General features: G+C 50.0%; 2 protein-coding genes across 3 annotated transcripts; one reads left to right on the forward strand and one right to left on the reverse strand.

Annotated features, from left to right (window-relative positions):
* The first annotated feature begins 10,851 nt into the window (after positions 1–10,851).
* Positions 10,852–12,319, forward strand: LOC129783405 (protein NYNRIN-like). Of its 2 annotated transcripts, XR_008745267.1 has the most exons (3): positions 10,852–11,780; positions 11,817–12,044; positions 12,149–12,319. XR_008745267.1 is itself a non-coding variant. In XM_055793380.1 (2 exons), the coding sequence occupies exons 1-2, from the start codon at positions 10,995–10,997 to the stop codon at positions 11,931–11,933; spliced, it is 903 nt and encodes a 300-aa protein (XP_055649355.1). In that variant the 5' UTR covers positions 10,852–10,994; the 3' UTR covers positions 11,934–12,319. The 2 variants fall into 2 exon arrangements, 1 of the variants encoding a protein (XP_055649355.1); XM_055793380.1 differs by having other exon boundaries at positions 11,817–12,319.
* Positions 12,320–23,080: 10,761 nt separating this feature from the next.
* LOC129783400 (olfactory receptor 14C36-like) lies at positions 23,081–24,016 on the reverse strand. The gene has a single exon (XM_055793375.1). The coding sequence runs from the start codon at positions 24,014–24,016 to the stop codon at positions 23,081–23,083; it is 936 nt and encodes a 311-aa protein (XP_055649350.1).
* Positions 24,017–71,185: the final 47,169 nt, after the last annotated feature.

The following is a 71,185-nucleotide window of genomic DNA, read 5'->3' on the forward strand; positions in this document are numbered from 1 at the left end:
AACGGCAAGGGCAGGCAGCGCAGCGATCTCCTGTTACCGAACGTGCTGCTCTGGGACTCCCAAACAGGTGGTCAGTTATAGCCCTGGCAAAGTTCTCCAGCAAAGCCACCCGTGATTTGTACCCACCTCAGCTGTACAAACACGGTGTAAACAGACGCGCAGCGGCTCTTTACCTCCAGCACTGTATGTCCCTTTCCTTCCCGTGTCACCACCACCTGCAAAAGCGCTCACGGAAATGAGCAAACCCCACCCGCCAGAAAGAGGCAGGGCTTTCAAAGGGAAGGAGGGTATTCAATGGAAGCTGCAGATGTGCCCTGCCTGGAGAAGGCACCACTGGCAACCCCTCCTCTGTGAGAGCTGGGGAGATGCAGAGGGGGAGGAAGGCAGGCGTCGGGGAGGAACTAGAAGCCCTGGTTTGCTACTGCTGCAGTAGCCCTGGCTGTGGGGACAATAGAGCTCGCCATGAAATGACGATCAACCAAAACATTTCAGAGGGGCACAGCAGGGAGCACAAGCTGCTGGGCGTCAGCAAAGGGCTGTGCTCAGCTTCTCTGCGGCAGGTTGCCATAGGCAAGGTGAACACGAAGCACAGTTCTACCTGCCTTGCAGGGGCTTGGCCTGAGCTCCCCCTTTGCAAACCAAGTCACCCTCCCACCACACCGCACAATCTCTGCTTCATGTATGTCCCAGCAACTGGGGTACCACATGCAGAGAAATCTGAGAGGTCCCCCCTGGTCACAGCTCTAGTCATCACTGGTTCCAACAACTTCTGATGCTCAGGGTGTCCCCTGCGCCAGGGGTCCTCCCTCCAGGCGCCCCTCCTCCTCTCCATTTGCCCTGGAGTAGACAACATCACACCCATCCTGGGGAGATTTAAGCCCCAAAGAGCTCAGAACTGCCTGAAGCCAGCACAAAAGCCTATCTTCTCTCTGAGAGTTGCAATGTCCTTACACCCTCCCTGTCCTTCCCGTCTCGATCAGAAACCAAACAGGGGAAGCGGTGCACGCAGATACACAGAGAATACTGAATGGGACACACTGGCTCCTCTTCCAACTCCTTTATTGTCTCAAAGGTGTTTTCATTCTGTTGGAGGAAAAAGAGAGAAATATGTAGAGTCCCCAGGTTTATCCCTGGTAAGCACTTTCACATGTTCATTTAGTAAAGCAGATTAGATTGATTCCTCAGAGCTTTTTTTTTTTTTTTTTTTTTTTTGGGAGGGGGGGGAGGGGATTATAATGAACTCATTCAGTTTTTAAATCAGGCTTAGGAGCCGCGACTCACTGGCTATGAATACATGTACACACATGCGTGTACAGGACAGCACAGAATACTCTATTTACTCATGTTATAAACTGAGACCACAATGGATCATAATCCAATTAAATTTTTTATTAATTACAGCAAGTAGAATACGAGCAAAGACAGCGCTGGACGACAGGGGAGTCTGCGCTTCGCCAACTGCCGTCCTGAGCAGTTCAAACAGTCCCTTTTTATACTTTTTTTACTTTCGTGTTCATGAGGTAGTGGAGGTGTTGACCCTTCACTCATATGTCCTTATATGGCGTTGTCTGTCCTGTTTCTGTCGGTTCCTGGACACCTGGCGTTATCTTATCTTTCACAAGCGGCATCCTGGACACCTGGCGTTATCTTATCTTTCGCAAGCGGCATCCTGGACACCTGGCGGTTATCTTATCTTGCACAAGCGGCATCCTGGACACCTGGCGGTTATCTTATCTTTTGTTGCCTAATCTTTACATTGGGCTTAACATAAATCTTAATAAACAATACCCTAGTCCATAGTTTCTTACAATCCCCCTTTTTTCTTTTTATCCTATTATTGTTTATTAGACGCTGCTTTCATTCTCGGCACTGCGAACAAACCTTTTTCCAAAATCCCAACATTTATCAAAACACTCACAAGGTAATACCTCACAATTACAATAGGCATAGTTCTCACGTGGCATAACGCATTCGCAACAATCTTCATCCTCATTAATAGATACACTCTTATACTTTGCCCCAGACCTCGTAGTTACAATAAGCAATTTAGCTATGTCAAACCGTTCTTTAATAAAATGTAAAATATAGCGTAATATACAAGGCCCAAATATAAGTCCCAGAATCAACATAATAAGTGGTCCCGCTAAAGCAGACAACAAAGTGGTTAGCCAAGGTGAGATATTAAACCAGTTTTCATACCATGACCTGCCGGCCTCACGATTTTTCTTACGTTGATCTAACCTTTTCCGGAGTTCAGACATGGTGTCCTGGACTACTCCCGTATGGTCAGCAAAAGAACAACATTCTTCATTGAGAGCTACACATAACCCTCCTTCCTTTAAGGACAATAGATCTAATCCTCTTCTATTTTGCAGCACTACTTCTGATGAAGACTTTACTGAAGTGGCTAAATTTTGGATAGATTGTTCTATTTTTGCTAAATCCTCATCTACAGCCATCTGCAAACTTTGTAATTCCTGACCTTTTACTAGGGAGGCTATGCCTGTACCTGCTCCAACTCCGCCCGCTATCAGCAGTGTAGCTAGGGTTACCACTGTAATTGGCTCTCGTTTTTGTCTATTCAGGTCTCCTTCAAAGTGGCGTAACACCTCCTCGGAGGTGTGATAGATCAGACGAGGAACAATAATCACCTGTACACAAAACTGAGATTGATTAAACACGTTTAGGGATAGGCAAGGCGTTACTCCGATGTCTGAACAAACCCATTTAGCTCCTGGTGTCGGGATAGCCCATTTGTCATTTTGGTTCTTGTGTTTCTCTGTATTGGTGTTAGTGACTGTTCGGTTGCACAAAGGCTGATACTTTTCGGGCACTGTACCTATGCATTTTCCTTGACCTGTTACTAATTGAATAGTAATTCCTTGCGTATGGTTCCTCTGGTCATCCCATGGGCATTCTCGTGGGTTTGAACCATTAGACCATCGAATCCTTCCTGGTTTTCCAATTGCCTCAAAATATGGTGGTCTAACATTATAACATAACCAGCATTCCTCAGTTAAATTTGGTTTGCTTTCATTGAGGGCATGGTAAGAGGCTTGCATGAGATTCCATAAGGGGTCGTTGGATTCTGACAACTCTAGATCCCTGGATAAGGAGAATTCAGTCACAGTGTCATTAGCTGTTTCCGAAAGGGAGTCTGGAGAAGGGGTTACGACAGTTACGGGGGCAACCTTTTTTTCAAAGAAAGTAGGTGGATTCAGGACCAGGTTTGGTCCTACTGGTAAAGGATCGTGGGGCATCGGTCTCTTCATTATTTGAAAAATTCCTCCTCTGTCTGCACCTGTTTCCCAATATCTAATTCCCCAATATTTCCCTGCCAGCCAAAAGTCCTGAGCAGGATTTTTTATAGTTATATTGATGCCCACACAAGGAATCGGTTTACTTAAGCAATGACCCCACCGGTCTCCGTGTAATTTAGGTCTCTCGCATCCTTCCGGTGACCACTTTATTTCTAGATACTGGTCTCCAGGTGCGGACCACTCAGAGGCCCATGTTTCGCACCCCCAATATGCACAGTAATAATGACCTGGAGAATTACAGTATCCTTTACCAGGGTTTGATGCTGGACATATATAAATTGGTTTACATATATCCGCTTCATCTCTACGATCTTCTTCAGTAACTAGATCATGCAAACCCACATTGAAACTAACTGTGCCCGGTGTAGTTCGTGCTTGGATTGGATTACTTGGATATTTTATGTTTGTTATTGTCCAGTTCATAGGTTCATGAGGGTTTCCATTTGCTTGGGTTATTATCAATAACAAAACTAACGGTATACCAGGAAAAAGGGTGTCTGTCAATTTTGCTAATTTAAGTATATTTTTACCAGTCCTGGGGAAGTTCGGCCATTGTTGCTTTAGTGTCCCATTGTTCTGGTTCTGTTCTCCACAGTTTGTTCCTCCTCTGCCTTGCCCGTCGACTCGGTTGCTTCGAGCCACGGGGTGTACCATCTTCTCGGCAGCAAGGGAATTCTTCAGGAGAACAGCTGCTTCGGGCTTTCTGCCTGTTTACATAGGCTTCCCACTTTGCAGCTTTAACTAATGGGGCAAAGCAAGACACGGTTAGTACTTCCCTTCTGCACTTTATAGCCAAGATTTCAGCTACAAAGGGGACTGGTTCGGTGGAGTGGTAACAATAATATTGAGGGTTTATTCCTTTGGCAAAAATTTCCCACCACTCATGGGATTCTCGAATAATTTCTTGGTTAGACTCTAATTGTTTTAATTTCCACTCAGTAAGAGTTCTTTGGATTTTCCAACACTGTGTGCAAACTCCTATTGGAGGGTATCCGAATTCACAGTGTGTCCACCATTTATCCTGGCATACCTTACATTTAAAACAAGCAAATGGATAACAATTGCAGTTCAAATTATTACACCTAATTCATATATCTAGAGTGCATATATTATTTACATCAGCATATCTTCTATACTTGATATTGTGTGGTTGCATAAGTTTAGCAATTACACTTCTTACACTTCCATATATAATAGATAAAAAGCGAGATAACTATAGCAAATGTAAACAATAATACACACTTTATACCAAAAGGTAATGCGGCAAAATAATCAAATAAAGTCTCTATCATTACGTTATCTTTTCAGGGTTATCTTGGTGTCACCTGGAGTACTGATTACTTTCCAGTGGGGTCTCGTCACTGGGCCTTTAATGCGACTGGCATGAGTCCATCCACGCTCAGCAGTCCGGACAGCCGTTTCTGTTGTAAGCAGAACAAGATAAGGTCCCTCCCAATTGGGTTTTAGGGTTTCTTCTTTCCACGTTTTAACCAATACCCAGTCCCCAGGTTTAAGATTATGAATTTTTAAGTCCAACGGTGGTCGTTGTACAATCAGTCCATGTTCCCAAAGCTTGTTACAATGTTCTGCTAATTGTGAAACATATTCATTAATCACACGGTCTCGAATTAAAACATTTGTTTGTGGACTTTCAATTCTATAGGACATTCCATAGACCATTTCAAACGCTGATATTCCTACATCTGCTCGGGGTCTGGTTCTGAGAATTAATAGTGCCATGGGTAGGCACTTAATCCATGATAATTTGGTTTCTATCATTAATTTAGTCAAAATAGTTTTGATTTCTCCATTCATCCTTTCAACTTTTCCCGAACTTTGTGGATGCCATGGCGTATGGTATTCCCACTTAATACCCAAGCTTTCTGTTAGATCTCTAACAATTTTTGACACAAAGTGTGTTCCTCTGTCCGAGTCGATTACTTCAGGTACTCCATATCGAGGTATAATGTGTTCAAGTTACACTTTAGTAACTTGGTTAGCAGTTGCCTTGGAGGTAGGAAAAGCCTCAACATAATGTGTTAAATGATCCACCATTACTAATAAATATTTGTAACGCCCTGCCCTGGGTAGTTCAGTAAAATCCACTTGTATGTGTGAGAAAGGTCTGTATGCTGGGGAACGTCCTCCAAGAGGCTTTTGTCTCATGTTGTTTCGATTAACCTTTTTACAGGTCTCGCAGGCTGCCGTGACTGTCTTTGCTATGTTATATACGCCTATACAGGCAAACTGTTGATTGAAATGATCAACTAACGCCTGGGTTCCCCAGTGTGTTTTACTATGTATTTTTGAAAATATTTCAAGTGCTATGCCCTTCGGCAAAACTTCTCTCCCATCTGGCAATATGTACTTACCAGCCTGTTCCTTAGCTCCCATTTGTTCTAGTTTTTCCTTTTCTGCAGACTCAAAACTCAAATTTTTACTAACAGGTATTTGTTGTATAGTTAAAATCGTACTATAATTGCCTGCCACTCGTTTTGCTTCTGTATCAGCTGCATTATTTCCCCTAACTTGGTAACTTGTACCTCGCTGGTGTCCCTTTATATGTACAACTGCTATTTTATTCGGCATTTTTAATGCCTCCAGAACTCGCCGAATTAATTCTGGGTGTATCAGTTCTTTTCCCTGTGAGTTAACGAATCCTCTTTCTTCCCATATTTTCCCAAAAGTGTGCACTACTCCGAACGCATAGCGTGAGTCTGTATATATAGTTCCATCCTTTCCCTTCAGTGACACTAATGCTTTCCACAATGCATACAGCTCACAGGCTTGAGCCGACCAGCTGGCACTCAGGGGGCCTGATTCTATTGTCTTAAATTCTCCTTTTTCCAACTTAACGATGGCATATCCGGACAATCGTTTACCTTCCACTATTCGTGATGATCCATCTATAAATAATACTTCTCCACATTGTAGTTCTTCTTCTTCTAAGTCTGGCCTAATGCATGTCTGCTGTTCAATTGTTTGAAAACAATTGTGCAATAGTTCATTACCTTCTCCTGGGTACAAAAATTCAGCGGGGTTAACTGCTCCAATAGTTTTCAAAGATAGTTTAGGGGATTCTATAAGTATTCCCTCATACTTTAATAATCGGCTATCTGTAAGCCATTTTTCTGCTTTTTGTTGTAACACTCCCCTGATATTATGAGGCGCATATAAGACAACTTCTCCATTAAAGGTAATGCGATTTGTTTCCTCAAGTAGTAAGGCAGCAGCAACAATGATTTGTAAACAACTCGGCCAACCCCTGCTCACAGGGTCCAACAGCTTTGATAGGTATGCCACCGGTTTCTTTTGTCCAGCCCATTCCTGAGTTAATACTCCGAATGCCGTTCCTTCATATATGTTAACAAATAAATGGAATGGCCCCTTTAAATCTGGGAGGCTTAAAACCGGCGCTTGGCTTAGCTCCCTTTTGAGACTGGCAAACTGCTCTTGATCCTGAGGGGTCCACTTGGGCATTTTGTCTTTAGACAGTTGTTCATATAAGAATTTAACTTTAAAGCTGTAGTTCTCTATCCATTGCCTACAATACCCAAATAGCCCTAATGCCTGCCGAATTTGCCTCTTAGTGACAGGCATAGGTAATTCCAGAATTCCTTTAATGCGCTCTGGATCCAATATCTTCTCGCCGTTAAACAAATAATGCCCCAAGTATTTCACTTTTTCCTCCACAAATTGTAACTTTTCTTGTGATACCCGTAGTCCCTTTTGTGCAAGAAAGTTTAGGAGTCGAATGCTTTCTTTCCTTACATCCTCCTTATTATTCCCTGCTATGAGCAGATCATCTACATACTGTAACAGCACGTTTCCCGTTTGTACTTGGTATTCTTTTAAGAGCTCTTCCAGGGCCTGTCCAAACAGATTAGGGGACTCAGTGAACCCTTGGGGGAGCACGGTCCATCTCAATTGCTGTCTACGGCCTGTCTACGGCTTAGCTCAAAAGGGAGCTAAGCCAAGCGCCGGTTTTAAGCCTCCCAGATTTAAAGCGGCCATTCCATTTATTTGTTAACATATATGAAGGAACGGCATTCGGAGTATTAACTCAGGAATGGGCCGGACAAAAGAAACCGGTGGCATACCTATCAAAGCTGTTGGACCCTGTGAGCAGGGGTTGGCCGAGTTGTTTACAAATCATTGTTGCTGCTGCCTTACTACTTGAGGAAACAAATCGCATTACCTTTAATGGAGAAGTTGTCTTATATGCGCCTCATAATATCAGGGGAGTGTTACAACAAAAAGCAGAAAAATGGCTTACAGATAGCCGATTATTAAAGTATGAGGGAATACTTATAGAATCCCCTAAACTATCTTTGAAAACTATTGCAGCAGAATGTCTTCCCATTCAAAGGCAAAATAATCACGGCATTCTTCTGCCAGTGGACAGGCCCAAAAGGCATCCTTTAAATCAGCCACACTATACCAGGAGTTATGGGGTCCTAGCTTGCTTAGCAGTGTGTATGGATTTGCTACTACAGGGAACCGGGTGATAGTTCTTTTGTTTATTTCCCTTAAATCATGTACGAGCCGATATTTCCCATTTGGTTTCTTTACAGGCAGAATGGGGGTGTTAAAGGGTGACATACAAGGCTCTAAGATTCCTTGTGCTAACAATCGATCCATTTCTGGTTTTAATCCCCTCCGTCCTTCTAGGGATATGGGATATTGCCTTACCCTCACAGGTATGTGGGGTTCGGAAATTTGGATTTTAATCGGTGGGATTTCCAGTCTACTAATTGTGTCCGGAGAGTACCAGACATCGGGGTTAATTTGTTTTTGATCATCCACGGTCAAAGGATAAGCAGACACTGTTAGCTCTTGATTTTTTACTTTAATTTCTAATTGCAATTCAACAATTAAATCTCGTCCTAACAGATTAAATTCTGCTTCAGGGACGAGCAAGTGTTCACCCATTCCAAATTTATTTTCAGTTTCGAATACCACATTTTTGATTTTGCTTACTTTAAAGGGTTCTCCTTTTGCCCCAATTACTTGTACTTTTTCAGGGGAAACTTTACATCCCTCAGGTATATGCTTAATAGTTGATTTCTCAGCCCCAGTGTCCACTAAAAAGGTGAACTCTTGTTTATGGGGACCTATTTTTAATTTTATCAAGGGCTCATGATGACTCCGGTCCCCTAAGATATAGAGCCCCTGACTCTCCTATTCTGTTTTCAATATTTCCTCATCCCTGATCCTTTCTCTGCAATTCTGTTTTATATGTCCCCTTTTTCCACAGTAAAAACAACATCTCTGTTCCTTCTTTACTACTACGTTCCCTTGTTTCGTTCCAGCAGTTCTGTGTTCACCAGTTCGCTCTTTGCGATCCTCTCTGACCGCTGCTACCATCATTTTTACTTGTCGCTTGCTGCTCTCTTCTTCCCGCCTTACGTAGACTTTCTGAGCTTCCCTCAGTAATTCATCCAACCCTCTATTCTGCCAGTCTTCTAACTTTTCAATCTTCTTTCTGATATCTTCCCATGATTTTGCCACAAACTGAGTTTTGAGGAGCGCTTGCCCTAAAGGGTCGTCTGGATTTACCCCAGAGTACAGCTGAAGGGCTTTCCTCAGTCGTTCCAGCCACTCAGTAGGGCTTTCATCTTTCTTTTGCATTTCATTAAATGCTTTATTGATATTCTGGCCACGGGGTACTGCTTCCCTAATCCCCTGAATTACTATAGTTCTCAGGTCCTGCATATGAGTTCTATGCACTAGATCCTGATTATCCCAGTTAGGTCTTTGGAGTGGCCATTTAATATCTGCTTGGGGTCCCTGGGCATGCTGAGCATCCCACAGTCTCATTCCTGCTCGTCTAATCATATCTCTTTCCTCGGTAGTAAATAATTGACCAAGGATAGATTGCATCTCATCCCAAGTATAAAGGTTTGGTCCCAAAAATTGATTTAATCTTTCTGCCACTCCGAGTGGGTCCTCAATTAAGTTTCCCATCTCGGTTCTTTTAAAATCTTGTAGGTCAGCCGAGTTTAGGGGTACGGAAATATATCCGATCACAGGTTGAGGTCCCCCCATGGGTATTTCCCTTAGGGGGTACATCTGAGCTGCCCCTTTCTGACTTCTAGTTACGTGTCTAGGAAGAGGGGGAGACCCTTGTTCCGACTCTGGTGGGGGAGTGGGCGCTCTGGGGACCTCTGCGGGAGCAGGAGGAGGAATGTAAGGAGGGGGGGTTAGAAGGGTTTCGTCCAACTCTTCCTGCTTTTTCTTTTGTTTAGTTTTCATTTCATTCAGTGGGTAAAGTCTAGCTCCCGGTCTTTCTAGCCACACTTGCGCATATCGACTCTCCTCCGGGTTAAGGGGTTTTTTATTATTAACCCAGAGGTTTAATTGCTGTCTTACCCAATCTTCTTCTGACCCATAGACTGGCCAAAAGACATTTTTAGAAATTTTCTTCCCTCCCCATATCTTAGTACAATATTCTATCATCTTCTGCTTATCTTTCCCTAGAGTTCCAGGGAAATATCTCCAATTGTCTAAGATATATGCCAGAGGGGTATTCTTAGGTACAGTGGGTACCCTTCCCATGGGAGTCGAAGGCTTGCTGCCCTTCGCCCCCATCTTCTGGAATATCCACAAACATACACTCACTCGCTCCCCTTGTTCCTGGCCCAGTCCCTCGCGGGAGATGGGAAACGCAGTACTTAAGAGTCCGCACTCGCTTGGTTCAGTATATCGAACCTCTCACTCGTTATATTCCAGGAAACCCAATCCCGCCCGAACGGCAAACCCGCGAACAAATTCGCAATATACTTACGCGTCCTGCGTCTTCGTCCGGACTCCCGTGCACAGAATTTTATGGGATTTTACCGGTTTCTCCTTTGCTCATTATTCTAGAATTTAGGTTTGTCGGTAAGGTTGGAGTAAGCTGTTGGTCGCGGGGCCGCGAAATGTCGCGGGGCGCCTCCCCGGAGGACCAAAGCCCACCGTTCCTTATCCGAGTCACGGCACCAGAAATTGTTATAAATTGAGACCACAACGGATCATAATCCAATTAAAATTTTATTAATTATAGCAAGTAGAATATGAGCAAAACCAGCGCTGGACGGCAGGGGAGTCTGCGCTCCGCCAACTGCCGTCCTGAGCAGTTCAAACAGTCCCTTTTTATACATCTTTACTCCCGTGTTCATGAGGTAGTGGAGGTACCCTGCGCATGCTTCAGTTGTTGTTAGGGGGTCGTTTTCTGCCTCCTGGTGGTCGTTGAGGCCGAAGTAAGAAGTCTTCCTCCTTTGTCCCATAGTTGACCCCTCACTCATATGTCCTTATATGGGGTAGTTTGTCCTGTTTCTGTCGGTTCCTGGACATCTGGTGGTTATCTTATCTTGCACAAGCGGTATCATGTGGCTATTTATATCTTTTGCTGTCTGACCTTTACATTGGGTTTAACATAAATCTTAATAAACAATACCCTAGTCCATAGTTTCTCACACTGTCTGACCTTTACATTGGGCTTAACATAAATCTTAATAAACAATGCCCTAGTCCATAGTTTCTCACACTAGGGAAGATCAGAAACTTATTTCAGACTTAGAAGGGTCATATAATGAAGAGGGATGGGCTTATACCCCACAGGGAAAATTAATTGTTCCCTCATATTTACTGTGGCATTTAATACGGGAAGCACATAGGAAGAGACATTGGGGAATGGAGGCTCTGTATAAGCATCTGATAAAAGATATTGTGGCTAGAAATTTATATACCACAGTGAGACAAGTGGCTCAACAGTGTGACCTTTGCCTCCAAACTAATCCAAAGAATACTCCCAAACTAGAAATGGGCCAGATTGGAAAGGGTAATGGGCCTGGACAACAATGGCAGGTTGATTTCACGGAACTTCCAAGAAAAGGGGGGCACCGATATTTGCTGGTATTAACTGATACCTTTTCAGGTTGGCCAGAAGCGTTCCCAACCAGAACTGCCAAGGCTCGGGAGGTAACTAAAATACTAATACAAGAAATAATACCTCGCTTTGGGGTTCCAGCAACCGTATCCTCTGACAGAGGACCACACTTTGTTTCAAAATTAGTGCAACAAACCAGCCACCATTTAGGTATAGATTGGCAACTTCACACCCCATATCGCCCTCAGTCGAGTGGCCAAGTGGAGAAAATGAACCACTTAATCAAACAGCAAATTGTAAAACTGGGACAAGAAGCAAACTTGCCATGGCCTCAGTCTCTCCCTTTAGCCCTTTTGCGTATACGGACAAGACCAAGGGTGAGAGAAGGACTGAGCCCTTTTGAAATTCTGTATGGACGCCCCTATGGAATACAAAAGGGGACATCAATGCAAATTGGGGACGAAATTATGACCTCCTATATGGTGGCATTGAGCAAACAGCTCAATAAAATTGGAAAACATGTAATTGGGACCCGAGGAAGGGGTCTGGATGGGCCTGTACATGATATTCAACCTGGAGATTATGTATATGTAAAGTCTCTTGCAGAAAAACCCTTGAAACCACAGTGGGAAGGACCATACCAAGTACTCCTCACCTCCTTCACAGCAATCAAAATTAAAGAACAGAATGCCTGGATTCATCATACCCGTGTGAAGAAGTCGCCACAAAAGCTTTGGACATGAGAAATTCAAGGGCCATTAAAGCTCAAGCTAAAAAGATAGGATGTGGGTTAAATTTAACATGATTCTGATAATTTTACAGGTGATAGACACAGCGGCCTGGCGAGAGAACTGGTATATACAGGCGATTCAAAACATCACCACAATTTTAAATAAAACAGATTGTTGGATCTGTACCCAAATACCAAGGCATGCTGGTTATGAGATACCGTTAATAGGCATCCCACTGCCAGTTTCCCTAATGAACCGCCAAGATGGCTCCTTTTGGGGAAATACAATCTGGAGCACAGACCCTCAGGTTAAGTGGGGACGGGGACTAAAAATAACTGTTGAAGAGACCAGCATATTAGGGGATAACTGCCTAGTAAGTTCGGGGAAAGGGCTGTTTATGGGAGAACACCTAAATTGTAACAGAAGTCGTACATTAAATATGACAGGTAGAGATCTGGGATTTTTGAAATTAAACTATACCGGTCTCCTGACCCCACAAGGGACAGGGTGGTATTGGTTGTGTGGCACAACGGCTCATAAAGTCTTGCCCATAGGACGGCGAGGAGCATGCACTCTGGGAGGTCTGGTCCCCAATATTACTATCATTGACGGGTTAACGCGACCCCCCATAAGAAAAAAACGAAACGTTGTAAATAACCCCCTCATAAACAGACCAACGAGTTTCCACAGTTTTGCGCGATGGTTCATTCCGTTTTTAGGGGTTAGTGAGTTGGAAAAGGCAATAATAAACATCTCAGCTGTAATAGAAACAGTGGAAAATAGGACAGTTGATGCCCTCCTGGCACTCCAGGAGGAAGTTACTGACTTACGAAAATAGTATCACAGAATCGTATGGCTTTAGATTTGCTATTAGCCTCCCAAGGGGGGGTATGCACTGTGATCAATATAGATTGTTGCATGTATGCCGATCAGAGCGGGCGAATCACCGAGGACCTCCAAGAAATTAGGAAACAAGTAAATATTCTACATAAAGTGACACAAGACAACACTTCTTGGAGTTTTTTTGAATTATGGGAGAAATTGACATCCTGGTTGCCCAATCTAACATGGTTAAAACAATTATTTGTAATGATCATTGTAATTGTCTTTCTATTTTTAATTATTAGTATAGCTGCCCGTTGTGGATATTGGTGTTTTAAGGGAACTGGAAATTCCTATAGCGAATGGAAGAGAAATCAACTGTGACAAAAATTAGAATCTAATCAATACTTCGAGTCTGAGTACAAGAATTTACTAATTTCTTTGAAAAGGGGGGACTGAGAGAGAGGGGGGGGGGTAAGAGATAGGGTAGAGTTTAACGATTATGATAGTTTGTTTAGCTGTTTAGGGTAAAGTTGTAAAATTTAACGATTGTAATAGTCTGCTTAGCTGTTTAGGGTAAAAGTTGTAAAGTTTAACGATTATGATAGTCTGCTCAGCTGTTTAGGGTAAAGTTGTAAAGTTTAATGACTATGATAGTCTGTTTAGCTGTTTGCCAAATCTTACACGGTTTGCTTGGGTGCTGTGACAAGGTGTACGGGAGTAAAGGGCTTCATGACCATGTAAGTCCAGCTTTATGACCATATAAGTCCAAAGAAAGATTACAGCCTTGCAAGAACAAGCCAAAGCCGGTTCTGCGGTTTGGACAAAGAGCAGGACGTTACTGAGCCTGCGCCAGGTGTGGGGGCAACTAGCGGTCACGAGGAAGACTCACCTGCCTTCATCCTCAGGACCCCTGACGACCACCACCAGGGGACACTGCGCAAACTCAGTTGAGAGAAAAATATGGAAATGACTCGCAGAGCTAATTTTAATACAAAGCGGGGATAGGTAATGCATATGTATAGGCGTATTACGACATAGTTATGAATATGTAATGAGTTGCCTTATAAAATCACGCAAGTTTTCGCGCCAGGCGCGCACGATTTTTGGCGGGACTACCCCCGTGCTGCCCAGCGCTGATTAAACATACCTACTTTACAATCTTACGGATTGTGGAGTCTGTTTTCCGCGCGTCATAAGGAACCAATCTGTTTAAAGCACGCGACCTCTGATAACATATATAAACTCGTGCTTCTGCACAATAAGTCGGCATTTGCTAGCATCAAACAGCGTCCCGTCTATCCATTGCAGCAAACTGGAGACCCCGATGTGATGGGTTTATGAACCGCCAGGCTGAGCGGCAGGCTGCAAGTCCCACAGAACGTTGAATGAGCTGCTGAAAGGTAGCAGGAACCGGCAAATGAAGTCCCTCTGGAACTGAGAGATGAGCTGTGGGAAACATGGGAATCAAGTGTCTTCCCCTGTGAGGGATGTATATGGACTCATAAAGGGTCTTCTAGTCAGATCCGGGAGCCCATGCCTCAGTCTCCCCAAATGGTGACCCCTATGGTGGTGCTCCCAAGCCTTGGAAGAATAAGGACGGAACTGGTCGATAAAAAAGCCAGCTCGTGGAAGAGGGCTGCGTTCCGGAGGAGACGGCTTGGCTGAACGATCGTCTTGCTGTCTGGACCAGGCGGACAACCTAAACCCCGAGGATAACACCTGTATGCATCGAGACAGGTGAGCAGCCAAGAAACTTTAGAGACTTGGAAAGAATGAAAGTGTGTACAGACAGCAGCCAATTGTATGATGCTGCCGTGGAGGGGAGCTCCGTGTCGGGAATGCATTTAGCATCTTGGTGGCAAATTCTGACTACTCTTTGCCAAGTGTGGACTAATTCTACTAACGGTGCCAAACCAGAGGAGGCTGTAAATTCCACCGACAGCGCGGCTCTTCTCAAGACACCGTCAGCGATGGCGATTCTGTCCACACCTCCTCTGCCCCCAAAGCTTCTGTCACTGACTGCAGCGACCCTCACAACACAGGACCAAGCACGGGAACAGGACAACTCGGACAATGATTTTATTGACAATGATAAACCTTTTGATCCAGGTCCTACAGATCTGGAAAAGGAGCTAGACCTTTCCCCCACCCCCTTGTCTCTCCTGATGCATTGATTGTATTTTGGGGGAGGGTGAAAGGGGGTCTGAGGGACTGGTGGCAGGAATGCAAGTGGGAAACACTTAAGTGATGGGTTTTGGGAGTGGCTAGGGCATGTTCAGTATTTTGTCAGACAAATCAACCTGCAGAGTGGCAGCCTGTGCAATACGAGGCTGTTACAAGGGTTAAGCAAAGCAGTGCGGGAAGGGAGGATTCATAATACATTTGCTATGTCCCTTCTTGAAGTGATGGCAGAGCCTTATACACTCACACTGCATGATTGGAAGTTACTGCTTTGTATGGTACTAACTGATACAGTATATGATGTGGTTATCTGATTTTTGTGAGCTGTGTGTAGTGGCCTTGACTGAAAACCTTAATTGGGGAATTGCTGTTAACTGTGAGCAGTTGGCTGGAGCAATTAACTGTGCCGATTCTGTGACTCCTTCCTGCACCTTCCTGAGATGAATGGTGGCCACACTCCCATGTTACCCTGAAATACCACAAGGCACTGCTGAGAACGGTCTGACCCACCACAGACCAGTAAAGGTTGTAGACTTTCATCAGAACTCAGCATCCCACCCACAGCAAAGGATACACAGCTCATTTCACCCACCCCAGCAGTGTTTTCTCCATCACAGAAACTCTACGCATCTACGTGGGGCTTTCAGATCGCTAATGGGTGCGAGGGGACAGGTTTCCATTCTGGAGGGCAACGCACTGCTTGGAAGGGAACTTCAAGGAGGTAGCCAAGTGCCCTAACAAGAGCATCAGGTTCAGGGAGAACCAGCCCCTTGCCCAGCCCCACATAGGGCATTGCCCACAGCCCCACGGGTGAGAGGAAAGCTGGGACACTTGTTCCCATGGACACACCTGCAGGAGAGGACCCACAAGGTCAGAGTGTGACTCTGCAGCTGAAACACCCATCCCCAGAGAGCCTGACAGCAAGAGCTAGAGAATAAAACTAACCCAAAACGGCAGAGAAAGAAGTAAAATTGCACTGATGGTCTAGGTAAGAGTGTCCAGGGCGAGCGAGCCAGGCACTGAGGGCAGCGTTGCCCTTGCCCAGCTCTGCTCGCCACCTCCCACACACCAGCACTGCCGGGCAGCTGCTCTCAGCCCCTGTGCTCTGCAGAGGGACCGGGGCACGTGGCTGCAGAGCTGCACCGCGGCTCTGCTGGAGCTCTGGCTGCAGAGGGGGTGGCTCACGCCTCGGGACCCCCAGCCCTGAGGGCAGAGGCTTTGCTGGGGGGAGAGCAGGCCAGGGGGATGCCTGAGGAAGGGGTCTGCACTGCACATGGTCAGAGAGAGCTTTCTGATTCTCCCTTCCACAACAATTCTGTCTGAAGTTTCCTATCAGTCCTTGCAATATCCTGGATGTCAGGAGACTTTCCTTGTGGGAGGTATCTCCCTGTGCCAGGTCTTTCCCTGTCAGTGCTCACAGACCACATCTCTGCCTCTGAGCACTGGCCCCGCACAAATGTGCCTCTCTGAAGGGCACTGGCTGGGCACAGGGTCCTGTCCGCAGGGGGAAAAGGGCAGCTCAGAACGACCCTGATGGCTCCAGCAAACGTGCTGCTGCTGCTGTTCATAGGCGGAGGAGTGGCTGAGGGCACTTCAGGAGGCTCCTGGCAGACCCCCTCATCACTCAGAGTTACAGCTGGGAGTCTCAGGGACATCTTCAAACTCGAGCTCTCCATTAACATTTCTGCCTTCCCTCTCCTGCCCCCAACAACAGAAAACTGAAAACACAGATTGAGGAGAGCCCTGGATTTATCATAGCAATCCCTGCGCTGACCTTCGATACAAAAAGTCTCATCCAGACATATTCTGAGGGTAACCTATACTTGTAAGCAGCGCTCACCCTTGCGGCACACTCTCAACAGCAGAGAGATCCTTCCCTATCAGGGCTCAGTCCATACGCCCCCAGAGCTGCACGGGAGCCCCCCGGCAGGCTGAGAGCTGCCCCTGGCAGGCGGCAGAGCCCCTGCCCCAGCACACAGCCCCCTGGGCTGCAGGGACCCTGCTGGCAAGGACAGCCCTGGGCACCCCTGCCTGCACAGCCACCTTCACAGCCCTGCAGCCGGCCCTGGCACAAGGCAGCCCACATGCCCTGGCCCTCCCACGCTGCAGCAGGGAAGCCCTGCTCTGCAGCACACTGGCCTCCTCCACAGCACAAGGCTCCCACACGGTCCCACAGGCTGGGCCTGCCCCCGCTGCTGCAGACCCGGCTAGGAACTGCAGAGGCATTGCCCTGCAGCCACACACTTACCGGCTCCAGGGCTCTGCAGATTTCTCCAGCAGGGAGCTCTCAGCAGCCCCCCACCAAGGGCTGCTTTTGAACTCTCCCTGCCTCCCTCCTCTGCCCCTCTGGGCTCCCTCCAGCTGTCCCTGGGGCTGCAGGGGAACCTGCTGGGCAGCAGGATGAGGCAATCCCTCATGGGCCTTGCCTCACCTGGGGGGACACACTTATTTCCAGCAGTGGCAATTCTCTTACTAGAAAAAGTTTTGTGCAGGAGTATCAACTTTTGTTAACGCATTACTAGAGAGGACACCAGGAAGACTGCAGCAAAGGATCCAAGTACTCCTAAAAGAGTGTGTGTGCATGTGTGTGTCTGGTGGTTCTGCAGGCAGGGCAGGGAGGATGTCTTCAGTGCTTCAGTAAGCCCTGCAGAGCCCATTTCAGCACTTCACTGCACAGTCCGAGGGCTCAAGACTCAGCTCTCCCTTGCCCAGGCCATGTCTCTGCTCTGAAGCAAAGCCTTTGCACCCCCGGGCTCGGGGACACTTGGTACCAGGTTGCCTCATGGCCAGGCAGAGCTGGGCTGGTGCCACAGCTGGGGGGCTTCAGCCCAGATGTGCAGCAGTGCCCTCAGCCAGGGGCCCACGCAGAGGCAGCTGCAGCCCGTCCTGTTGCAGACAGAGCTGTGACCCTGAGGGAACCAAGTGCCAAGGCAGGTGGCAGAGCTCAGCACAGCTGCTCGGCAAGGACAGCAGCCTCCAACAGCCCAGGCATCCACCACGCGGTTTAGACCGGTGAGGCAATTCCAGGGCACCCGAAGGAGCGTTCCCTCCTTCTGCACAGGCCACAGCCTGCCAGTGTGTGACCTGGGGCCTGCACTCTGCTGCTCTCCTGCCTCACTCCCCTGGGAGATGAGACTCCACCATTGCTTTGCTCCTAGTACCAAGGTGGACACGAATGATGCAGGGTTTCAGATCCAGGGGAGCATCACAGCTGCTGGCCCATCTGGCAGCTGTGCTAGAACGCTGATGCAAAGAACCTGCAGACACCTAAACGTGCATTGTCACTGCGCTGCCCTGTGGCTGTCAGCGGGCGGTTACTTGACCACTGGCTTGCAGGATCCCACCAAGCCTCTGTCTCGCTGCTCCCCTCCTTCTTCACTCACCTCGATGTCTGTAGGGCTGTTCTCTCACATCATTCTCACTCCTCTCCCTTTCTGCTTTGTCCTTTGAGAGACCAGCCTGAGGGCTCTTGCCATACAGGTTAGCCTATGGCAGTAAGGTCTCCCAATCGCCTCCTGATACCTAAGCTCCCAGAAGTCCAAAAGAGACACCTCTCACTTCAGGACACCCCACCTTCAGGAGCTGGGTGGCTGCAGGCTGCGCTCCAGAAGGGCACAACTCTCCGGTGGCATCGCTGTGTGATCAGGGAGCCCCATGGAGAAGACACCCCAGGAATGCTGCTGGGTACCTGTGCACAGGCAGCTGCAATGTGCCCTCTGTGTCCCTGGCTGCAGGGGCAGAGCGGAGATCCTTCTCAGGTATGATGAGGCAGCATGAGGAGTTTGCAGATCGGTACTTGGAAACTGGAGGCCTCTGCTCTCAGCAGCGTCCAGTTCCTTCTCTGGGAAGCACTGGGGGTGACAGTCCTGCAGGTCAAGGAGCTGCCAGCACAGGGCAGCTGAAACCAGGGCGGGTGGACAGACTGGCTGTCCTCAGTCCGCACAAAGGGACTGTCTCTTTGCCTCTCAGGGCCCACCTGATGGCACCTGCAGTGCAGCAGGAATGGCAGTGCCAAAACCACTCCTCAGCTGTGGTGGGGCAACCGGAACAAAATACACAGAGAAAAATCCCCTCAACTCCGCTCCATAGTTGGGTGAACACGGGGTGGCAATGCTGTGAAGCCCTTTGATGCCCTGAGTGTATTTAATCCTAGATCACGCCACGTTCCTATTTCGCTACTGCTGTAGGGAAGGACTGACTCCTGCAGAGCCCACAGCAGAGTCTCCTACTCCCTGGAGCACCCTCAGCAAAAACCAACTCATGAGAGATCTACTAAAGGTCTTCGGGAAAGCAGAGAGGCCTTTTCAGTGGGGTTCCTCTGAGAAATATGTTAGGTTTTGCTCAGCAAAGTCTTGCCTAACTCTTTTCCCTCTCAGACAATCTCTGTGCCAGGAGGCACCAGATGCCAAGTGGCTACCCCTTAACCCAGTTCCTCCTCCTGGCATTGGCAGACACGCAGGAGCTGCAGGTCTTGCACTTCTGGCTCTCCTGGGCATCTCCCTGGCTGCCCTCATGGCCAACAGCCTCATCGTCACCACTGTACTGTGCGATCACCTCCTCCGCACCCCCATGTGCTTCATCCTCATAACCTCTCCCTCCTCGACCTGGGCTCCATCCCCACCATTCTCCCCAAAGCCACGCTCAGTTTCCTGTACGACCAGAGCCATCTCTTACTGAGGATTTGCTGCCCAGCACTTACTGATACTCTTTTTCATTTCAGCAGAGTAATTTCTTCTCACTGTGATGGCTTATGACTGCTTATGAGATTTGCCATCTACCTCGCCAACCTGACAGCCTGCAGTTGTGCGAGAAGCTCCACAGTGGATGTCATTTCCCTCAGCTTTACAAAACTCTGGCCATGGTCTCCCTCAGTGTTGTTCTGCCCAAGTGAGGCCATGACACTCTGGGTGCGAACAGAAAGAGATAAACACCAGCTGGATGGTCAGGCTGAGAGAGCAGTGGGGAAGGGCTCACACCCCACCTGGAGGCCACTGGGACATACTGGGGCAGTGTGGGCAGCACAGGGGACTCTCCTGATTACAGTTTAAGAGCTGTACACATGACCCAGTGGAGGCAACTCTCACAGTGTCTGTCGGTGGCACCAAACTGAGAGGAGCATCCCTGTGCCCTAGGGATGCCATGGAGGGGAACCCTGGCAGGTGGGGTGGCCGCCCTGGCAGGAGCTGCACAGATGCAGGACGGACCAAGGGCAGAGCCTGCACCTCCCTCGCATGGACTAACACCCTGCAGCTGCAGGGCCTGGGACCTGCCTGGCTGGGCAGTGTCTGTGCAGAAAAGGCCCTGCTGGTGCTGGGGGACAGAAGGCAAAACACAATCCCAGCCCGTGACCTGGTAGCAGAGGCAGCCAGCCGTGCTCTGGAGCGTATGAAGAGGTGCCTTGACAAGGCAGTGAGGGAAGTGATTGTGTCCCCACGCTCATCCCTCGTTAGACCCCCTGTCCGTGACTGTGTTCATTTTTGGGCCCTGACTGTGGAGGGAAGCGGGGAGGGAGCGGCTGGGTGGCTGCTGGGCTTTTGGCCAGAGACAAGCCTTGACAGCAAGGAAGATGTGTATAATTCGGAGGGAGTTGAGGAAGGAAGGGAGGCAACAGAAAGTCCCCAGGACTTGGAGGGCCACGGTTTCATATCTTTGGCAAACCCCATTCAGAATATGCTGGGAAGTGATGCTGACATTCCGAACCAACAAGGTCCATGGGCAGGCAAAGCTGTGCCTGTTGTTGTGACCCTAAGGAGACCCACACGCCTCTCTAAGGTGACCTGCACACCTACGGCATAGATCATGCTGGGGCTGAATCTCTTGCCTGGCTTCAATGGCCCCCCGAAGCCATGGACAAAGCTTTGGGTGGAGGCCCCAGGTGAGGCTGGTCAGGGCCAGGAAGGCCTAGGGATGCTCTCAGGGCCCTGCCCCCATGGGATCCCACCTGCCAGTGCCCTCAGCAGGCCAGGTTCTCCTTCCCTCCTGCCCTGGGCTGTGCTCTGCTGCTCCTTTTCCTCACTTACCTGGGCATCAAGGACACCACAATTTCATAATCACTACAATCAAGACTGGCACTGCTATTCACATCCCTGAGCATCTTGTCCTCTTTGTGGAGACCCAGGTCCAGGTGAGCATCAGAGTGGGCAACCTGTTTGGTCTGAGGAACTTGCCCACAAGCCCCTGGACTCTTGGCATCCTTGCTTACCTGTCCTGTGAACACCAAGGAGACTGATTCCCCCAGAATAAACCAGACTATCTCACCCATTGTTTCTCCTGCCATAGTATCTCACAATCCAAACATTTTTTTAATTGGCAATAAATTAATCTTTGCCAAGGCAACACATCTCTGGACATGAAAAGAATCATTAAGAGATTTCTTTGTCTTTATCTTGACCCATGAGCATTGCTGGTTTATTTTCTTCCTTTGTCCTGTTGAGTCAGTGCAGCGAATGAGCAGCTGAATGTTTGTCTCACCATTGGTCAAGGTTAACCCTCCACAGGACCACATCAGGACTGCTGAGCCCACAATGGGGCTCCCCAGCACAAGCGAGACCCTGACACATCACAGCAAGTCCTGCAGAGGCCAGAAGGATGGTTAGGACCTGGAGCATATTATGGGCAAAGGGAGGCTGAGAGAGCAAGAGTATTATTTGAGAAATTGTTCTGAGTGAAAGACTGGAGCGCTGGACCCAGGCCAGCTGGTGGGATCTCAATCAATATTTGTTAGAACACCATGCCATGAGAACATGATCTGTTGGAGGTGTCTGACAATGGCCTTCCCTGAGAGACCAATGTGGCAAGAGCTATGGGACTTGTGTGTAACAAGTGTCAGTAGGAAAGTGGCTCCCTTTATATTTAGAAATGGTGATGGAGTTGTGTATCACTGGGCAACGGAGGAGGACAGAGGTGGCCATGCAGCAGTGGTCCCTAATGAGGGCTGGGGTATATGACCAGGCTTGGAAATGAGCAGTGTTTGGGAATTTGTGGGGAAAATTTCCCTTCTGCAGCTTTCTGAGGGTGTGCAGGGAACACGGCACAGATCTGGCCCCTCAGTCCCGCTCCTTTGGTGCCTTGCTTGCTTCACCATGACCCCTGGGTCTGCACCAGGACACCCTGCTGTGTGCCCCCACCCTGCACACCCACACAGCTGAGCTCTCACTGGTGTTTCCCTCTCCCTGGCCCTTCCCAGCCCAGCCCCCCCCCAGCTCTGCCCACCTCCCCTGCCCTCTCCCCAGCCCAGGCAGACACAGCAGCCCACGCTGGGCTGGCCCCATGCAAGTGCCCACCCAAAGGGGGCTGCAGAGCTCTGGGCACTCACCCCATGGCCATAGACCATCACAAGGGCACAGCAGATGCTGGTGGGCAGAGAGGGGTCTCCTCCTGCCAGTCAGCCCCAGGGCTGGCACCAGCCATGGCATGAGGACACAGAGGCCATTGCCTCCCTCTGTCTGCTGCTCCTCTCTCACAGGGACCCTGCTTGCCCACTCCTGGCAGCCCCTCGGGGCCAGTCCCTGTCCCCAGCACCAGGCTGCTGGCCTGGGGGCTCCCCAGGCACCTCCTGCTGCACCAGGGACACAGCAGCCTGCCCCAGCTGGGGCATCCACAGAGACACCTGCTCTTGCCCAGGGATGTGGTCTCAGGCATGGCCCTGAGCAGGCGGTGCTGCTGTGCAGGGCAGCGGTGCCTGAAAGCCCAGGGAGATGGTCCCAGGCACATCCCTCTTGGTCACCCACCATTCCCATGGGCACTGGGCCCCCACACGCCAAGGCTCAACACAGGCCCATGCCCTAACGCCTTGCCCCATGCCCTCCTCCCCTGAGCCATGGGGAACCCAAGCCCAGCAGCATGGTCTTCTGGGGGCAATTCCTGCAGCCTGTTCCTGAGCTCAGCTTTGGAAGAAGAGACCAACCTCCAGATATAGGCATTGAAAAAACCCACCCTTTTATTACTGAGATGTGACACAGGAGTATATATGTACCATCCTCCCTGGCGCATGTACAAAGGCCTCTGGGTCAGGGAGGCTGGGTTCGTGCTTTTGGGGAAGTGGAGTGAGGAAATACATTGAAGTAAAACCATGATTGTCATAGATGGAATGTTAAACACACATGATGTCCTATACGTGACTTGAAAATACCTTGTAAAGAGCCACAGTCAGTTCATTGCCGCTGAGAGACACCTGACTGCATCAGCTTCTTCAGTGCGTCCTTCAGCTTCTGGTTCCTCATGCTGTAGATGAGGGGGTTCACTGCTGGAGGCACCAACGAGTACAGGACTGAGACCGCCAAGTCCAGAGATTTGGAGGAGACGGAGGGGGGTTTCAGGTAGGCAAATGTGCCAGTGCTGAGAAAGAGGGAGACCACGGCCAGGTGAGGGAGGCACGTGGAAAAGGCTTTGTGCCGTCCCTGCTCAGAGGGGATCCTCAGCACAGCCCTGAAGATCTGAACGTAGGACAGAACAATGAAAACAAAACATCCACAGGCTAAACAGGAACTAATCACAATAAGCCCCACTTCCCTGAGGTAGGTGTGTGAGCAGGAGAGCTTGAGGATCTGTGGGATTTCACAGAAGAACTGTCCCAGGGCATTGCCGTGGCAGAGTGGCAGTGAAAAAGTATTGGCCGTGTGCAGCGCAGCATAGAGAACATCACTACCCCAGACAACAGCTGCCATGTGGACACAAGCTCTGCTGCCCAGCAGGGTCCCGTAGTGCAGGGGCTGGCAGATGGCCACGTAGCGGTCATAGGCCATGACAGTGAGGAGAAAATACTCAGTTGAAATGAAAAATAAAAAGAGAAAAGCTTGGGCAGCACATCCTGCATAGGAGATGGCCCTGGTTTCCCACAGGGAATTGGCCATGGCTTTGGGGACAATGGTAGAAATGGAGCCCAGGTCAAGAAGGGACAGGTTGAGGAGGAAGAAGTACATGGGGGTGTGGAGATGTTTGTCACACACTACGGTGGTGATGATGAGTCCGTTGCCCAGGACGGCAGCCAGGTAGATGCCCAGGAAGAGCCAGAAGTGCAAGAGCTGCAGCTCCCGCGTGTCTGCCAATGCCAGGAGGAGGAACTGGGTGATGGAGCTGCTGTTAGACATCTTCTGTTTCTGAACACAGGGACCTGTTGAAGGACAAAAGGCAGGGACAATTTAGGAGAGACTTCTTTGAGCCAAGTGAAAGCCGTTTCTCCTAGATGCGCCCCCGCTGCCCCATGTCCCCCCCTCTGCCGTTCCTAGGAGAGCTCCCTTCCGAGCCGTGGCTGGAGCTGTGCTGAGTGCTGGCCGAGTGTGCTGTGAGGAGCAGGGGCTGTGCCCGCTGGCTGCCCAGCAGTGAGCCCTGCTCTGCAGCAGGGGCTTCATGGGAACCGTGGGGGCAGGGGCCAGTCCTGGCCTTGCACTGGCTCAGCCCAAACTGCTCCCAGCGCAGAAGGGCCTGTCAGCATCGGCTCTGCCCGTGCTGAGCAACGGCCATGGCCAGAGTCAGGTCAGGAGGGCTTTGTGCTGTGCTCAGGGAGAGCAGGGTGAGTGCTGAGAGGCAAGGGCACTGTCTGTGCCTGAGGGCAGAGGCAGGGACTCTGGTGAGTCCCTCCAGCTCCTTCTCAGCTGCCCTGCACTTGCAGCTTTCTGTGATAGAGTCCAATTACACTGACATGTGTCCTGGTTTAACCCTGGCTGGAAATTATGTACCACAGGGATGCTCACTTACTCCCCCCTCACCCATAGGTATGAGGAGAGGAATCAGAAAGGAATGTAAATCTTGAAGTTTGAGGCGAGAAAAAAATCATAAATGCAGTAGAATAAAAATGAAATTACAATAACAATAATGAGAATGACAGTTATAATGAGAGGGAGGTAGTTGGGGGTAATAAAATCCAACAAGAAAGGAAGAAGAAAGGAAGGAAGAAAGGAAGAAAGGAAGGAAGGAAGAAGGGAAGGAAGGAAGGAGGGAAGGAAGGAAGGAGGGAAGGAAGGAAGGAGGGAAGGAAGGAAGGAGGGAAGGAAGGAAGGAGGGAAGGAGGGAAGGAGGGAAGGAGGGAAGGAGGGAAGGAGGGAAGGAAGGAAGGAAGGAAGGAGGGAAGGAAGGAAGGAGGGAAGGAAGGAAGGAGGGAAGGAAGGAAGGAGGGAAGGAAGGAAGGAGGGAAGGAAGGAAGGAGGGAAGGAAGGAAGGAGGGAAGGAAGGAAGGAGGGAAGGAAGGAAGAAAGAAACAAAGAAGGAAAGAAACAAGGAGGAAGGAAAGAAGCAAAGAGAGAAAGAAAGAAAGAAATGAAGAAAGAAAGAAAGGAAGGAAGGAAGAAAGGAAGAAGGGAAGACAGTGATACACAATACAGCTGCTCATCACCCACTGACTGATGCCCAGCCAGTCCCCAGCATCGACTGGCAGACCCCAGCAAACCCCACCAAGTTTATATACTGAGCATGAACATGTTGCATCACCTATAAACAACCAAAAATATCAGTGCATTTTCAAAATTGTTCTCAAAAGTCCTTCCCACTTAGATGAAAATTAACTCTATCCCAGCCACAACCAGGACACTTTGTTACCCTAAAAAGCAAGCAGACACTGCTGAAGAGCAGAGGGATCCACTACAGAGCACAGAATGGCTCGCCCTTTCTCAAAGTCTCAGCACCCCGCTTCTAGCCAGGGACACCCATGGTCACAGTGTGCCCTGGAAGCAGCGTGCAGCTTGGGTGGACACCCCAAGCAGGTGACCGAGGGTCCTGATTACGGTAATTGTTAAAGGAGAGCCAGCTCCTTCCCCAGCATCACACACTGCATTGCCCACAGCTTCACAGATTAGAGGAAACATGGGACACCTCCTTGCTGTGCTCACGTTGGCACAGGAGGACTCACAGGGTCTGTGCCTGAGCCTGCAGCTGAAACTCCCATTCCAACCGAGCCGGTCAGTTATCCCAAAATCATCTGAGCAAAGCCAGGAGAGAGACAGATGGGCACACTGGAATGCCTTTCCCTTCTCAAGCCCTGCACAGCACCTCCCAGACCAGAGCAATGCAGGACAGCCACGCTCAACGCCTGCAGCTGTCCCTGCCAGCAGCTCTTTCTCTGGCCCCACGGCTCTTCCCTGCCAGCGCTCACAGAGCCCAGCTCAGCCCCTGTGTGCCCAGCTCTGCCCTGCAGCCGCTCTCTGCCTGCAGGCCTGAAAGAACAGCTCCCCCAGAGCCTGAGGGAAAAGGAGAGCTGATGCTGCTTTGATCTGGATGCTGCTGCAGAGGGAAGGCACTTGCTGACCTTCCTCATAAACATCACTGTGATGCTCTGAGAGTCTCTGCCCCTGCTCTGACCTACACAGTTCAGATTCCATTCCTACCAAGATGAGCAAGATAAAAATGGAAGCAGAGATTCAGGCAAGAAGAGACTCCAGCAGAAAACCCCTGCCGTGAGTGTGCTCATGAGAAGTCGCCTTGGAAATGAGGTGGGCATGAGCAGAAGCTGCGAGCAGCCCTGACCAGTGCAGCACCCACGCAACAGCACGAGAACATTGCCCTGACAGGGTTCGCTCCTTCCACCTACAGATTCTCCCCGCAGCCGCACGGGAGCCCCCCGGCAGGCTGAGAGCTGCCCCTGGCAGGCGGCAGAGCCCCTGCCCCAGCACACAGCCCCCTGGGCTGCAGGGACCCTGCTGGCAAGGACAGCCCTGGGCACCCCTGCCTGCACAGCCACCTTCACAGCCCTGCAGCCGGCCCTGGCACAAGGCAGCCCACATGCCCTGGCCCTCCCACGCTGCAGCAGGGAAGCCCTGCTCTGCAGCACACTGGCCTCCTCCACAGCACAAGGCTCCCACACGGTCCCACAGGCTGGGGGGGGCCCCAGCTGCTGCAGACCCGGCTAGGAACTGCAGAGGCAGTGCCCTGCAGCCACACACTTACCGGCTCCAGGGCTCTGCAGATTTCTCCAGCAGGGAGCTCTCAGCAGCCCCCCACCAAGGGCTGCTTTTGAGCTCTCCCTGCCTCCCTCCTCTGCCCCTCTGGGCTCCCTCCAGCTGTCCCTGGGGCTGCAGGGGAACCTGCTGGGCAGCAGGATGAGGCAATCCCTCATGGGCCTTGCCTCACCTGGGGGGACACCCTTATTTCCAGCTGTGGCAATTCTCTTAATAGAAAAAGTTTTGTGCAGGAGTATCAACTTTTGTTAACCCATTACTAGAGAGGACACCAGGAAGACTGCAGCAAAGGATCCAAGTACTCCTAAAAGAGCGTGTGTGCATGTGTGTGTCTGGTGGTTCTGCAGGCAGGGCGGGGAGGATGTCTTCAGTGCTTCAGTAAGCCCTGCAGAGCCCATTTCAGCACTTCACTGCACAGTCCGAGGGCTCAAGACTCAGCTCTCCCTTGCCCAGGCCATGTCTCTGCTCTGAAGCAAAGCCTTTGCACCCCCGGGCTCGGGGACACTTGGTACCAGGTTGCCTTATGGCCAGGCAGAGCTGGGCTGGTGCCACAGCTGGGGGGCTTCAGCCCAGATGTGCAGCAGTGCCCTCAGCCAGGGGCCCACGCAGAGGCAGCTGCAGCCCGTCCTGTTGCAGACAGAGCTGTGACCCTGAGGGAACCAAGTGCCAAGGCAGGTGGCAGAGCTCAGCACAGCTGCTCGGCAAGGACAGCAGCCTCCAACAGCCCAGGCATCCACCACGCGGTTTAGACCGGTGAGGCAATTCCAGGGCACCCGAAGGAGCGTTCCCTCCTTCTGCACAGGCCACAGCCTGCCAGTGTGGGACCTGGGGCCTGCACTCTGCTGCTCTCCTGCCTCACTCCCCTGGGAGATGAGACTCCACCATTTCTTTGCTTCTAGTACCAAGGTGGACACGAATGATGCAGGGTTTCAGATCCAGGGGAGCATCACAGCTGCTGGCCCATCTGGCAGCTGTGCTAGAACGCTGATGCAAAGAACCTGCAGACACCTAAACGTGCATTGTCACTGCGCTGCCCTGTGGCTGTCAGCGGGCGGTTACTTGACCACTGGCTTGCAGGATCCCACCAAGCCTCTGTCTTGCTGCTCCCCTCCTTCTTCACTCACCTCGATGTCTGTAGGGCTGTTCTCTCACATCATTCTCACTCCTCTCCCTTTCTGTTTTGTCTTTTCTGCCATAGGGTATCACAGAGGTGCCACTAGAATTGCTTATTGGCTCAGGTTTGGGCAGGGGCTGGTCCATTTTGGAGTCAAATGAAAGTGGCTGTTATGGCCATGGAGTCAGCTCTGGATCTCTTCTTACCTTTGCCAGCCTACAAACACCTCCAAACCACTCCCAAACCCTTGCCATGTAAACCCACAGGATCTCTAAATTCCCCAATATGATGTGAGGTTATTGATCCTAAGGCTTCCTCACGCTGCTTAAATAAGACTTTTCCCTTTCCTCTCCCTGATTTAGGTTATTTCAGAGCAGTTACCCTGAACCACACCTGTGTCACCAGGGCCAAGCTCAGACATGTAACAACAAAAATAATAATGGGTACCAAGTGTCCAAGGTCACACGCAAGCAAAATATTTTGCTGCAGAGCATCCTGGGGTGGTGGGCAGAGGTCACTGTGAAGGTGAAATGAGATGTCCCTAAGGAGAGCAATCCATGCTGTCCTTGGGACCAGAGACACGCAATGCTGGACTGTGCAGTGCTGCAGGAGAAGGCATTGCTGCCAGTGATGCCTCTGTAGCCCCAGTGGACATGTGGTTCCGGTGAACCTTATACCCAGAAAGGACAAGGTGCTTTTGATTGTGTCCTTGACCATGGACATCCCGTGATGCAGGGACACTTTGAAAATCATTGGTCTGTTTCTCTATTGCCTCACCACAGGGGTGACTTTCAACAGTGCTGGCTAACTGGGGAGGCCCAAGAAGGCTGAATGTTAGTCACGTGCTGCCCACCTACAAGAAGGGCAGGAGGGAGGATGGGGATAACTACAGGCCTGTCAACCTGATCTTAGTGCCAGGGAAGGTTGTGGAGCTGATCATCCTGAGCGCCACCACACAGGAGGTGCAGGAAAACCAGGAGGTCAGGACCAGCCAGCATGGATGTATGAAAGGCAGGTCCTTTGTGAGGAATCTGATCTCCTGCTGGGACAAGGTGACCTGCCTAGTGGATGAGGGAAAGGCTGTGGATGCTGTCTAACTGGACCTTAGGAAAGCCTTTTGGCTCCATCTCCCACTGGATTCTCCTGGAGAAACTGGCTGCTCATGGCTTCGGTGGGTGTTCTCCACGCTGGGCTCGAGCTGGCTGGACACCCAAGCCCCAAGAGGGGGAGTAAATGGAGTGAATTCGGGTGACGACGGCCCATAAGGAGTGGTGTTCCCCAGGGCTCAGTGTTGGGGCCAGTCCTGCTTCAGAACTTTATTAATGATCTGGCTTGAGTGCACCCTCAGTGAGTTTGCATACAACACCAAATTGGGTGGCAGTCTTGATCTCCATGAGGGCAGTAAACCTCTGCAGAGGGATCTGCACGGGTTGGATCATTTGGATGAGTCCAGTTGTATGAAGTTCAACCAGGAGAAGTGCCAGTTCTGTACGTGGGTCACAACAGCCCCCCACAACGCTACAGGCTTGGGCCAGAGTGGCTGGAAGGCAGCCTGGTGGGGAAGTACCCTGAGGGTGCAGGTTGACAGATGGTTGAGCATGAGCCAGCAGTGTGCCCGGGTGGCCAAGAAGGCCCATATCATCGTGTCTGCTATCAGAAACAGTGTGGCCAGCAGGAGCAGGGCAGTGATGGACCCCCTGTACTCGGCACTGCTGAAGCCACACCTTGAACACTGTGTTTCCATTTTGGGCCCCTCACTGCAAGAGAAACGCTGAGGATCATGTCCAAGAAGGGCAACAAAGCTGGTGAAGGGTTTGGAGCCCTGGTCTGTTGATGAGTGTCTGAAAAGACGGTTTTCTTTTGAAAAGTGGTTTTACTCTGGAGAAGAGGAGACTCAGGAGAGATCTTACTGCTCTCTAGAGTTACCTAAAGGAGGTTGTAGATGAGTGGGGGTAGGTCTCTTCTGCCACATAACAAGTGACAGAACAAGAGGAAATAGCCTCTAGTTATACCAGGAGAGGTTTAGATTGCATATGAGGAAAAACATCCTCACTGCAAGGATGGTCAGGCATTGGAACAGGCTGCCCAGGGAGCTGGTGGAATCACCAGCCCTGGAGGTCTTTCAGAAATACACAGACACAGTGCTTCGGGACGTGATTTAGTGATGGAATTGGCTGTCCTGAGGTAATGGTTGAAGTTGATGGTCTTTAAGGTCTTTTCCAACCTCAATGATTCTGTTCCTATGCTTCCGTGATTTATTGCAGGCCTACCTAGACACGTTGCTGAGCAAGCTGGTCTAGGTCACCCTGCTTCAGTTGGAGGGCTGGATACAATGATCTCCAGAGGTCAGTCTACCCTGGAAAAAAAAGCCATAGAGCTATAAGAGCATATATAAAGAATGTCAACTCAAATACAGAAGTTCATGTGAAGAATATTTCTCCACTCAAATGGCTTGTGGGAAATGCATTTGAAAAATCTGAAAGAAACAAGGCTGCTTTTCTGTGGCCAGGTCATGGGTTAGAATGAGGGTGACAGAGGGGTGTGTTATGAGGAGGACAGCTGATTCTCAGGAACTCCTCATGCAGGAGAACATGCCTGGCTGTGAAGGGGCCTGTGAGGTCAGTTCTGTCTCTGGAGGTGACAGGCCAGCATCAGGAACGTGGCTGGGACAGTCCCTCTGCCAAGGGACCCCATAGGCCCCATCCAGGACAAGGGCTGGGGTACAGGCTGTCATGTCCATTTTGCCTGTGGACATGAGAGGACAGCAGCAGGCATGTGGCTTGGTCACGTCTCTGGGAGAAGCTAAAAGGCCAGCAGCAGCCATGTGGTTCAGAAGACCATGTGGAGGTAACTTCACTTTTTTGAGGGGAAAGACCACCAAAAATAGCTATTGAGTTATGTTCCCTGCTTGGAGGGCAGTTCCTGAGGTGGTAAAGCTTTCCTGGGTAGTGGGAAGAAAGAGGAGAGGGAAAAGATTTCACAAAGTGTAATGTTGCAAATGGAGAGTGGCTATCGGGAGGAAGAACTGTCACTTCAAGGGTCCTGCTGCGGTGCCAGAGCTCAGCCAGAGGGAGCCTGGATCAGCCCATGGTTTGTGTTTCAAGGAACAGCCGGTGAGAGTGGAGGTACCTCAGCGAAGGTATGGCAATGTTGGGGTGAGAGCAAGGCAGGGCAGCGAGATGGTGCCTACAGCCTGCAGGGAAACAGGGGCAGGGCTCCAACCATGTAGGACAGCCTGTGGTGGAGAGGGCAAAGGGTGCTGTCAAGGCTGGAAGGCACCAGTAGAACCCAGGTCTGTGTCCCCTTGGCTGTGGCAGCTGTCTCTGCCTCTGAGGGTCATGACAAGACATGATGTCCTCACGGCACGGGGGCATCGTTGCCTCCTTGCAGCCCCATGGGGAAGCTGGAAGTTGCTGTGCCATTGCTGTCCTTCACTTGGCAAATCCCCATGAGGTCTATTGCCACAACTGAAGAGTTGCCCATAGGGAATATTAGAGACACTACTGAAAGACAGTCCAATTTTTCCACTCTGAACCTTAAAGCAGAAGCTACATAGGTAGAATGGATTGGAGTAATCACAGAGGAAGAGGAGAAAGGCATCTGGAGATGAACTTCTTAACCCATAGCTGTAAATCAGGAAACCAGGACGTCAGCATATTCCAAATCTCTTCAATTTCATAGAAGGTGTGAACTTCCTGGGACTCATGACAAATATTAGGATGCTTCCAAATTTCTTTTATATCTCTAGAAATTCTCCCACTTTGACCTAATTATACACAACAACTGAGGTATTCTCTGAGGTTTGCCCTCTGATGCCAGAGTTCACCCAGAGGCAGCCTGGCTTGTCCCATGGCTTTAAGTCTCAAGGAAGAAGCAGGGATGAGGGGAGAAACTTCAGAAAAGGCAGAGAAATGCGGGTGTGAGGGCTGGGTGGGAAAGCAAGGAAGAGTCCAACCCCCAGAGTGGAAAGAGGTGCCACATGGACAGTGTAGGGCAACTTGCAGTGGAGATGGCCCAGGGCTGCAGCAAGGCTGAATGGCCCCACAGGGGGCTGAGGCCTCTGTCCCCCTGGCAATGGCAGTTGCCCATGTCACCAAGGGCTGTGACAGGAAACTTGATTTGGAGGCTCTTATGTTCTGCCCTCCAAGAGCCTGGGGGTCAGGGCTGGGTCTTTCTGCTTCATAAAAAAATCTAAATGTGTTTTGCAGCATTACAGCCACCGACACAGTACCTTTGCCTACCTGCAGTTCTGGCCTCTAATTAGCTACTCTAACGAGTCCATGGGGACGCTTTGTCAGCAATGGCCCTCAGCGGGACCCATTCATGCTTCATGGCATTTTGAGTGTTTCTTCTGACTTGCATTCCTTGAGTGGTTGGTTCAGTCTTCTCTCAGTAGCTCAGGTTCATGGAAGGAGCCCCAAGTGCCTTAAAGAAGTTATTTACAGTTTTATAATTTCCTTCAGATGTTGAAGACCTGTGTAGCTAAAATGAGCTTTTTCATGGTGTAGTTAAAAGGGAAGACTTTGAAGCGCACCAGATGATAATTCCTTTATTTATTTCATAGGTTATATTTTGCTACTTTTTAGGCTAGAGGGGAGGTTCTAGCAGCATTCTCCAAGTGATAATGATGCAGAGGATCTCCTCAGCAGTTCTGGACTGGTAGGAAACGCAGTCCCTTGAGGTCTGACACCGGATGGACAACCTTGCTCTGACTGTCCCCAAGACCACCCTTTTTCTCATTGTCCCCTGGGACTCACATCCCTTCTCCTTACGTCAGACTTCTCCCCTCAATTCTGCAGGTGGGTGCTGCAGCTCCTCTGCACCATCCCCACCAATTTGCCTTAGAGCACTGGCTGCACACCGGTACAGAAGAATTATTCAAATCTGCAAGCAATGTGAAGAATGATCAAGTGGCATAAATAAGCCAACACCCTCCACAAGCATATGCCGAGTCCAAGCTGTCTCTGATGAGGTGCCTTTCCGCAAGGGACACTCTCATGAGAAATCTTTTAGGTGCTAGATACAGAAATATAGATCTAAACACAAGGGGAGAGTTGGGTAAGGAGACAGTTCGGCTGCAGGAAGACATGCAAGCTTTTCCTTCCTGAAGTAAAAACAGCAGCACAGGTGAGAGGTACCGAAAAGACCAAAGAGTAAAGGGAGGAGAAAACTGGTGAATAACTGAAAGAGCCTTTGCTGAGACAGTCTGCTGAAAAGATGACTTCAGAAGCCGTCACTGTCTCCTGCTCAGGTGCAAATATGTTAAAGATGGGAAATGTAAGGACAGGTGGTATAATTATAGTAATAATGGTGAAGTTCTGGTATAAAATCAATATTTCCTTGAAGTATCGCTTTTGAAAGCTCCTTGAATTGGCAGAGGTCACATGTGAGAAAGGACAAGTAAATGTTGCAACTGTCTTGGAAGGAGTCCAGAAGTGCAGCTCCATGAGTGGTGTGAAGGGTGGTGAGGGGTGTGCCACCAGTTAAGAGTCCCCTTGAGTGACATTTCTGGCACCTGAGCGGGTAACTGTCCAGGTGGATTTCCCAAGGGTAACTCCTGCCTCGCCAACCTGACAGCCTGCAGTTGTGCGTGAGGAGCTCCACAGTGGATGTCATTTCCCTCAGCTTTACAAAACTCTGGCCATGGTCTCCCTCAGTGTTGTTCTGCCCAAGTGAGGCCATGACACTCTGGGTGCGAACAGAAAGAGATGAGTAAAACACCAGCTGGATGGTCAGGCTGAGAGAGCAGTGGGGAAGGGCTCACACCCCACCTGGAGGCCACTGGGACATACTGGGGCAGTGTGGGCAGCACAGGGGACTCTCCTGATTACAGTTTAAGAGCTGTACACATGACCCAGTGGAGGCAACTCTCACAGTGTCTGTCGGTGGCACCAAACTGAGAGGAGCATCCCTGTGCCCTAGGGATGCCATGGAGGGGAACCCTGGCAGGTGGGGTGGCCGCCCTGGCAGGAGCTGCACAGATGCAGGACGGACCAAGGGCAGAGCCTGCACCTCCCTCGCATGGACTAACACCCTGCAGCTGCAGGGCCTGGGACCTGCCTGGCTGGGCAGTGTCTGTGCAGAAAAGGCCCTGCTGGTGCTGGGGGACAGAAGGCAAAACACAATCCCAGCCCGTGACCTGGTAGCAGAGGCAGCCAGAGTGCCCTGGAGCGTATGAAGAGGTGCCTTGACAAGGCAGTGAGGGACGTGATTGTGTCCCCACGCTCATCCCTCGTTAGACCCCCTGTCCGTGACTGTGTTCATTTTTGGGCCCTGACTGTGGAGGGAAGGGGGGAGGGAGCGGCTGGGTGGCTGCTGGGCTTTTGGCCAGAGACAAGCCTTGACAGCAAGGAAGATGTGTATAATTCGGAGGGAGTTGAGGAAGGAAGGGAGGCAACAGAAAGTCCCCAGGACTTGGAGGGCCACGGTTTCATATCTTTGGCAAACCCCATTCAGAATATGCTGGGAAGTGATGCTGACATTCCGAACCAACAAGGTCCATGGGCAGGCAAAGCTGTGCCTGTTGTTGTGACCCTAAGGAGACCCACACGCCTCTCTAAGGTGACCTGCACACCTACGGCATAGATCATGCTGGGGCTGAATCTCTTGCCTGGCTTCAATGGCCCCCCGAAGCCATGGACAAAGCTTTGGGTGGAGGCCCCAGGTGAGGCTGGTCAGGGCCAGGAAGGCCTAGGGATGCTCTCAGGGCCCTGCCCCCATGGGATCCCACCTGCCAGTGCCCTCAGCAGGCCAGGTTCTCCTTCCCTCCTGCCCTGGGCTGTGCTCTGCTGCTCCTTTTCCTCACTTACCTGGGCATCAGGGACACCACAACTTCACAGTGACTACAACCAAGGTGGCACTGCTATTCACATCCCTGAGCATCTTGTCCTCTTTGGGGAGTCCCAGGTGCAGATGAGCATCAGTGTGGGTGGCCTGGTTGGTCTGGGGAACTCACCCACAAGCCCCTGGGCTCCTGGCATCCTTGCTTACCTGTGCAGTGATCACCAAGGAGACGGATTCCCCCAGAAGAGACAGGCTCTGTGATCCACAGGTTTCCTCAGGTCATTTCAAGCAGACATTGTTCATGCCTCACCCTGACTGTATGACCTGTCACTCTGTCCTGGCTCGGGCTGGCATGGAGTGCATTTTCTTCACAGCAGCCCTTCTGGTGCTGTGCTTTGCATCTCTTCCTAAGGCAGCGCTGACCACACACCAGTGCTTTGGTCACCGCTGCAGAGTAATCACCAAGGCTTCTCTTTCTCACACTCTGCCTGCGCTACAAGGAGACTGGGGGGACGCAAGGAGCTGGGGCAGCTGACCCCCAGTGACCACAGGGATATTGCATATAAAAGGATTTGGGTGCTGGACTGGGCAAAACCACAACTAATTCCTCCCTCAGTGCCACCCTGGCTGCTCTCCCCTTTGATCCACACTCAAGCTCTCACCCAACCTCATTGCCTGTCCAATACAAGAGCTCCATGTATCTGAGCTGCCCTGACCTCACACAGAGCGTCCCCCTCCCCTCATCTTTCCTGTAGGTCTCCCCTACAGACCTTGTGTCTCCATCCACCGCCAAAGGCGTGGGAGCTGCCCTGCCCCTCCTCAGCGCTTACGGCACTGATGTCACAGCTCTGTGGTGGCACAGGGGGCTCCTGCTGCCCGCGCCCCAGGCGGTGGGCTCTGGGGCCCATGTGGGCTGCAGCACCTCAGGGGTGGCACCAGGGCCAAGGGCAGGCTTGTCACACGGACACCGGTACCCAGGGATGGGAGCCCTTGTGTGGGAGGGGTTTGCTGCCCAGCAGAGGATGCTGGAGCGGGTGGCAGGGGGCAGCAGAAGGATGAAGGACGTTCCCACCACGAGAGCAAGGGCTGCAGTCCCCGAGGCCAGAGGGCAACAGGCCTGGGCTGCGCAGCCCTGGCAGGAGAGGGCTTTGCTCTCCCAGGTGACTCTGTAGCACCCTGCGGCCTGTGCCAGAGCTGAAGCTCATCTCCAGGATGGGCAAGATGCTGCTGCTGGTGCTGAGCGAGCCCCTGGGGGAGGCCAGCCCGTGATCCAGCCCTCCTGGGGCTATCCTGCTGGTGGCAGGCCGGCCAGAGAGCAGCTCTGCAGAGAAGGACCTTTGGGTGCCAGAGGACAAGCAGCTGAGCAGGAGCCATCGATGCACCCTCATGGCAAAGGCCAACGGCCCCCTGGGCTGCATTAGGAAAAGCATCGCTGGCTGATGGGGGGAGGTGACCCTTCCCCTCCTCTCAGCACTGCTGAGGCCACATCTGGAGGGCCGTGTCCAGGGCTGGGCTTCCCAGAGCAAGGGAGTTGTTGACCTACTAAAGTCCTGCAAAAGGCCACCAAGCTTCTTGAAGGGACTGGAACATGTCTCCCAGGAAGACAGGGTGAGAGATCTACAGCTGTTCACTCTGGAGAAGAAAAGCCTCTGAGAGTCTTATTAATGTATGCAGCATTCCATGTGAGCCAAGGCAACACTTTTTGAACTGAGGATGTTCAACCACAGCAGGTAGTTGCCGAGAGTGGTTATGGAACGTCCACCCCTTGACATATTCCAAACCTACCGAGCCAAGGCCTTGTACAACCGGCTTGAGCTGGCTGCACGTTTTAAACTAATTGGTTCTTGAAGCTAAGCCTTGCATACTAGGCAATCCCTGATTGGTGGTTAACTACCAGCAATTAACCACAAGGTGTTACCTTTCCTTGGCGCCATCCTTGGCGCCATCCGTCTCCCGCTCCCCTGTGCTCTGCAAACATGCCTCATCATGTTAATTGTTGTCTAGACAAGCTCGAGCACATTCCCCTCAGCTAACTGATTGCCGCGCATGGTCCTGGTTTCCAGCCCGCTCCTGCATCTCCCCCTTCCTGTTGCACAAAAGAACCCCTGAAACCGAGCAAAAACAAGGCACAAGTAATAGAACAAATAAAAAACCAACTAAGACATATTATCAGTGTCAAAATAACCCACTGTCTTTGTTCCGTACAGTTTTACAATTTCCCCTTTTTGCTTTTGAACAGCTAGTACCAGGTTTGCCATGTTCTGCAGGGCCCTTGCAAACATGACAGCAACCAAGGCAATAGCAAACAAACAATACTGCCAACTGAGTGAATGGATGCCAAAAAGGCTGACATTTTCTCAGATTTTGATAACATGTTGCTGCAATGGGGCGCCTAAAATGCACGCAGCACATACCATCAAAATCCTCACAGCCATGTCCTTGAACCAACACCAAAAAGCAGTGGCAATTTTGACTCACATTCTGAACTGCCTACCAAACAAGGTGATTTAACTCTTTAATGCTTTCCCTGCTGTTACTCTGGATAAGAGAAGAACCGCTGCGACACGTTCCCATCATAGCCTCCTACTACATTAGTATCTACAGAAAGACAATTATCGACAAAGTGTAAACAATATCAGCTTCTTTTGGATTAACATTATACATAGGTGGAAGGGCACACCAAACAAGAACTGGTTCAGTCAAAAAGTTCGAAACATCGCATGCCTTCTCTGAACATACCTCTGGGGTCATTCCCTTCATTCCCTCTCTTTTTTATGCAAAGAGAAACACTTTTACCATAACAGAGAAGCCCCTATTTACATCTGAGCCCGGACACAAACCGCAGCTGTATGCTCCACCAGGCTCAGGGCAGAAATCGTTTATGCAGTTACATAGCTATATGTCACTACAAGCATGCAGACACCTATTAAACACTAGATAACCATGTTTATCTTTCCTAGTCTCCTTCACAATACCCAGCTGTTCTCTCATCTCTTGTTAGGTCAAATATTCTCCAGCTTCCTCTCCTATATCTCTCTTCAGACATTCTCTATCCTCCTCTTTTTTGCTTGTTAATTGCGACAAGGCAAAGGTTGTGTGTAGCTGGGTGACCATGACCTGATTTATGTTACAATCGACTAAACACTGAATACAGGAAAAAAAGGTATGTGAGACATAAGGCAAACATCAATAAGGTGGTTAAAGATAATTATAATAAATCCTGTAATACTTTTGAGTCATGGCCCAAAGTTTCCCAGCCGTGAGAAGAGACCAAAGGCCTCCCGCCCCTGGCTCTGTTGCAGATCTTTGTTTTAAGGCTTTTAAGTTTTGTATACTTTTGTAAATTAATTCACAGTGGTCACTCAGATTCACATAACACATCCTATCAAAGTCTTCACACTTGTGTCCCTGTGCTAATAATAAAAATCAATAGCAACTCGGTTCTGTAGCAACATATGATGGACAGAATCAACATCTGTTAATAAGCCAGGAAAAAAATAGTATTTGTGGTATTACTTTGATTAGCAAGCTAGCAGCCTAATTTACTAAGCAAGTTAAGAGCGTGTACTATTCTTACAGAAGAGTTTAGAGAAGCAAAAATGTGTTATGCTGCATTCCAGAACTCAGCCTGAGAATTACAGTCTGCTGTGAGTTCTGCGTTACAATCATTTGACACATGTTGGGGTTGCGATTGTGAAAGTTGCCCGTTTACAGTTTTCATTGACATTATCACAGCTCGTTGTTTTAAAAGCAACCCTTGAGCCTCCTGATGTTCGACTTGCTGCAAAATATTCTGAAGCCAATCAATCAAGTTAGTATTAAAGTTAGTGACTCTCTAGGACCCTGCAAGACTGTGGCAAGACTCCCGCACCCTGACTGCCTTAATAGCCATTCCTTCATTTGCAAACAGTTGTCCCTGGGATACCTTGCCTGAGTCACAGAATCGGCACAGTTAATTGCTCCAGCCAACTGCTCATAGTTAACAGCAATTCCCCGATTAAGGTTTTCAGTCAAGGCCACTACACATAGCTCACAAAAATCAGATAACCACATCATATACTGTATCAGTTAGTACCATACAAAGCAGTAACTTCCAATCATGCCGTGTGAGTGTATAAGGCTCTGCCATCACTTCAAGAAGGGACATAGCAAATGTATTATGAATCCTCCCTTCCCCCACTGCTTTGCTTAACTCTGTAACAGCCTCGTATTCCACAGGCTGCCACTCTGCAGGTTGATTTGTCTGACAAAATACTGAACATGCCCTAGCCACTCCCAAAACCCATCACTTAAGTGTTTCCCACTTGCATTCCTGCCACCAATCCCTCAGACCCCCTTTCACCCTCCCCGAAAGTACAGTCAATGTATCAGGAGAGACAAGGGGATGGGGGAAAGGTCTAGCTCCTTTTCCAGATCTATAGGACCTGGATCAAAAGGTTTATCAGTGCCAATGGAATCATTGTCCGAGTTGTCCTGTTCCCGTGCTTGGTCCTGTGTTGTGAGGGTCGCTGCAGTCAGTGACAGAAGCTTTGGGGGCAGAGGAGGTGTGGACAGAATCGCCATCGCTGACGGTGTCTTGAGAAGAGCCGCGCTGTCGGTGGAATTTACAGCCTCCTCTGGTTTGGCACCGTTAGTAGAATTAGTCCACACTTGGCAAAGAGTAGTCAGAATTTGCCACCAAGATGCTAAATGCATTCCCGACACGGAGCTCCCCTCCACGGCAGCATCATACAATTGGCTGCTGTCTGTACACACTTTCATTCTTTCCAAGTCTCTAAAGTTTCTTGGCTGCTCACCTGTCTCGATGAATACAGGTGTTATCCTCGGGGTTTAGGTTGTCCGCCTGGTCCAGACAGCAAGACGATCGTTCAGCCAAGCCGTCTCCTCCGGAACGCAGCCCTCTTCCACGAGCTGGCTTTTTTCCGTCCTTATTCTTCCAAGGCTTGGGAACACCACCATAGGGGTCACCATTTGAGGAGATTGAGGCACGGACTCCCGGATCTGACTAGAAGACCCTTTATGAGTCCATATACGTCTCCTCTGGGGACGAAACCTGATTCCCCGTTACGGATTTCCCACTGCTCACCTCTCAACTCCGGAGGGATTTCTGGCCGGCTCCTGCTTCCTTTCAGCAGATCGTTCAAAGTTCTGTGGGATTCACTGCATGTCGCTCAGATAGGCGATTCGAGAGCCCTTCACGTTAGATCCTTAAACGCATCACGTCGGGGTCACCAATTTGCAGCGAATGAAGAGACGGGACGCAGCCTGATGCAAGCAAATGTCAATTTATTGTACAGAAGCACGCGTTTTTATACACTTTCAGAAGCTGCGCGTTTTAAACTAATTGGTTCTTGAAGCTAAGCCTTGCATACTAGGCAATCCCTGATTGGTGGTTACCTACCAGCAATTAACCGCAAGGTGTTACCTTTCCTTGGCGCCATCCTTGGCGCCATCCGTCTCCCGCTCCCCTGTGCTCTGCAAACATGCCTCATCATGTTAATTGTTGTCTAGACAAGCTCGAGCACATTCCCCTCAGCTAACTGATTGCCACGCATGGTCCTAGTTTCCAGACCGCTCCTGCAACTCTGAAAGAGATGAAAGCAGAATGACAAACTACCACTTCTGCTTTTGCTGCCCTGTCGGCAGAAGTTGAAGGCGCTAGAGCAAAAGACTCTGCTACTGCTATGACATTCTCGGGAGCCTCGTTCCCAAAAGCCAAAAGAAAGGACAGGGATGCATGGTGTGTAGCAGCAGTGCGGCTAAAGCGCCAAGAGCCAAAGGAAATGAATCTGCCACCGCTTGAATCTCCCGGTCCATGTTGGAGAGAGAAATACCCGGAACGCACGCATAACGTCTCGACAGAGGACAGCTTCTATCCACCTCTGCCTCTGTCCACGCCTCCATCACCCCAATCGGCATCTGCAGAACGTCACTGTGGTTTGGAGAATGTACAGCTGCAAGATCTCATGAAAAAATTGGAGCAACTTGAGACATGGATGCTAGAATTGGCACAGCCTGCTCCTATAGCACTGCCACTATCTCCCTTCTCTATTAATCCTTTTTCACAGGGTGGAGGAGGGGAGAGTGGCTCTGGGGAGACATTAGCAGTGGGACCGTTACCACCGCTGGTTCCAATGGGAGGCATGGGGGGTAACTGTAATCCAACACGTCGATGGTGGGGAGTCATTTGGGATGCAATTATAGAGGGGCAATTTGGGCCGATGGCATTTGCTGTGATAGTAACACCACAGGGTAACGAGTGGGAACCTTTAGACTGGAAAGTAATCAAAGAAGCGGAATTAGCAGTAACACAATATGGGTTTAAATCTCCATATACTAACTCAATAATTCAGCATATTTTCACAGCAAATTTATTAACTCCATATGATGTGCGTATGGTTGCACAAGCTTTGTTAACGGCTTCTCAGCAGATACAGTTTTTTCAACGCTGGCAGGCAGCGAGTCATGCTGCTGCGGCCACGCCACGTCGGCAGGGGGATCCGCTGTTTGGAGTGAATGCCCAAATGCTTTACAGGTGCCCGCCCCTTCGCTAACCCTGAGTGGCAAGTGGGATTCCAACCCAAGGTGTTACGATTAATGCAGGAACTAGCTTCAGCCAGATTTCCTGCTGTTTTCAAAACTAGCTGTTTTTCAGTTTCAGTCAAATATTCCAATAATAATTGTATATCGTTCCAATCGGGATTGTGTTGTTTCACGATAAATTGGAACTGCCTGGTTACACTTATCGGGTCTCTTCTATAATCCTTTGCAATCTTTCTCCACTCTCCCAAATCAGCAGTGGAGAAAGGCACTTTAATTAGCATTGTTCCACCGTCTGGCCCCACCGCCTCTCGGAGGGGTGCTTGTAAAATAGTCAGGGCAGACTTCTGCCGAGTGTGGGAAGATACAGGGCTATCAGGAGGGTTAAAAGCTCCTTCCGAATCCGCATCCTTGTCCCGTGCCCGGGGGGGAGGTTTAAACAAGTCATCTAAGTCCTGTTCTGGGGCTTGGTGAACCTTGTCTGCCTTTGTACACCTCTGCCCAATGCTGCAGGAAGAACAGCATCTTTTCAATTTACTTCTACCCTCCTTATTTTCCCGCTCCAATGCGAGTACCATAGGGTCCTGTGGGGGTATTATCCCACAGTCCCTTTGCCACTCCGGATGGTTTCGCAGAGTGAAAAACATATCTGCATATGATACTTCATCCCATTTCCCTTCTCTTCTCAAGAACAGCATAAGCTGTAACAAAGTATTATAATCCAATGTTCCATTAAACGGCCACTTAACTTCGCCCTCTAACTTATACAATGGCCACCACTGATTACAATATTTAATGAGGGTCTTTTTGCTTTCTGTGCTTCCCTTCCCTACAATATCCTTCCAATGGGCGAGTATACAACCCAGAGGACTCTCTTTCAGTATCCCTCCTTGGGTGTTACCCATTTTCAATATACTCTTAAGGGATTCAAACTGACTTTTAAATTCTCTCTTTCTACGCCTATCAGCCACACTCTCACTTATTCTCACTCAATTCCACTCTCACGGACGTCCATGCACTCAGAGAAAATCACACACACATCACTTTACACAAACACTATGGTTCGACAAATTCAAATCGATAGTCTATTCCAAATGTCTTATTGCCATAACCAAAATCAATACCAAGAGAAATTTAACACAGCATCGCTCCAGTTAACAACCTTTTAGCAGCTGCAAATATCTTGTGAATTACAAGAGGCCCGCTTACCCCTCTCATGTTTGTCCTGGCTCCCAACAACAGGATACAGCAGTTACCTTAAACTCAGTCGATCTATCCCCGAGATCGCTACCCGCCGCTCTATCGGCCAGCGAGTTTCTCAGTTACAGTCCCAAACCCAATAGGTACCTAACCAACGGGCACTATGCTGCACGCCAGACGTCTCTGCGCGATTTATCAGCAGTCCGAATATGCGTACGCTCAAGTCCCTTTGTTAAACATACCGTTAAATCCGCAGCTCCAAGAGGCTGTTGTCCACTCCCGCGGTGATCGGCCGGCAGCGGAGACTCCTCCGAGCAAAACGCTCGGGGCGCGCCTAGGAGCGTCCGCTCCGCAGTCGGTCCCGCAGCCGAGTGGAGATCCTCCTGGCTGGCTCGCCAAAACTGACGCGCGGAAAACGGACTCCACAATCCGTAAGATTGTAAAGTAGGTATGTTTAATCAGCGCTGGGCAGCACGGGGGTAGTCCCGCCAAAAATCGTGCGCGCCTGGCGCGAAAACTTGCGCGATTTTATAAGGCAACTCATTACATATTCATAACTATGTCGTAATACGCCTATACATATGCATTACCTATCCCCGCTTTGTATTAAAATTAGCTCTGCGAGTCATTTCCATATTTTTCTCTCAACTGAGTTTGCGCAGTGTCCCCTGGTGGTGGTCGTCAGGGGTCCTGAGGATGAAGGCAGGTGAGTCTTCCTCGTGACCGCTAGTTGCCCCCACACCTGGCGCAGGCTCAGTAACGTCCTGCTCTTTGTCCAAACCGCAGAACCGGCTTTGGCTTGTTCTTGCAAGGCTGTAATCTTTCTTTGGACTTATATGGTCATAAAGCTGGACTTACATGGTCATGAAGCCCTTTACTCCCGTACACCTTGTCACAGCACCCAAGCAAACCGTGTAAGATTTGGCAAACAGCTAAACAGACTATCATAGTCATTAAACTTTACAACTTTACCCTAAACAGCTAAGCAGACTATTACAATCGTTAAATCTTACAACTTTACCCTAAACAGCTAAGCAGACTATCATAATCGTTAAACTCTACCCTATCTCTTACCCCCCCCTTCTCTCTCACTTAAGCTAAGCATTACATACCAGGCAATCCCTGTTTGGTTAACTACAAACAAAGGAGACTTTAAGTAAATTTTTACACTCATCAATTAACAGCAAAGTGTTACTTCCCCTTGGCACCATCTGTTCCTCATCTTCTTATCTTTTCTCGGCCAGACTCATTCTGTTGGTTGTTATCTATTCACCCTCCTTATCCTCCCAGGGTCTTCATGTAAGACAGAACAATGAAAACAAAACACCCAAAAAATAAAGAGGCACCAGCCACAATAAGCCCCACTTCCCTGAGGTAGGTGTGTGAGCAGGAGAGCTTGAGGATCTGTGGGATTTCACAGAAGACCTGTCCCAGGGCATTGCCGTGGCAGAGCGGCAGTGACAGTGTATTGGCCGTGTGCAGCGCAGCACAGAGAAACCCACTGGCCCAGGCAGCTGCTGCCATGTGGACACAAGCTCTGCTGCCCAGCAGGGTCCCGTAGTGCAGGGGCTGGCAGATGGCCACGGAGCGGTCATAGGCCATGACGGTGAGGAGAGAACACTCTGCTGAAAGGAAAAAGACAATCAGGAAGAGCTGTGCAGCACATCCTGAGTAGGAGATGTCCCTGGTGTCCCAGAGGGAGTTGGCCATGGCTTTGGGGAGAGTGGTGGAGATGGAGCCCAGGTCGAGGAGGGAGAGGTTGAGGAGGAAGAAGTACATGGGGGTGTGCAGGTGGTGGTCACATACTACAGCAGTGATGATGAGTCCGTTGGCCCTGAGGGAGGCCAGGTAGATGCCCAGGGAGAGCCAGAAGTGCAAGAGCTGCAGCTCCCGCGTGTCTGCCAATGCCAAGAGGAGGAACTGGGTGATGGAGCTGCTGTTGGACATCTGCTGCCTCTGGGCATGGGAACCTGCTCAAGGAGGAAAAGTAGTGACAAGTCAGGCAATTCTTCTGTTAAGGCAAGTGAAAGCCGTTTCTCCTAGATGCGCCCCCGCTGCCCCATGTCCCCCCCTCTGCCGTTCCTAGGAGAGCTCCCTTCCGAGCCGTGGCTGGAGCTGTGCTGAGTGCTGGCCGAGTGTGCTGTGAGGAGCAGGGGCTGTGCCCGCTGGCTGCCCAGCAGTGAGCCCTGCTCTGCAGCAGGGGCTTCATGGGAACCGTGGGGGCAGGGGCCAGTCCTGGCCTTGCACTGGCTCAGCCCAAACTGCTCCCAGCGCAGAAGGGCCTGTCAGCATCGGCTCTGCCCGTGCTGAGCAACGGCCATGGCCAGAGTCAGGTCAGGAGGGCTTTGTGCTGTGCTCAGGGAGAGCAGAGTGAGTGCTGAGAGGCAAGGGCACTGTCTGTGCCTGAGGGCAGAGGCAGGGACTCTGCTCTCTCCATCCCTCTCCTTCCCAGCTGCCCGGCAATTGCTCCTTTCTTAGATGGAGAGTGATCACACTGCCATGTTACCCTGACCAGCAGCCAGGCACTGCTGAGAGCAGAGGGATCCACTGCAGAGAACAGAATGCCTCATCCCTTACCGAAGGCTCAGCACCACACTGCTATCCAAGGACACCCAGGGCTCACTGTGTGCCCTGGCAGGCACATACAGCTTGGGTGGACACCCGAAGTAGGTGGTCAAGTGTCTTGACCATGGCAAGTTCTTGCAGGAGACTCAGCTCCTTCCCCAGCCTCACAGACTGCATTGCCCACAGCATCACAGGTTTGGGGAAAGCTGGGACACCTCCTTGCTGAGGACATGTCTGCACAGGAGGACCCACAAGCTCTGCGCCTGAGCCGGCAGCTGAAACCCCTCTTGCCAGAGAGCCTGTCTGCAATGCCAATAGCATCTGAGCAAGGCCAGGAGAGAGACAAAGGGACACTCGGGAACTCCTTCCCCTTCCCCAGCCCGGCACACCACCTCCCACACAGCAGCAGTGCAGGGCAGTCACCCTCAGGCTGTGCTCAGCGAGAAATGGCACCGTGGCAGCAGGAGAGATGCACTTCATCCCTCCTGCTGCTCTGCTGGACCAGGAGGTGTTGAAACACATGGAACCAACGGTCTAAAGGCTGTGCTGGGTGGGAGAGGAGAGCAGAGGTGTGTTGCTCAGGGAAGGCACCTGCACGGCAGACCATGGCCAGGAGGTGCCCCTATCTGCCCTGCATCAGGGTCCCCCTCAGCATCTCCCCCCCTCCCTGCCCAGGGCTCTGCTGCCTGCAGCTGTCCCTGCCAGCAGCTCTTTCTCTGGCCCCAGGGCTCTTCCCTGCCAGCGCTCACAGAGCCCAGCTCAGCCCCTCTGTGCTTTTGATTGTGTCCTTGACCATGGACATCCCGTGAGGCAGGGACACTCTGAAAATCATTGGTCTGTTTCTCTATTGCCTCACCACAGCGATGACTTTCAACAGTGCTGGCTAACTGGGGAGGTCCAAGAAGGCTGAATGTTAGTCACGTGCTGCCCACCTACAAGAAGGGTAGGAGGGAGGTTCGGGATAACCAGGAGGTCAGGACCAGCCAGCATGGATGTATGAAAGGCAGGTCCTTTGTGAGGAATCTGATCTCCTGCTGGGACAAGGTGACCTGCCTAGTGGATGAGGGAAAGGCTGTGGATGCTGTCTAACTGGACCTTAGGAAAGCCTTTTGGCTACATCTCCCACTGGATTCTCCTGGAGAAACTGGCTGCTCATGGCTTTGGTGGGTGCTCTCCACGCTGGGTTCGAGCTGGCTGGACACCCAAGCCCCAAGAGGGGGAGTAAATGGAGTGAATTCGGGTGACGACGGCCCATAAGGAGTGGTGTTCCCCAGGGCTCAGTGTTGGGGCCAGTCCTGCTTCAGAACTTTATTAATGATCTGGCTTGAGTGCACCCTCAGTGAGTTTGCATACAACACCAAATTGGGTGGCAGTCTTGATCTCCATGAGGGCAGTAAACCTCTGCAGAGGGATCTGCACGGGTTGGATCATTTGGATGAGTCCAGTTGTATGAAGTTCAACCAGGAGAAGTGCCAGTTCTGTACGTGGGTCACAACAGCCCCCCACAACGCTACAGGCTTGGGCCAGAGTGGCTGGAAGGCAGCCTGGTGGGGAAGTACCCTGAGGGTGCAGGTTGACAGATGGTTGAGCATGAGCCAGCAGTGTGCCCGGGTGGCCAAGAAGGCCCATATCATCGTGTCTGCTATCAGAAACAGTGTGGCCAGCAGGACCAGGGCAGTGATGGACCCCCTGTACTCAGCACTGCTGAAGCCACACCTTGAACACTGTGTTTCCATTTTGGGCCCCTCACTTCAACAGTAATGTTGAGGTGTTTTAGTATGTCCAGAGAAGGGCAACAAAGGTGGTGAAGGGTCTGGAGCCCTGCACTGTTGAAGAGCACCTGAGGGGACTTAGGTTGTACAGTGTGGAGAAGAGGAACCACAGGGGGGATCTTTCTGCCTGAAAGGATGTTGTAGACTTGAAAGGTTGGGTTGTAGACCTGAAAGGTGGGGTAGGTCTCTTCTCCCAGGTAAGAAGTGACAGAACAAGAGGAATATGCCTCAATTTACACCAAGAGAGCTTTAGATTGGATATGAGGAAAAACATCTTCACTGCAAGGATGGTCAGGCATTGGAACAGGCTGTCCAGGGAGCTGGTGGAATCACCAGCCCTGGAGGTGTTTCAAAAGTACATAGATGCAGTGCTTCGGGACATGATTTAGTGATGGGATTGGCCGTCCTGTGGTAACGGTTGGATTTGATTATCATTAAGGTCTTTTTCAACCTAAATGATTCTCTGTTCCTATGCCTCTATGATATTGCAAGCCTACCTAGACCAGTTACTGAGCAAGTTGCTCTAGCTGACCCTGCCTCAGTTGGAGGGCTGGATTCGATGATCTCCAGCGGTCAGTCCAACCTGGAAAAAAAAGCCATATATATGAAAGATCATATATCATGTGTATGTCAACACAACTGCGGAAGTTCATGTGAAGAATGTTTCTCCACTCAAATGGCTTGTGGGAAATGCATTTGAAAAATCTGAAAGAAACAAGGCTGCTTTTCTGTGGCCAGGTCATGGGTTTGAATGAGGGTGACAGAGGGGTGTGTTATGAGGAGGACAGCTGATTCTCAGGAACTCCTCATGCAGGAGGACATGCCTGGCTGTGAAGGGGCCTGTGAGGTCAGTTCTGTCTCTGGAGGTGACAGGCCAGCAACAGGAACGTGGCTGGGACAGTCCCTCTGCCAAGGGACCCCATAGGCCCCATCCAGGACAAGGGCTGGGGTACAGGCTGTCATGTCCATTTTGCCTGTGGACATGAGAGGACAGCAGCAGGCATGTGGCTTGGTCACGTCTCTGGGAGAAGCTGAAAGGCCAGCAGCAGCCATGTGGTTTAGAAGACCATGTGGAGGTGACTTCACTTTTTTGAGGGGAAAGACCACCAAAAATAGCTATTGAGTTATGTTCCCTGCTTGGAGGGCAGTTCCTGAGGTGGTAAAGCCTTTCTGGGTAGTGGGAAGAAAGAGGAGAGGGGAAAAGATTTCACAAAGTGTAATGTTGCAAATGGAGAGTGGCTATCGGGAGGAGGAACTGTCACTTCAAGGGTCCTGCTGCGGTGCCAGAGCTCAGCCAGAGGGAGCCTGGATCAGCCCATGGTCTGTGTTTCAAGGAACAGCCGGTGAGAGTGGAGGTACCTCAGCGAAGGTATGGCAATGTTGGGGTGAGAGCAAGGCAGGGCAGCGAGATGGTGCCTACAGCCTGCAGGGCAACAGGGGCAGGGCTCCAACCATGTAGGACAGCCTGTGGTGGAGAGGGCAAAGGGTGCTGTCAAGGCTGGAAGGCACCAGTAGAACCCAGGTCTGTGTCCCCTTGGCTGTGGCAGCTGTCTCTGCCTCTGAGGGTCATGTCAAGACATGATGTCCTCACGGCACGGGGGCATCGTTGCCTCCTTGCAGCCCCATGGGGAAGCTGGAAGTCGCTGTGCCATTGCTGTCCTTCACTGGGCATTGGATGCCCACCTTCCATGGTCCCCAGGAAGAGCCCTGAGCCCTCTGTGAGGGACAGCACCGACCTCCCCACAGGCTGCAGGTCACGGCTTGGCCTTTCTGCTTCATCAAGCAAGCCAAGGCTTTGCTCAGCAGCAGAGCTGCCTGCACAGCGCCTTTGCCTTCCTGCACTCACAGCCTCCAAGGACGGGCTCTAACAAGGCCATGGGGCGGCTTTCTCAGCCATGGCCCTCAGTGGGGCCCATTAACGCTTCCAGGGACTGTGGGCTTTGCTCCGGACTTGGTGATCTTGAGAGGTTTCTTCAGGCTCCTCTGAACACCTGAAGTCCAGAGCACCACAGACACCCTGGGCTCATGACGAGGGAGAACGCCCTGACGAGCCCTGTCTCCTCCATCAGGGACATCTGGTCTTCAAGTTTGGCTCCTACACTTAATGAGATAAGTTTCAGCCGTACAGTGAAAGAGAAAGGCAGGTAATGAGCACTTTGGGGAAAGGATAGAAGGCTTTTCCAATTACTATTGATGCACAGTGTCTCCTGAGGAGGTGCGGACAAGTAGGAAAAGCAGTCCCTGGAGCTAATCACTGCGTGGACAGCCTTGCTCCCCAGCTCTCCAGCCTCAATATTTTTGTCTTCAGCCCCATGAGACTTACATCACTTTACATCAGATCTTCAACCAACTCTGCAGCTGAATATAGCAAATTCTTGGCAGTAATTATTGCCTGCTTTTCTTAGAGAACAGGGTGTAAGCAGGAATAAAAGAGGGATTAATTATCGTGTGTGTGTGTGGGGGGGGGAGTGGGATAGAAATTAATAAATAAAAAATACATTTCTCAGCTGTATAATTGTTAGTTCAAGCAAATCCCCATGAGGTCTATTGCCACTACTGAAGAGTTGCCCATAGGGAATATTAGAGACACTACTGAAAGACAGTCCAAATTTTCCTCTCTGAACCTTAAAGCACAAGCTACATAGGTAGAATGGATTGGAGCGATCAAAGAGAAGGAGGAGAAAGGTATCTGGAGATGAACTTCTTAATCCATAGCTGTAAATCAGGAAACCAGGACGTCAGGCTATTCCAAATGTCTTCAATTTCATAGAAGGTGCAAACTTTCTGGAACTCACGACAAATAATAGGATGTGTCCAAATTTTTTTTACACATATATCTGTAGAATTTCTCCCACTTTGATCTACGTATATGCAACAACTGGTATTAAGAACAGCACAGACTCTGCCTTCAGACACCACCTTCATATCTAACGCCATTCCATTTTGCACAGCTATAGGGGCTATTTCTCACACTTCTTCCTGCAAAGCCTTCATGGCACCTGCAGGGTCCTTGGCCATCTCTTCCATTGCTGTGCATCTCTTTATCACTGCCTTCTCCAATTCAGGAACCGCTGACCAAGGAGTAACCGAGGCCACAAGCAGGCTGATGATCTGGGCTATCATTATGACACCCATTACATCTGAGAAGCTCATAGGAGGCACGTGGCCATGAAGGCGAGTTTGAGGTCCCTGGAGTCTCCAGTTTCCTTGGGGGATTGGCCATCAGCAGCCCAGCTGGTTATGGCTGCAGTAAGAAAGGCACTTGGACTCTGAGACAAAGTGTCATTTCAATTGGCCTTGGCTAGAGCCAACTCTCTACACACAGAGACAATCGTCTCAGCTGTATGCCGTCCCTTCCGAGGCCGGGAACACGGAGTGTACAGCGTTGGGAGAGTGGTGCAGCAAGTTGTGCAGATCCTGCCTGCAGAAGGGTTATCCCACACTGCTCCTGTCAGCTCTTGAAGTGTTTTCTGCCAGGGAAACCCATTCTAGTCATCACTTCTCGTGTTCTAAGAGGAGATGTTCACTTGGGAGTTGGTAACTGCAGCCTCAGACAAAGGTAAGGGCGTGCGGTTGGCCATTCACCAGCAGCTTCCTGCAGATTTCTTCTTCCAATATGGCTTGTTCTGCAACCCAGGGACACACTCAGCACAGCTCAGCCTGAAGGCCAAGAGGTACATGGAGCACAGCACAGGCCTGCTCAGGTTTTCTGTGACACTCATCACTAACTCCTCCATGTGCAAAGGGCTTCTGCTCAGATTCTCTCAACCTCCTGATGAAGGTTAGAAGGAGAACGACATCTCCTTTAGACCGCTAGAGAAAGGGACCTTTACTTGAAGGCCTTGGTTGAAGGGAAACTGGAAGATGATCTGCAGGAGCGGGCTGGAAATCAGGACCATGCGTGGCAATCAGTTAGCTGAAGGGAATGTGCTCGAGTTTGTAGGTCACTAACCCTGGGAAGACAAGGAGTGTGAATAGACACAAAAACTAACATGATGAGCCATGCTGAGAGAGCACAGGGGAGTGGGGGACGGATGCCGTGAAGGAAGGGTAACACCTTGCTGTTAATTGCTGGTAGTTAACCACCAGTCGGGGATTGCCTAGTATGCAAGGCTTAGCTTCAGGAACCAATCTGTTTAAAACGCGCAGCTTCAGGAACCAACTGTTTAAAACGTGCAGCTTCAAGAACCAATCTTTTTAAAACGCGCAGCTTCTGAAAGTGTATATAAACTCGTGCTTCTGTACAATAAATTGGCATTTGCTTGTATCACCCTGCGTCCCGTCTCTCCATCGCAGCAATGATCCCTGACCAACATGGCACAAATGCTTTGCTGGACTTGTTTTGAACAAAAGACAAGGCAGGAATGGTGAAAAATGTGGACAGCACCTTTCTGTCAAGTATGGGTGACACTGGTAAAGTAGAATTCAAGAGCAAGTCAACAAGACAAACTGTAGCAGGGCTGAGTAGAGAGGAAAGATCACCTCCACCAACCCTTGGGCAGTGCTCTTCCTAATGCAGCCCAGGATGCCATGGGCCTTATTTGAAAGGTGCAAAGCCAGGAGAAGAGGAGGCTTTGGGGACACCTAATAGCAGCCTTCCCAGATCTTCTTGGGCCATATCAGCAAGAAAAGGCAGCCAGGTTCTTGCCTGTTGTGCATGATGGGAGGATGAGGGCCAATGGGCATCAGCTGAAGCAAGGGAAGACAATGTCCTTCCCCATGAAGAACAGTCAAGCAGTGGAGCAGATGTCCCACAGAGCTTGTGCCATGTCCATCCTTGGAGCTTTTCAAGCCCCACTTGAAGGAAAGCCTGAGCTACTTGCTTCAACCCCGTAACTGATCGTTCTCTGAGCAGCATGTAGGCCTGGACACCTCCGGAGGTCCCTTCCAGCATGAATGACTCTGGATCTCCATCCACCATGGATCTTGCCTTCATGATGGCAGGGAAATCACTCAGGTTTCCAGCGGCTGTTGAAGCCAATCAGAAAGTTGGTCAGATGACCTGCGATGTTCTTTTCCCACTCCAAGCTTTGCTGCTCAGATGCAGGGCTGCTTGGCTGGTTCCTATGGACTCCTATTCTTCACCCTTTCCCAACTTTTCCCTCCTTTCCCACGCACAATTGCTCCTCCTTGACCACCCCTGTATCCTCCCATGCAAGCAGCTCACCTCTCCTTTCCCTTTCCTCCCTGGCCATTGACTGTCCTCCTTTGGTGATTCTTTGGAGGTTTTCACCATAGGTGGCCACCCAGACAAGGGATTCATCATCCCCCGTGACTCAGCATCATCCCCCTTGACACAGCACTGTTGTGGCCACATCCAGGTTATCTGTGCCTGGGCTTTGAGGTTTCTCATTCTGGAGGAATGGGGGAAAAGTGGAGAGGCTGTGGAGGATACCTGCCTGGATTGAGTTTGGTGCCTGTGGAGAGAGACTGAAGGTCCTGGGCTTCTTGATACTGGCAAAGTGGAGCCTCAGGGCACCACAGTAACAGCATGCACCTGCTTGAAGGGGGGTGTCAGAGATAAGGGAGTGATTCCTGATAGCGACAGGAAGAGAAAACCTCCGCAAAGTGCTGCTTGGAAGGGTAAGATTGGATGTGAGGAAAAAGAAATGTCCCTCGGAGGGTTGCCCTCTGATGCCAGAGTTCACCCAGAGGCAGCCTGGATTGTCACATGGCTTTAAGTCTCAAGGAAGAAGCAGGGATGAGGGGAGAAACTTCAGAAAAGTCAGGAAAATGCAGGTGTGAGGGCTGGGTGGGAAAGCAAGGAAGATGCCAACCCCCAGAGTGGAAAGAGGTGCCACATGGACAGTGTAGGGCAACTTGCAGTGGAGATGGCCCAGGGCTGCAGCGAGGCTGAATGGCCCAACTGGGGGCTGAGGCCTCTGTCCCCCTGGCAATGGCAGCTGCCTCTCCCACCAAGGCCTGTGACATAGAACTCGATTTGGAGGCTCTTATCTTCTGCCCTCCAAGAGCCTGGGGGTCAGGGCTTGGTCTTTCTGCTTCATAAAAAAATCTAAATGTGTTTTGCAGCATTACAGCCACCGACACAGTACCTTTGGCTACCTGCAGTTCTGGCCTCTAATTAGCTACTCTAACGAGTCCATGGGGACGCTTTGTCAGCAATGGCCCTCAGCGGGACCCATCAATGTTTGAAGGTATTTTCAGTGCTGCTTCTGACTTACATTCCTTCAGTGGTTGGTTCAGTCTGCTCTCAGTAGCTCAGGTTCATGGCAGGAGCCCCCAAGGCCCTAATGAGGTATTTGCTTTTCTCATTTCCTTCAAGTCTTGAAGACCTGTGCAGCTAATTGAATCTGTTCCATTCATGTAGGTAAGAGAGAGGATTTCAAAGTGCACTTCAAAATAAGTATTTTTTATTTCATAGGTTATATTTTGCTACTTTTTAGGTTAGAGAGGAGGTTCTAGCAGCAATCTCCAAGTGATAATGATGCAGAGGATCTCCTCAGGATATCTGGACTGGTAGGAAACGCAGTTCTTTGAGGTCTGACACCGGATGGACAACCTTGCTCTGACTGTCCCCAAGACCACCCTTTTTCTCATTGTCCCCTGGGACTCACATCCCTTCTCCTTACGTCAGACTTCTCCCCTCAATTCTGCAGGTGGGTGCTGCAGCTCCTCTGCACCATCCCCACCAATTTGCCTTAGAGCACTGGCTGCACACCGGTACAGAAGAATTATTCAAATCTGCAAGCAATGTGAAGAATGATCAAGTGGCATAAATAAGCCAACACCCTCCACAAGCATATGCCGAGTCCAAGCTGTCTCTGATGAGGTGCCTTTCCGCAAGGGACACTCTCATGAGAAATCTTTTAGGTGCTAGATACAGAAATATAGATCTAAACACAAGGGGAGAGTTGGGTAAGGAGACAGTTCGGCTGCAGGAAGACATGCAAGCTTTTCCTTCCTGAAGTAAAAACAGCAGCACAGGTGAGACGTACCGAAAAGACCAAAGAGTAAAGGGAGGAGAAAACAGGTGAATAACTGAAAGAGCCTTTCTGAGACAGTCTGCTGAAAAGATGACTTCAGAAGTCGTCACTGTCTCCTGCTCAGGTGCAAATATGTTAAAGATGAGAGAAAATAAGGGCGTGGTATAACTAATAATAATGGTGAAGTTCAGGTATAAAATCAATATTTCCTTGAGGTATCGCTTTTGAAAGCTCCTTGAATTGGCAGAGATCACTTGTGAGAAAGGACAAGTAAGTGTTGCATCTGTCTTGGAAGGAGTCCAGAAGTGCAGCTCGGGGAACCACAGGCTGCTCAAACCCCCATGGTGAGGGGTGTGCCACCAGTTAGAGTCGCCTTGGGTGACATTTCTGGCACCTGAGCGGGTAACTGTCCAGGTGGATTTCCCAAGGGTAACTCCTGCCTCGCCAACCTGACAGCCTGCAGTTGTGCGTGAGGAGCTCCACAGTGGATGTCATTGCCCTCAGCTTCAGCAAAACTGTTGTCATGGTCTCCCTCAGTGTTCTGCCCGAGTGAGGCCATGACACTCTGGGTGCGAACAGAAAGAGATGAGTAAAACACCAGCTGGATGGTCAGGCTGAGAGAGCAGTGGGGAAGGGCTCACACCCCACCTGGAGGCCACTGGGACATACTGGGGCAGTGTGGGCAGCACAGGGGACTCTCCTGATTACAGTTTAAGAACTGTAAAGATAATCCAGTGGAGGCAACTCTCACAGTGTCTGTCGGTGGCACCAAACTGAGAGGAGGATCCCTGTGCCCTAGGGATGCCATGGAGGGGAACCCTGGCAGGTGGGGTGGCCGCCCTGGCAGGAGCTGCACAGATGCAGGACGGACCAAGGGCAGAGCCTGCACCTCCCTCGCATGGACTAACACCCTGCAGCTGCAGGGCCTGGGACCTGCCTGGCTGGGCAGTGTCTGTGCAGAAAAGGCCCTGCTGGTGCTGGGGGACAGAAGGCAAAACACAATCCCAGCCCGTGACCTGGTAGCAGAGGCAGCCAGAGTGCCCTGGAGCGTATGAAGAGGTGCCTTGACAAGGCAGTGAGGGAAATTATTTTTTCCACGTTATCATCACTCATAACACCACATGTAGACCGCTGTGTTAATATTTTGGCCTTGACTGGGGAGGGAAGGGGGGAGGGAGCGGCTGGGTGGCTGCTGGGCTTTTGGCCAGAGACAAGCCGTTACAACAAGGAAGGTGTGCATAATTCGGAGGCAGTTCAGGAAGGAAGGGAGGCAGAAGAATGTCCCCAGGACATGGAGGGCCACGGTTTCATATCTTTTGCTACCCCATTCAGAATGAAGCTGGGAAGTGATGCTGACATTCCGAACCAACAAGGTCCATGGGCAGGCAAAGCTGTGCCTGTTGTTGTGACCCTAAGGAGACCCACACGCCTCTCTAAGGTGACCTGCACACCTACGGCATAGATCATGCTGGGGCTGAATCTCTTGCCTGGCTTCAATGGCCCCCCGAAGCCATGGACAAAGCTTTGGGTGGAGGCCCCAGGTGAGGCTGGTCAGGGCCAGGAAGGCCTAGGGATGCTCTCAGGGCCCTGCCCCCATGGGATCCCACCTGCCAGTGCCCTCAGCAGGCCAGGTTCTCCTTCCCTCCTGCCCTGGGCTGTGCTCTGCTGCTCTCCTTCCCCACGTGCCTGGGCATCAGAGACTCCACAATTTCATAGTCACTACAACCAAGACTGGCACTGCTCTTCACATCCCTGAGCAGCTTGTCCTCTTTAGGGACTCCAGGTCCAGGTGAACATCAGAGTGGGCAAACTGTTTAGTCTGGGGAACTTGCCCACAAGCCCCTGGACTTCTGGCATCCTTGCTTACATATCCAGTGGACACCAAGGACACTGATTCCCCCAGAAAAGCCAGGTTTTCTCTGCCATTGTTTCTCCTGCATAGTATTTCACAATCCAAACACTTTTTTAATTGGCAATAAATTAATCTTTGCCACACATCTTTGTGTGGCATGTGGAAAAGACGACACTTCTTTGGCCATGAAAAGAATCGTTAAGAGATCTCTTTGTCTTTATCTTGACCCATGAGCATTGCTGGTTTAACTTCTCCCTTTGTCCTGTTGAGTCAGTGCAGCTGACAACAAGTGATGTTTGTCTCACCACTGGCCCAGGTTAACCCACCACAGGACCACATCAGGACTGCTGAGCCCACAATGGGGCTCCCAGCAGATGAAAGACCCTGACACATCACAGCAAGTCCTGCAGAGGCCAGAAGGATGGTTAGGACCTGGAGCATATTATGGGCAAAGGGAGGCTGAGAGAGCAAGAGTATTATTTGAGAAATGGTTCTGAGTGAAAGACTGGAGCGCTGGACCCAGGCCAGCTGGTGGGATCTCAATCAATATTTGTTAGAACACCATGCCATGAGAACATGATCTTGTTGGAGGTGTCTGACAATGGCCTTCCCTGAGAGACCAATGTGGCAAGAGCTATGGGACTTGTGTGTAACAAGTGTCAGTAGGAAAGTGGCTCCCTTTATATTTAGAAATGGTGATGGAGTTGTGTATCACTGGGCAACGGAGGAGGACAGAGGTGGCCATGCAGCAGTGGTCCCTAATGAGGGCTGGGGTATATGACCAGGCTTGGAAATGAGCAGTGTTTGGGAATTTGTGGGGAAAATTTCCCTTCTGCAGCTTTCTGAGGGTGTGCAGGGAACACGGCACAGATCTGGCCCCTCAGTCCCGCTCCTTTGGTGCCTTGCTTGCTTCACCATGACCCCTGGGTCTGCACCAGGACACCCTGCTGTGTGCCCCCACCCTGCACACCCACACAGCTGAGCTCTCACTGGTGTTTCCCTCTCCTGGGCCCTTCCCAGCCCAGCCCCCCCCACAGCTCTGCCCACCTCCCCTGCCCTCTCCCCAGCCCAGGCAGACACAGCAGCCCACGCGGGGCTGGCCCCATGCAAGTGCCCACCCAAAGGGGGCTGCAGAGCTCTGGGCACTCACCCCATGGCCATAGACCATCACAAGGGCACAGGAGATGCTGGTGGGCAGAGAGGGGTCTCCTCCTGCCAGTCAGCCCCAGGGCTGGCACCAGCCATGGCATGAGGACACAGAGGCCATTGCCTCCCTCTGTCTGCTGCTCCTCTCTCACAGGGACCCTGCTTGCCCACTCCTGGCAGCCCCTCGGGGCCAGTCCCTGTCCCCAGCACCAGGCTGCTGGCCTGGGGGCTCCCCAGGCACCTCCTGGTGCACCAGGGACACAGCAGCCTGCCCCAGCTGGGGCACCCACAGAGACACCTGCTCTTGCCCAGGGATGTGGTCTCAGGCATGGCCCTGAGCAGGCGGTGCTGCTGTGCAGGGCAGCGGTGCCTGAAAGCCCAGGGAGATGGTCCCAGGCACATCCCTCTTGGTCACCCACCATTCCCATGGGCACTGGGCCCCCACACGCCAAGGCTCAACACAGGCCCATGCCCTAACGCGTTGCCCCATGCCCTCCTCCCCTGAGCCATGGGGAACCCAAGCTCACAGATGTTATTCAGGGAAGAATTCCTGCAGCCTGTTCCTGAGCTTCGCTTTGGGAGGAGAGCCCAACCTGCAGGCATGGGCACTGAGAAAAAACCCTTTTATTTTGCTTATACTTGCAGAGGCAAAACCAACCATTCAAGTGCATGCAGTGGATCTTCCCAAGCCTGGTTCCGCTGGGCCAACATAGCATAAGGAGAAGATTGGTCCTTTAAAAGAAAAGCACTTAAAGGAAGCGTGCGATCTATATGCAACACATCGTGCAGAGATCAGCTGTTTGACTTCTTTCACAAGTGCCAAGGCTGCAGGCGTTAAAGGCCTTGGGGCTAAAAGATCTGTGTCTCCTTTTCAAAGTTGCAACAGAGGTGGCATTTGTTCATTACTAAGGCCTAAATAAGGCTGTAGCCAATTCAGCATTCCTGAAAGCTTTTGGACATCATTCAAGGTCTTTACGTCCAGTTTCAGTTTGATAGCTTGTGGAGACATGGTTCTCTTCAGCACATTCATGCGCAGATACTTCCAGGGCTCTTGTCTCTGAACTTTTTCAGGAGCTACCATCAACCCAAACTCTGCTAAACTGTGCCTGGCATCCTTCTCAGCTGTCTCCAGCAGCTCTTTTGATGGTGCTGCTAGCAAAATGTCATCCATGCCATGATAACCGTAAACATCTTGGTATTTGTCTGTCACTGAGCTCAGGGCTTGGGCTACAAACCACTGACAAATGCTTGGTGAGTTTCTCGTGCCTTGAGGCAGCACGGTCCAGTGGTAGCTTTTTGTGGGCTCAGAGTTATTTCTAGTTGCTACTGTAAAGGCAAACTTGGCTTTGTCTTCTGGATCTAAAGGAATGGTAAAAAACCCAGTCTTTCAGATCAATAACTACAATGTCCCACTCCATTGGTATCACAGTGGCAGACGGCAATCCCGGCTGCAAGGCCCCCACAGGGGCCATCACTGCATTGACTTTACGCAGGTCAAGCAGCAATCGCCATTTCCCTGAAATCATTTTCATCACAAGTACAGGGCTGTTCCACGGGCTATGTGACTCTTCAGTGTGGCCCGTGTTTAATTTTTCCTTAAGTAACTCATGCCGGGCACACAGCTTTTCCTGGGGCAGGGGCCACTGACCTACCCATACTGGTCTGTCGGTCAGCCAAGTAGACCAAGGGGAGGCTGTTTCACTGCCTGCAGTACAGTGGCCCCAGTTAAAAATCCGTGATGATCCAAACTCCCCACTGTCCTAGACAATCTCGGCCCCACAAAGTGAGTGCTGTGGTGGTAACGTAAGGCCGGACGGAGGCAGTCTGTCCTTCTTGTGTTTTGATCTGTATAGGTTTTACAGACAAGTAGCTTGTAGTCACGCCCCCCGACCTACATCTCCCGCTGCGTTATTTACCAAAGGCCAATGAGGTGGCCAGTCCTTTCTCGATATGACAGTTGCGTCTGCTCGGGTATCCAGAAGACCGCTCAACTTCACTTGTGCAGGAGTGCCTCCCGACAACGCCAGAGTGCAGGTCATGTTGGGTCCTTGTGGAGATGGTTCTTGTGTCCAAGACACTTGAGGTATTCCAGGGGAGGTGAATCCTTCATCACCCTGCTGTCTAGGCTCTGTTTGGGGAACAAAACTCTCAAAAGGCACAAGCTGAGCAAGGCGTGTATTTTTTGGAATCATAACAGGAGGCACAGTTGCAGAAACTCAGGCACATATTTGACCTGTACAGTCTGCATCAAAAACACTAACATGGACTTGGTTATTTTGGACTCGATCTAACACTAGGGTGGACCACTGAGCCTGATGTTGAGGGCTGGCATACTGCCCAGTACCCATCAACACGTCAGGCCCATTACCAACCCGGGGATCATCCTGTGGAAGGTTCATATTCTGCAGCCCTTGCTGTTCCACCGCTGCCCGCCATGTGCCATGGAAGACCGCTAGTGGCACAGGTTGGAAAATGATCTGCGCCACCTGAGAAATATCGAAAGGAGTCCAAGTGTCCATGGTAAGCAAATGTAACGATTGCTTTGTAGCCGGCAAATTCACCCCGTACTGAGAAACAGGTTTTTGCAAGTCCTGCACTATTTTCCAAGCAGGTGCTGTATGAACCTTGGGATTACCAGCAGCCACGTCTCCTGTTATAACAGGACATGCATGCAGTGCAACAGTGGAAGGAGTAGTAGCATCAAGGAGCGGTCTACCTGTATGTCCTACTAAATTCCAGTTTCCCTCTTTCTGTAACCCATCTTTTACAGCCTGCCAAAATTGCCGAGGGCCGCGCGGCATTACCATTACGTTGGATACTGGATTTCTACCACCACCACATTCATCGCTGCCTCTGACTGATAACCTTGTCGTAGCTGGACATGATTCCCAATTTTTGGCATTTCCACCCTGCGTAGGCAGGGGAGGAGCAGAGGGGGCAGGCGGGAGGGGAGAAGAGGCTGTGGGAGGAGGGAGTGTGGGCTGCCATAAATGTCGGTGGGACTCAGGGGGGCAGGGATCAGTCCGCCGAGGTTTCTGCTTGCCGTCCTCATCCTCGGAATCACTACTGAACATAGGTCGACACTGTTGGGCGGATCTGGGGGCTTTGGGACATTGAGGAGTGGTGACTGGTAAGGGGCCTGGATTCACCCCTCCCCCACGACCTCACCCTCTTGTCTGTTGACTGAAGGGTGATCCAGGGGAGGTCTGGCTGATACACCCCCACTGACGTCTTGCTGACTTTTCAAGCCCCCCCCCCCAGCATCACTAAGCAGTGCCCATGTAGTCATAGCCCCGACACCTCTTTGTCCCCTTTCGCCACAGCTTCTAACAGTGTCGATCCCAAATTCTCCCAGGTCGACACACTAAAAGCAGTCATGGCGGATGCTTCTACTCCTTGTCTCTTGGCCCACAATAACATACATCTTAACCACAGCCCATCTAAAGTAGTTCCATGCTTCTGTAACATTTAACTTCCACACTGACAGCACCATGGTATCTTCCTTAAATTTGTCCCCGTGATGTCCCTGGTGGCTCACCTTTCTGGTGTCAGGGTCTCCCAGGACCTTGCAGCCGTCCCGTTGCGCTATTCCACTTCACCAGGCTCCATCTCCCCAGCAACCCGCTGGTCACAGTCTCACGGTCTCCTTAAGATACCCCTTATTGGGGTCACATCAGCACGTTGAGGTAACCAATTGTGGCGATGCAAGTCGAGTCAGACCCAAAATGTGGAGTGGCTGGAAGAAAACGGGCATATTATGAGCAACCCAGACCGAATAACTTGGTTGTAATAACAGGCCGCAGCTCTAACAAGCTGCAGGTGTTGTGAAGGACATGTGCAAGGCCAAGGGAGACAAAGAAACTGTGTATTCACAGAGAGATAAGGGAGCTGGACAGAAAGATGATAAAAACAGGATGCCTGCACAAGGGGGGAGCAGCGTGTTGGCACCGCCCTGGGACCAACAACTTGGGAGGTGGGAGCGTGTGAACGAGTAGTTTTAACCGATCACCTTTTACATAACAAAGCGTGCGTAGTGTGTGCATTTTTAGCTGTAGAGTATAAATTGGTGTGAGTCTATTAATAACGTGGCACTAACTTGATCACATTGGTCGTATAAGTTGTGCCTGAGCCTACTGCGTCAACAAGTGGCGCCCGAACAGGGACCCTCTTGTCCATGCTTGCTGGAGCACAGAGGTGGCTTTGAGGGGGCAGAAGAAGCTGGCCGTAGCAGGTGCTGCCCCATTGCATGGGAAGATGCGTGCGCACAGCCGTTGGAATCTTGCCCCGATCAGGTGAGCAGTCGGGGAGGAGATGGGGTCCACACTGAGCAAAGAGGAAGCAGCAGTGGTGAAGCTCCTCCAACATATCCTCTCTCAGAGAGGGTTATCTTGTGATGAGGGAAGCCTGAAGAGGTTGCTGTCGTGGGCTCGGCAGCGTGGATTAATCCGATCCGTGAGTGCCGGCTTTGAACTAGACACTTAGGAAAAGGTGGGCGCAGCACTGTGGGAGGACATTAGCTCAGGCTCTAAAGGCAGGGGGAAGCTCTCCACAGTGTGGAGGCTGATCCCAGAGACTCTGTGCAGCGAATGAAGAGACGGGACGCAGCCTGATGCAAGCAAATGTCAATTTATTGTACAGAAGCACGCGTTTTTATACACTTTCAGAAGCTGCGCGTTTTAAACTAATTGGTTCTTGAAGCTAAGCCTTGCATACTAGGCAATCCCTGATTGGTGGTTAACTACCAGCAATTAACCGCAAGGTGTTACCTTTCCTTGGCGCCATCCTTGGCGCCATCCGTCTCCCGCTCCCCTGTGCTCTGTAAACATGCCTCATCATGTTAATTGTTGTCTAGACAAGCTCGAGCACATTCCCCTCAGCTAACTGATTGCCACGCATGGTCCTAGTTTCCAGCCCGCTCCTGCATCTCCCCCTTCCTGTTGCACAAAAGAACCCCTGAAACCGAGCAAAAACAAGGCACAAGTAATAGAACAAATAAAAAACCAACTAAGACATATTATCAGTGTCAAAATAACCCACTGTCTTTGTTCCGTACAGTTTTACAATTTCCCCTTTTTGCTTTTGAACAGCTAGTACCAGGTTTGCCATGTTCTGCAGGGCCCTTGCAAACATGACAGCAACCAAGGCAATAGCAAACACACAATACTGCCAACTGAGTGAATGGATGCCAAAAAGGCTGACATTTTCTCAGATTTTGATAACATGTTGCTGCAATGGGGCGCCTAAAATGCACGCAGCACATACCATCAAAATCCTCACAGCCATGTCCTTGAACCAACACCAAAAAGCAGTGGCAATTTTGACTCACATTCTGAACTGCCTACCAAACAAGGTGATTTAACTCTTTAATGCTTTCCCTGCTGTTACTCTGGATAAGAGAAGAACCGCTGCGACACGTTCCCATCATAGCCTCCTACTACATTAGTATCTACAGAAAGACAATTATCGACAAAGTGTAAACAATATCAACTTCTTTTGGATTAACATTATACATAGGTGGAAGGGCACACCAAACAAGAACTGGTTCAGTCAAAAAGTTCGAAACATCGCATGCCTTCTCTGAACATACCTCTGGGGTCATTCCCTTCATTCCCTCTCTTTTTTATGCAAAGAGAAACACTTTCCCATAACAGAGAAGCCCCTATTTACATCTGAGCCCGGCCACAAACCGCAGCTGTGTGCGCCACCAGGCTCAGGGCAGGAATCATTCATGCAGTTACATAGCTGTATATCTCTACAAGTGTGCAGACACCTATTAAACACTAGATAACCATGTTTATCTTTCCCAGTCTCCTTCACAATACCCAGCTGTTCTCTCATCTCTTGTTAGGTCAAATATTCTCCAGCTTCCTCTCCTACATCTCTCTTCAGACATTCTCTATCCTCCTCTTTTTTGCTTGTTAATTGCAACAAGGCAAAGGTTGTGTGTAGCTGGGTGACCATGACCTGATTTATGTTACAATCGACTAAACACTGAATACAGGAAAAAAAGGTATGTGAGACATAAGGCAAACATCAATAAGGTGGTTAAAGATATTTATAATAAATCCTGTAATACTTTTGAGTCATGGCCCAAAGTTTCCCAGCCGTGAGAAGAGACCAAAGGCCTCCCGCCCCTGGCTCTGTTGCAGATCTTTGTTTTAAGGCTTTTAAGTTTTATATACTTTTGTAAATTAATTCACAGTGGTCACTCAGATTCACGTAACACATCCTACCAAAGTCTTCACACTTGTGTCCCTGTGCTAATAATAAAAATCAATAGCAACTCGGTTCTGTAGCAACATATGATGGACAGAATCAACATCTGTTAATACGCCAGAAAAAAAAAATAGTATTTGTGGTATTACTTTGATTAGCAAGCTAGCAGCCTAATTTACTAAGCAAGTTAAGAGCGTGTACTATTCTTACAGAAGAGATTAGAGAAGCAAAAATGTGTTATGCTGCATTCCAGAACTCAGCCTGAGAATTACAGTCTGCTGTGAGTTCTGCGTTACAATCATTTGACACATGTTGGGGTTGCGATTGTGAAAGTTGCCCGTTTACAGTTTTCATTGACATTATCACAGCTAGTTGTTTTAAAAGCAACCCTTGAGCTTCCTGATGTTCGACTTGCTGCAAAATATTCTGAAGCCGATCAATCAAGTTAGTATTAAAGTTAGTGACTCTCTAGGACCCTGCAAGACTGTGGCAAGTTTCCCGCACCCTGACTGCCTTAATAGCCATTCCTTCATTTGCAAACAGTTGTCCCTGGGATACCTTGCCTGAGTCACAGAATCGGCACAGTTAATTGCTCCAGCCAACTGCTCATAGTTAACAGCAATTCCCCGATTAAGGTTTTCAGTCAAGGCCACTACACACAGCTCACAAAAATCAGATAACCACATCATATACTGTATCAGTTAGTACCATACAAAGCAGTAACTTCCAATCATGCAGTGTGAGTGTATAAGGCTCTGCCATCACTTCAAGAAGGGACATAGCAAATGTATTATGAATCCTCCCTTCCCCCACTGCTTTGCTTAACCCTTTAACAGCCTCGTATTGCACAGGCTGCCACTCTGCAGGTTGATTTGTCTGACAAAATACTGAACATGCCCTAGCGACTCCCAAAACCCATCACTTAAGTGTTTCCCACTTGCATTCCTGCCACCAATCCCTCAGACCCCCTTTCACCCTCCCCCAAAATACAATCAATGCATCGGGAGAGACAAGGGGGTGGGGGAAAGGTCTAGCTCCTTTTCCAGATCTATAGGACCTGGATCAAAAGCTTTATCAGTGTCAATAAAATCATTGTCCGAGTTGTCCTGTTCCCGTGCTTGGTCCTGTGTTGTGAGGGTCGCTGCAGTCAGTGACAGAAGCTTTGGGGGCAGAGGAGGTGTGGACAGAATCGCCATCGCTGACGGTGTCTTGAGAAGAGCCGCGCTGTCGGTGGAATTTACAGCCTCCTCTGGTTTGGCACCGTTAGTAGAATTAGTCCACACTTGGCAAAGAGTAGTCAGAATTTGCCACCAAGATGCTAAATGCATTCCCGACACGGAGCTCCCCTCCACGGCAGCATCATACAATTGGCTGCTGTCTGTACACACTTTCATTCTTTCCAAGTCTCTAAAGTTTCTTGGCTGCTCACCTGTCTCGATGCATACAGGTGTTATCCTCGGGGTTTAGGTTGTCCGCCTGGTCCAGACAGCAAGACGATCGTTCAGCCAAGCCGTCTCCTCCGGAACGCAGCCCTCTTCCACGAGCTGGCTTTTTTCCGTCCTTATTCTTCCAAGGCTTCGTGACACCACCATAGGGGTCACCATTTGAGGAGATTGAGGCACGGACTCCCGGATCTGACTAGAAGACCCTTTATGAGTCCATATACGTCTCCTCTGGGGACGAAACCTGATTCCCCGTTACGGATTTCCCACTGCTCACCTCTCAACTCCGGAGGGATTTCTGGCCGGCTCCTGCTTCCTTTCAGCAGATCGTTCAAAGTTCTGTGGGATTCACTGCATGTCGCTCAGATAGGCGATTCGAGAGCCCTTCACGTTAGATCCTTAAACGCATCACGTCGGGGTCACCAATTTGCAGCGAATGAAGAGACGGGACGCAGCCTGATGCAAGCAAATGTCAATTTATTGTACAGAAGCACGCGTTTTTATACACTTTCAGAAGCTGCGCGTTTTAAACTAATTGGTTCTTGAAGCTAAGCCTTGCATACTAGGCAATCCCTGATTGGTGGTTAACTACCAGCAATTAACCACAAGGTGTTACCTTTCCTTGGCGCCATCCTTGGCGCCATCCGTCTCCCGCTCCCCTGTGCTCTGCAAACATGCCTCATCATGTTAATTGTTGTCTAGACAAGCTCGAGCACATTCCCCTCAGCTAACTGATTGCCACGCATGGTCCTAGTTTCCAGACCGCTCCTGCAACTCTGAAAGAGATGAAAGCAGAATGACAAACTACCACTTCTGCTTTTGCTGCCCTGTCGGCAGAAGTTGAAGGCGCTAGAGCAAAAGACTCTGCTACTGCTATGACATTCTCGGGAGCCTCGTTCCCAAAAGCCAAAAGAAAGGACAGGGATGCATGGTGTGTAGCAGCAGTGCGGCTAAAGCGCCAAGAGCCAAAGGAAATGAATCTGCCACCGCTTGAATCTCCCGGTCCATGTTGGAGAGAGAAATACCCGGAACGCACGCATAACGTCTCGACAGAGGACAGCTTCTATCCACCTCTGCCTCTGTCCACGCCTCCATCACCCCAATCGGCATCTGCAGAACGTCACTGTGGTTTGGAGAATGTACAGCTGCAAGATCTCATGAAAAAATTGGAGCAACTTGAGACATGGATGCTAGAATTGGCACAGCCTGCTCCTATAGCATTGCCACTATCTCCCTTCTCTATTAATCCTTTTTCACAGGGTGGAGGAGGGGAGAGTGGCTCTGGGGAGACATTAGCAGTGGGACCGTTACCACCGCTGGTTCCAATGGGAGGCATGGGGGGTAATTGTAATCCAACACGTCGATGGTGGGGAGTCATTTGGGATGCAATTATAGAGGGGCAATTTGGGCCGATGGCATTTGCTGTGATAGTAACACCACAGGGTAACGAGTGGGAACCTTTAGACTGGAAAGTAATCAAAGAAGCGGAATTAGCAGTAACACAATATGGGTTTAAATCTCCATATACTAACTCAATAATTCAGCATATTTTCACAGCAAATTTATTAACTCCATATGATGTGCGTATGGTTGCACAAGCTTTGTTAACAGCTTCTCAGCAGATACAGTTTTTTCAACGCTGGCAGGCAGCGAGTCATGCTGCTGCGGCCACGCCACGTCGGCAGGGGGATCCGCTGTTTGGAGTGAATGCCCAAATGCTTTACAGGTGCCCGCCCCTTCGCTAACCCTGAGTGGCAAGTGGGATTCCAACCCAAGGTGTTACGATTAATGCAGGAACTAGCTCTGAAAACGATTTTTGCCCTCCATCATGACAAAATAGCACCAGCATTTACAGGGATAGAACAGGGACCTATAGAATCTTATCCAAAATTTATAGACAGACTGCATGCCGCTCTCATGATTAATCCTGATCTGAATGAGGATATGAAAGCAAAGTTTCTTGATATGCTTGCTTATGATAATGCTAATGAGAGAACTAAGAAAGCTTTAAGCCTCCTGCCACGTGGGTCATCAGCTGTCCAGCTGTTGGAGGTGGCAGAAAGAATGATTGATTGATCAGGAAAAATTGCCTTTATGGCTGCCGCGGTAGGAGCTGCAGTGAAGCCGCTTGTGCAAGGTAAAAATAATAACGGGAGGCAAGCTAGGAGATGTTTTAATTGTGGCAGGATGGGACATATTTAATCACAATGTCATGTTCCAGGCTCACAGCAAAAGAAATGGTGTGTGCAGTGTTGGGAAGGTAATCATAACACCAGTGATTGTCGGAAAAAGGGGAACGAGACACGGAGCACGTCTCGCCCTTGTGGTACGACACAAGTCCAGGGTGCTTGGACCGCTGCTCCACCGCCACCTCCGGAAGCACCAGAGTGGACCTGACAAGAGCAGTAGCTATTACTCTTACCGACACCACAGTTCAATTGGTTGATTCAAATCTTGTGGGACCTTTGGGACATGGTGTGAGTGCCTTATTAATCGGATGTTCTTCAGTATCTAGGAAAGGTATTTTTGTAGTCCCAGGACCTATTGAAGGACAGATTAAAATAATGGTTTACACACTAACTCCCCCTATAACTATTAAGGAGGGATCAAAAATTGCTCAATTAATTCCTTTTGAAGCAGAAGTGCCTAACGCAGAACAAAAGACAAGGGCTGTAGAAGGTATCGGATCCACCGGTCAGCCTGGTGTTTTGCTAGCCATGGACATCAGTCGGGGAAAACCGGAGGAAGAAACATAACTGAGACACCCTAGTGGACAAGTGTGCAAATTGCAGATGATTATAGACAGTGGAGGTGATGTAACGATTGTACCTTTTCTTAAGTGGTCTAGGCGGTGGCCTCTAATGCCAGCGGGTACCGGCATTGTAGGGGGTGGTGGGACTCAAGCTACCTTTATCAGTAGAGACATAACTGCATTTATGTTCTCTGATGGTAGGGTAGTAACTACATGTCCCTACATAATGCACCTGCCTGTGGCACTAATTGGAAGAGATCAGCTGAAAAACTGATGATCCAATTTGGATTGATCAGTGGCCGCTAAAGCAAGACCGGCTGCAGATTGTCAATAATTTGGTGCAGGAACAATTAGATGCTGGGCACATCGTGCCTTCAACTAGTCCATGGAACACCCCAGTTTTTACAGTCCCAAAGAAGTCTGGGAAATGGCAGCTGTTACATGACTACGAGCAACCAGTGCCGTTATGTGTGATATGGGCGCCTTACAACGCGGGCTACCCTCTCCGGTTATGCTACCGGAGGATTGGGATTTGGTGATTATCGATTCAAAAGACTGTTTCTTTACAATTCCTTTACATCCACAGGATGCTGAAAGGTTTGCTTTTACAGTGCCATCGATAAATAAAGCAGAGCCAGCGAAAAGATATCACTGGGTGGTGTTGCCGCAGGGAATGAAAAACTCACCTACGACGTGCCAATTGTTTGTTGCCTGGGCTTTAGAACCCATTTGTAAGCAGTATCCTCATTTACTTATCTAGCCTTACATGGATGGTATTTCGGTTGCAGGAAAACAGCTGGATTCTGAGCTGTTTTCTCAGCTGAATTTTGTGTCAGCTCACGCATAGTCTTGGAAAAAGGGGGTTGAAGATAGCCCCAGAGAAAATTCAGAAGAAAGGGAGGTGGTTGTACCTGGGCTGGATCATTACAAATGGAATGATTCGACCTCAGAAAGGGAAAATTAACACAGCAATAGAAACATTGTCTGATGTGCAAAAATGAACGGGAGATGTCCAGTGGGTTCGTAATATCTGCGGAATTACGAACGATGATCTGAAACCATTGATGCCGCTCCTGGGAACATCTGCACAGGCTCAGGAGCGCCGCCAATTGAATGAGGATCAGCAACAGGCGTTGCAGGTGATCGCTAATAAGATGGTAACAACTTATGCTCACAGTCGACCAGACAACCAAGCTCTTTTGTTGATGATAATTAACTCAGGAGGTGAGCGAGAACACCCATTAGGGATTATTATTATCCAGCTGGGAGAAGGGAAACTGCATTTACGAATTTTGAAATGGGTTTTTCTCCCTTTCCAGCCCAGGAAGACAGTGGTTACACACCCTGAATTGTTTTCACAGCTTATTATCAAAGGGAGGCAGCGAATTGCAGATATCTCAGGCCTCGAGCCGACTATTACATATGTACCTGTGTCTCAACTTTATTTGGACTGGCCGTTGTCTGCTTCAACAGAATTTCAAATAGCAGCTGCTGATTTTTTGGGAACTCTCACTAACACTTACCCTTCGGACAAACTTTTGCCGTTGTGATCTCATCAGCGCATTGAACATTTGCCTTTGCGATCGGAGGTTCCTTTAAAAGGGATAACTGTTTTTACTGATGCTGGGTGAAAATCTCAGAAAGCTGCAGTCACCTGGAAAGTAGGAGAAACCTGGGAACATAAACTGCTCCCTGGGGTGACCGGAGACTCTTTACAGACTTTAGAACTCCGAGCTGTTACTTGGGCATTTCAGCACTGGTTTCGAGAACCCGTTAATGTAGTATCAGACTCATTATATGTTGTGGGCACGGTACAGCGTTTGGAACATAGTATGGTGAAACCTGTGTGAAATCCTGTATTGTTTACTCTGTTGTTACAATTGTTAACGCTTTTGAACCAGCATCGGGATGAATATTTTATTGTGCATATTCGCAGTCATCAGAAATACGGAGGTCTCGCGTTAGGTAACGCTCGGGCTGAGCAGCTTGTCGCTCCAGCCTGGACAGGTCCTGTTGTTAAAACCTTTGAACAAGCTAGGTTATCACATGAGTTTTTTCACCAGTCAGCAAAAGTGTTGGCCAGGCAATTTCACATTCCTGTGGCTGATGCTAGGGAAATTGTACAGTCCTGTCCTGATTGTCAGAAGGCAGGAGCTGGCCTTGGTTTGGGGGTGAACCCTCGGGGACTCCGACCCCTACAATTTTGGCAGATGGATGTAACTCGTACCCCAGAGTTTGGCAGGCTTAAATATGGGCATGTTTCAATTGATACCTTTTCCCTAGCGCTCTGAGCAACGGCGCAAGCTGGTGAAACAGCACGGCATGTAATTAAACATGTGCATGCTGCCATTATGGCACTTGGAGTGCCTGCACAAATCAAACCTGATAATGGCCCGGCCTACACTTCTTGGAACTTTACTCTTTTTTGCCAGCTTTGGGGTATATGTCATATCGCAGGCATACCACACTTTCCCACGGGACAGGCCATTGTGGAATGAGTACATCAAACACTGAAAGCGCTTTTGCAAAAACAAAAAGGGGAGAGGTACTGGGTCCGGCAGAGCATCTTGTAAAAGCGATATACGTATTGAACTATTTATGGTTTACAGGTGACAGAAATGAACCGCCAGTAATAATGCATAGTTTGTGTTTGAGATCTGGGGTAAACCAGTGTGGAAATAGTGTTTTTGGCCAATACCGAGATGTCGCTACAGGAGAATGGAAAGGACCTGCGGAACTAAAAATGACGGGGCAAGGAAATGCTTGCGTTTTTACAGATACCGGTGTTAGATGGATTCCGAGTCGCTGGGTGAGGCCCTGGCAAGGAGATCTTAAGAATAAAGAAGTACAGGATCCGGCTGAAGTAGAGGATCCGGCTGAAGTAGAGGATCAGGTTTGATTTCTTATGTTTTACAGGGCATGGGTCAATATCAATGGTAGCCCTATGTCCTGAGGCACTTCAACGACACCAGCATCGACTGAACTTGGTCTTGACCCCATGTGAACGCAGCTGCCCAGCTCAGAACAGGTCAAGAAAAACGACACAGCTTGTAGAGAGCGTGGTCTGAACTGTCAGCCTTGGGTTTTCATACATTGCACGTGGTGTGACAAGAAGACTTGGAGAGTCGCACGTGCATGTGATCGAGATAGTGTGCTTAAATGTCACTCATGTAATGATCGGGTTGTGTTTTGTTCTGAAGCGAGCGAGTTGTCTGACTTTCTAGGTGTGTTAGCATATTGGTAATGTGCTGTTAATATGGAAAGACAAGCGTGAATACTTTGAGAATAACAGTAGTTTTCTTGAGGTTTTAAGCTACATTAAGGACCTTGGGTGAAGGGTTTTTAGCAGAAATTAGTTTCCGGCTTTTAAGACGCTTAGCTTTGCAGTGTCTTAATCAGAATAATAAGATAGTTGACAGGATTTGTAGAATTAGAATAAACGTTCCTCGAAGCTTGCAGGTGCATTGGAGCGGCTGGGAAAAGGAGGTAAAATGATGGCAACACCTCAGACGTAGAGCACAGCTATGTTGATTTGTTTTCCACCAGGTAGTGAGGGGATTTTTGACGTTTTACCCAGAACGAATATTTGGGTAACATGGGCAAATTCAGCTGGGGTAACAGATTTTTGTCTGAGCTTGCAACAAGCAGATAACCCTTTTTGAACCTGTGTGATTGGTATGCCTTTGCAGGAGAATGAAACCGACTTTGATGGGTATTGGAATCCACGGAGCGTAAACCTGGCTAACAGAGAAAGCGGTTCTTGTTTAAGCCCGAACAGCAGATATGTTTGGCCCTCTATGCGTGGCGCAGCTTGGCAGAAAGCGGTCATTGAAAATTTAAATCAATTACATCAGTTACCTTTACAGGAGTTAGACTTACTGGCTAGCATTGTGCCTGTCCAATATGATAATGTTACTGCAACCGCAATGCCAGGTTGTAAAAGCATGTCACCGCAGCTCCAACCAGTGAATGGTACAGGAGTGATCTGGTTTGATAAACCGCGGCATAGTTGGTTTACAAGGCAAGGGGAGCAGGGCCGGTATG

The sequence above is a fragment of the Falco peregrinus genome, unplaced genomic scaffold (assembly GCF_023634155.1).
Source record: "Falco peregrinus isolate bFalPer1 unplaced genomic scaffold, bFalPer1.pri scaffold_40, whole genome shotgun sequence".
Lineage (NCBI taxonomy): Eukaryota > Metazoa > Chordata > Aves > Falconiformes > Falconidae > Falco > Falco peregrinus.

Bases quoted from the DNA above. Each gene is read 5' to 3' on its own strand.
- LOC129783405 (XM_055793380.1), top strand. From the start codon at position 10,995: ATGGAGGCTCTGTATAAGCATCTGATAAAAGATATTGTGGCTAGAAAT. The intron at 11,781-11,816 runs GTAAAGTCTCTT...TTGAAACCACAG, and splicing joins AACCTGGAGATTATGTATAT to TGGGAAGGACCATACCAAGT.
- LOC129783400 (XM_055793375.1), bottom strand. From the start codon at position 24,016: ATGTCTAACAGCAGCTCCATCACCCAGTTCCTCCTCCTGGCATTGGCA.